At 35.0% G+C, this 57094-nt stretch overlaps 7 protein-coding genes and 1 long non-coding RNA gene across 14 annotated transcripts; 3 read left to right on the top strand and 5 right to left on the bottom strand.

Moving 5' to 3' along the window:
- Positions 1 to 5677: 5677 nt before the first annotated feature.
- LOC109148163 (protein LURP-one-related 6) lies at positions 5678 to 7309 on the top strand. The gene is made up of 3 exons (XM_019295992.1): positions 5678 to 5984; positions 6191 to 6436; positions 7040 to 7309. The coding sequence occupies exons 1-3, from the start codon at positions 5739 to 5741 to the stop codon at positions 7175 to 7177; spliced, it is 630 nt and encodes a 209-aa protein (XP_019151537.1). The 5' UTR covers positions 5678 to 5738; the 3' UTR covers positions 7178 to 7309.
- A 3127-nt stretch (positions 7310 to 10436) lies between these two features.
- LOC109148162 (cation/calcium exchanger 4-like) lies at positions 10437 to 12873 on the bottom strand. Its single transcript, XM_019295991.1, has one exon. It carries the CDS (start codon positions 12443 to 12445, stop codon positions 10544 to 10546), a length of 1902 nt encoding a protein of 633 aa, XP_019151536.1. The 5' UTR covers positions 12446 to 12873; the 3' UTR covers positions 10437 to 10543.
- An 11443-nt stretch (positions 12874 to 24316) lies between these two features.
- Positions 24317 to 28255, bottom strand: LOC109147645 (proteasome subunit alpha type-6-like). Its single transcript, XM_019295248.1, has 9 exons — positions 28016 to 28255; positions 27810 to 27904; positions 27359 to 27440; positions 26236 to 26332; positions 25922 to 25980; positions 25749 to 25831; positions 25090 to 25185; positions 24911 to 24970; positions 24317 to 24703 (listed from the first exon to the last, which is right to left on the bottom strand). The coding sequence occupies exons 1-9, from the start codon at positions 28089 to 28091 to the stop codon at positions 24611 to 24613; spliced, it is 741 nt and encodes a 246-aa protein (XP_019150793.1). The 5' UTR covers positions 28092 to 28255; the 3' UTR covers positions 24317 to 24610.
- A 3259-nt stretch (positions 28256 to 31514) lies between these two features.
- On the bottom strand, positions 31515 to 38583 carry LOC109147647 (ATP-dependent DNA helicase Q-like 3). Of its 6 annotated transcripts, none has more exons than XM_019295256.1 (20): positions 38466 to 38583; positions 37909 to 38071; positions 37482 to 37589; positions 37353 to 37360; positions 37184 to 37267; positions 36418 to 36558; positions 36235 to 36269; positions 35903 to 35986; positions 35348 to 35436; positions 34925 to 35077; positions 34744 to 34840; positions 34526 to 34529; positions 34286 to 34435; positions 34101 to 34190; positions 33963 to 34028; positions 33741 to 33874; positions 33499 to 33590; positions 33250 to 33392; positions 32170 to 32276; positions 31515 to 32086 (listed from the first exon to the last, which is right to left on the bottom strand). In XM_019295256.1, the coding sequence occupies exons 2-20, from the start codon at positions 38057 to 38059 to the stop codon at positions 31657 to 31659; spliced, it is 2166 nt and encodes a 721-aa protein (XP_019150801.1). In that variant the 5' UTR covers positions 38060 to 38071; positions 38466 to 38583; the 3' UTR covers positions 31515 to 31656. The 6 variants fall into 6 exon arrangements, with proteins under 6 accessions (XP_019150801.1, XP_019150796.1, XP_019150798.1 ...); XM_019295251.1 differs by having other exon boundaries at positions 38462 to 38582; XM_019295253.1 differs by having other exon boundaries at positions 33250 to 33377; positions 38466 to 38580.
- A 2425-nt stretch (positions 38584 to 41008) lies between these two features.
- Positions 41009 to 43292, top strand: LOC109147715 (bark storage protein A-like). 2 transcript variants are annotated; one of them, XM_019295358.1, is made up of 5 exons: positions 41009 to 41386; positions 42131 to 42354; positions 42442 to 42630; positions 42711 to 42894; positions 42967 to 43292. In XM_019295358.1, exons 1-5 carry the CDS (start codon positions 41149 to 41151, stop codon positions 43095 to 43097), a joined length of 966 nt encoding a protein of 321 aa, XP_019150903.1. In that variant the 5' UTR covers positions 41009 to 41148; the 3' UTR covers positions 43098 to 43292. The 2 variants fall into 2 exon arrangements, with proteins under 2 accessions (XP_019150903.1, XP_019150902.1); XM_019295357.1 differs by having other exon boundaries at positions 41023 to 41386; positions 42711 to 42890.
- Positions 43293 to 44051: 759 nt separating this feature from the next.
- LOC109147711 (uncharacterized protein HI_0077) lies at positions 44052 to 45879 on the bottom strand. Its single transcript, XM_019295354.1, has 4 exons — positions 45630 to 45879; positions 45274 to 45393; positions 44772 to 45002; positions 44052 to 44553 (listed from the first exon to the last, which is right to left on the bottom strand). Exons 1-4 carry the CDS (start codon positions 45810 to 45812, stop codon positions 44182 to 44184), a joined length of 906 nt encoding a protein of 301 aa, XP_019150899.1. The 5' UTR covers positions 45813 to 45879; the 3' UTR covers positions 44052 to 44181.
- A 763-nt stretch (positions 45880 to 46642) lies between these two features.
- On the top strand, positions 46643 to 49599 carry LOC109147866 (protein FAR1-RELATED SEQUENCE 5-like). The gene is made up of 5 exons (XM_019295524.1): positions 46643 to 46676; positions 47032 to 47630; positions 47895 to 48103; positions 48492 to 48804; positions 48904 to 49599. The coding sequence occupies exons 1-5, from the start codon at positions 46643 to 46645 to the stop codon at positions 49597 to 49599; spliced, it is 1851 nt and encodes a 616-aa protein (XP_019151069.1).
- A 2747-nt stretch (positions 49600 to 52346) lies between these two features.
- LOC109147881 lies at positions 52347 to 52793 on the bottom strand. The gene is made up of 2 exons (XR_002048719.1): positions 52479 to 52793; positions 52347 to 52420 (listed from the first exon to the last, which is right to left on the bottom strand). It is a non-coding gene; the product is annotated as an uncharacterized LOC109147881 (long non-coding RNA).
- Between the last annotated feature and the right edge of the window lie 4301 nt (positions 52794 to 57094).

Below are 57094 nucleotides of genomic sequence, written 5' to 3'. Positions count from 1 at the left end.
GATGACGTGGGAAGACGAAGCTATGCCATCGCAAGATTCATGGACTTTCGAATTGATGATAGTCATCCCATCATGGAGCAAGTTCACGACTACGAAACCCTGATAAGTGAAGTGATCAGCGAAGGCATCCAAATCTACAAAGTCTTTCAAGCTAATGTGTTGATCCATAAGCTCCCACCATCCTAGTTCGACTATCATGACAAACTCAAGCATAAGAAGAACCATATGACCCTAGAGGAAGTGATTTAACACATCCAAATTGAAGAAAATAATCACCTCAATGATAATAGTACCACTTCTCTTTCTAATTATGTTAGAGCTAACATTGTGAAATGACAAGAACAAAAAGGCACAGAAGACAACAAAAAAAAAAATCACGGGAATTTCTAAACGAGTAAAATTGAGAAACCCAAAGGTGGCTACTTTGTGTGTGGTAAGCAAGGACATCGAGCATACTAGTGCTACCATCGCAAAGACGAAACCAATGGGGGGCAAAAACCAAACCAGTCCAAACCTCAAGCTAATCTGACTGAGCAAGATGATGTTATAACGACTGTCATCTCTTAAGTGAACCTGATAGAAAATCACCTCGAATGGATAGTGGACACTGGAGCTTCTTGACACTTCTTCTCCAACAAAGCCTTATTTACCAAATTTGAGGAAATTAAAGGTGATCAAGTATTCATGGGAAATGCAATTAGCTTTGAAGTCATTGGAAAAGGGATGATATTACTCAAGCTTAGTTCTGGTAAAATCCTTGCCTTAAATAATGTTCTTTATGTGCCTTCCCCGCGTAGGAACCTAATCTCTTTTGCATGGGTTAATAAAGTTGGGGTTAAACTAGTTTTTGAGGCAGATACGCTTGTTCTGACCCGTAGTGGGTAGTATGTGGGGAAAGACTACATGAATGGGGGCTTACTTGAATCTTCTGTTTTCTCCACTTCTATGAATAAGACTTCTACTTCTGCTTATATTGTTGAGTCTTTTAAACTTTGCCACAATAGGTTAGGTCATGTTAAGTCCTTAAATTAATTAAATTTTTTTAAATTTTTTTCTAACCTAAAAAATAATGATTTTGATGTTTGTGTTGAAGCTAAGCATGTGAGAAAACCTTTTCAATCTGTAACTGAAAGAAAAATTCAACTTTTAGAATAAATTCATAATGATTTAGCTCATTTCAGAAATACTGAAAGCAAAGATGGGAAAAGATATTACATCATTCATTGATGATTTTCAAGGTTATGTAAAATCAATCTTTTAAGAACTAAAAATGAATTGAAGCTGAACAAAATTTTCTTATTTATAAAGCAAAGACAGAAAATATGTTGGATCATAAGATCAAGATGCCGTTATGTCTGATAGAGGTGAAGAATATGAAACAACTTCCTCAAAGAAGTAAGTGAGAAGGAAGGTCTGATACATGAGGTATCTGCCCCCCGGTACCCCACAACAAAATAGCATAGCAGATAGAAAAAATAGAACCATTGAAGAAATAATGAATGCTACGCTAATTAGTTTTGGGTTACCCAATCACGCGTGGTGTGGGGCGGGGCGGGCGGGGGGAGGGTGGGGGGGGGGGCTATGCCCGTTTTATTAGCGAACTTTACACTTAATAAAGTACCCCATAGAGATTTTGACAAAACCCCTTATGAACTTTGGAGAGGTTATGCCCCAAACCTAAAATATTTGAAAGTGTGGGGGTGCTTAACTAAAGTTGGGATACCTTCCAATAAACGTGATTCAATTGGTCCAAGGACATTTGATGCTATATTTGTTGGTTATGCTGAAAATAATGCTGCATATAGATTTATGAGTATATATCTTATTACTTTCTATGTGAAGTTAGAGATGTTGAATTTTTTGAACATGTGAAGTTGAACTCTACTAGTCATGACGTGCCTTTAACCGATGCTTCTTCATCTTCGACTCCTACCTCAAATATAAGGGATGACTTAGATCAACCGAGAAGGAGCAAACGACAGAGAATTACCACAAACTTTGGCTTTGACTTTATTATTGCTTTCTCTTCTGAATATTGCATGATATTGATGATTTAAATGAACATTTTTTTATTTACATATGCTTGAAGAGGAGCCAAAGACCTTTGAAGAAGCCATAAGGTCAATAGATGCAAACTTCTGGAAAGAAGCCATCAATAGTGACTCAATTAAGTCTAAGCACACTTGGGAACTAGTAGATTTGCCTAAAGGTTGTAAACCCATTGGGTCTAAGTGGATCTTTAAAAGAAAACTTAAAACCAATGGAATGTAGAAAGATTCAAGGCAAGACTAGTAGACAAAAGTTTTACACAAAAATTTGGAAAAGATTTCTTTTATACATATTCTCCTATGACTAAGATTGCTATTATTCGTGCCTTGTTTGCTTTAGCATCTGGCATAAACTAATTGTGCATCAAATGGATGTGAAAACTGCATTATTAAATGGTGACCTAGACGAGGAAATATACATGCAGCAACCACCGAGGTGTGTAGTCTCTGGTCAAGAGGGGAAAATATGTAAACTCATAAGGTCTCTATATGGTCTAAAACAAGCTCCAAAACAGTAGTATGAAAAGTTTCATAAAACTATATTCAGCTTTGGGTTTATTGTTAATTGGTCAAATTCATGTGTACTCAAAAGTTATTGATGAAAATTATGGGATAATATGCTTGTATGTTGATGATATATTGACTTTTAGTACACACATTAATGCCGTTAATGAAACCAAATTAAAAGTCACAAAAACTACTAATGGGTTTCTTTGTCTTAGTCGCACTATGTGGAGAAGCTTCTGACAAAGTTCAATAGCATTAATGAGACATATGGCCCCGAACTCTAGCCTAAGTAGCTAGAACTATAGGTCAGGTGCTCGAGCACTTGAGCTAGCCCTATGTTTTTTTTTTTTTTTTGAAAATAGCCCTATGTGATTCCATTGTTTAATTTTTTCTTTTTAGCACATAATATTTTTTTTTCGAACTATATATATCCTGAATCTAATGATTCGTTAGGACTCATGATGAGGTAAAATCAAATCAATATAGTTTTGAGACTCAATACTAAATTGAATCTTCTACGCACAAAAAGTCCAATCAAAATCCAAACCAAAACTTCAATATTTGTGGCAAGAATCAAACCATACTTTGTCGGCAGAAGCAAGTTTTAAGTAAGAATTCTTATCATGTATACTTTGTTTAATTGTTTAGAGTTTACCTGTGTTGAACTCCAATCACAAGGGCCCACCTCTGTCTTTAAAATTTAGTAGATGAGGTTATTGCTAGATGTATCTCAACATGACTCGGTTCCAATTTTGATTCTCCTAATACTTGTACATTGATTTTGATTCTCCTAATATTTGTGCACGGGAAAATAATGCCGTGTGCGACGGAATTGACCGAATGCGTTTTGGCAAGAATTAATTTGTGATCTTCAATTATGAGAATTATGTTCATCCACTCGGTCACACTTTTTGGAGCTAAATTTCGAGTGAATTTTATGATAATAATAGGTACCTAGGTTAGTTGAATATAACATATGGGATGTTTGGGATGGTGGGCATGAAATGGAGATTTTATAGACACGACAATGACTTTTTGTCTTTCACATATAAGTCGAAGCCGGGAGAGGATGCGTCCATTTTATCACCAAAAACTTTGCCTTAACTTGTGTCGATGGTTTCCTTTTGTTAGTTTTCAAATCTTCCTTTTCCTATTCTTAAATCATAGGCCAAACATGCTTCCTTGTCGGAACTCTTTTCTCCCTTTTTTCTTTCCATTCTCCATTCTCCCAGGAGCTGAGGTTGTTTGTTTAATTTGGTTTTCTGGGCTTATATTTTTCAGGATTTCGGCCCAAATATCAATCCAATCTCAGTGGTTTTGGATCCAGTTTTTATGATTACAAGCATTTCATATAAACCTAGTTTAGAAATTCTCGTCTTTTTTTTTTTTTTTTTCCTTAAATATTTTTTAAAGCAAAGGGGATTTCATTAATAGACTCATTCAAACTTCAAATTGTCCAAAATGACAGGAGGAGAACAAGTAACCAATGCAAACTTTACATTCAGACCAAGAATAAGCTACTCTAACTAAACTATTCTTGTATTGAATGCTTGCCAACTATTTAGATGTTATTCGTGATACTTATAGATGAATAAAGAAAAGTTTTATATTATTACAATGTAAATAATGAAAAGAGGGAGAGAGAAAAAGAAGAGGAGAGTCTCAGGATTCAAATGAAATTGATTTTTAATTTATTTTTAGTACTACTGACTCTGTTACAATGTAGTATCTGTTTATAGCTATTTTCTCATTTTACTAAAGCACAAAGAGTCAATAACGCCTTCAAGTAGGGCTCAAACCCTGACTTTCCATTTAGGAGAGTCATTCCAACTCTGAAATTGATTTCTAGTTTAGAATTGAATAGATACCATTTAATTTAATTCTAAAAATGCTTTATTCACTCACAAAATGTCTACCTTATTCAGGAAACTTATTTAATGAATGAATTGATCGAACTATAAGACTACTACTGCAAGTCAATTCTTCCCTTCTTCAAATAATTATTCCCTTTTCTAATTATTAGGTTGCCAAACTTCAAAAAGCTTACGTACCCTTTGTTGAATATTTACATATAAAATTATAAATATACATATATATAATGAAGATATAACATTTATATATGCGTGTGTGTGATAAGGTTGAAAGTTGAAACTCAAAAGCAATAATGAGGTGGGAGCATATATAGTAGGTAGCATTGGAGGTCCATGTACAGGCTACTATACGTACAAGAAATTGAAGTATGTTACCACCACCTTTTCAACATGGAATATGTTAAAGTCCACAAGATTCTCGACCCTTTAGAAATACAGACTTTTTGACAACAAACTCGAGTTTAATTTATATTAACCAAACCTAACATGAGATTTATTGGAAAGCTTGTTATCGTTTACTATAGCTGATCGACTCAAATCAAGATAGTTAATAGACTGATTTCACGACGAGTGAACCTATTAGTTACCAAGGCAACGGTTGACCAACTTAGTTGGGATTGTCCTAACACGAGATTCATTATCTTTCAATTTTGATATGATGCAAGCATGTATGTGATACAATCTCATATGCTCCAAAGGAGATTGTGAAATGATACTTAATTTAGGTCTAAACCTCAACTGTTAAGCTAGCTTTTGTGGTGGAGTTAGGGTTGTGACTCGAGTGTGTTAGCTTAGGATCGATCAAATGCTTACCACTTATCCAAAAATCTCTCTAGCCACTAATTGTTGGATGCATCTGCCTAACAATTTCCCCTCCTAGCAGGTTCAGATACCAGATGTTAGGATTCAGCATTTATCACTATGCCAAAAGTTATAGCTCGTAACGAATGCCTAACTTTATTTCCTTCCCCGTTACATTTTCAAGAGATAGAGTACGTGCTAGACTTGCTCTTCATCGACATCCACAAAAAGTGATTGTTTTGTGAAGTGTATCAACTCGTATAAGATAATCATTAGCGAAGCTAGCTAACGTGCATGTGCCAATTACATGGGCAGATAGCTGTAATAAGTGCCCAACACACAATAAAGTTACGAGGTGTCCTAACGAACTTGCCAAACGTTTGACTTTTCGAACGTCCATGCCACAATTCACCCCAACATTTACGTATAAATAGAATATATATATATGCCTGGGAAATGGGAATGTGAATCAAAAGACAGCATTGAATTGAGATAAGACGAAGAAGCAATAATGGGTTCCAAAGCAAGCCGCACCATCAAAATCATGCCTATAGTTAGCAAACTCCACTGCTCGGTCTCCGAGGAAGTTCTGGTGGTCCGCCACCGCCCGCACGTCGTTAACGGCGGAGGTTTTGTGGTCACGGATAGCGCCCAAAACCCTGTTTTCAGTGCTGATGGCTGTGGAGTTCTTGGGAACAAGGATGAGCTCATTCTTAGAGATAGTTATGGAAGTCCTTTGCTTCTTATACGACGAAAGGTATCTATCCAGTTACGTTTTTTCTACAATCAGCTAATACTATCAACTAATCACTAATCGGCAGTTATTTACCAAACACCCATAATGTCTTTTGTTAAGAATATGTTTAATTTGGATTTTAGAACAGTCTAATTAGATTATTTGTACCATTTTAGGTTGGATGAAATTAGTGTTATTTAATCAATTTTAGGGGTTTTGTTTTTAAGGGAGGGATAGTTGAAGTGCTAAGCATGACAAGGAAATGGAAGGGCTACACAACAGAATTTGAAGGATCTCAGAAGCTGGTTTTTACCTTAAAGGAGCCGAATTCATGTTTCTTGAAGAACATTCCAGTAAAAATTTCAATTGAATCAAGCCATTACGGTGGTGATCACCGGAGTTTCGCCGTCGCCGGCTACTTCCCCAATAGGGTTTGCAGCATCGTTGATTCTCTCGGCAATGCCATTGCACAAGTAAGTTATAATAAATGTACTGCATAATGCACCTGTTTTATTCCCTTAATTTCTAATATAAGATTAACATTAGGGATGTCAATTGTACTCTAACAAGAAATTCAATTCTATATCCTGACTGAAAATTAGAAAACGGAGGCAGGAATAAGAAAAACTTTTAATTTCCCATAAGGAAAGGGGAGTACTCGCTTTGCTCCGTCTCCGAAAATATACATATATAAATATTCTAGTCACACGACACACAAACACACATACATACATACGTACATATGTCCCGAAGATGCATGGAGAGATCTTTTTCTGCTTCCCCAACAGATCGAGATGGTGACGGGAACTGGGAATGGAGGAGAATGTCGGGGAGGGGGGGTGGAGTGAGGGGGTATGCCTATTGCCCCCATCCCACCATGTTGACATTTCTAATTAATATAGAAGTTGCTCGAAAGGGGATAGTTGCATGTGTATGTAAAGTGTAATTTTTATATTAGAAAATTTTGGGCTCGATTTTTGTCAACACTCTCTTGGTCGAACTTGCCGTACAAGATCTCCTAGTGCGATTTATCCCGGCCTTTTGCGTGATCATAAATTTTAATTTGAATTTTGTAGGTTGGTGGGTGTAAAGAAATAGAGATGGAAAGCAAGGATATATATAATGTGATTGTAAAGCCAGGGATTGATCAGGCCTTTGTTATTGGAGTGATTGCAATTCTAGACTACATATATGGTGGATCCACCAGATGCTAATTCTTCTAAGCCTGCCAATCAAAACTATTTAATTATTTGCGAATTTATTTATACTACGTTACATCTGCATCTCATGGGATAAAACTAATTCGATCGAGTCTCGATTGGATTCTATTCAAGACAGTTTTCCAAGTACGTTGGTGTATATATATACGTACTATACTTATGAATTTTATTTAATTTGTCTTTAAGTAGATATGAAGTTAGTAATTACTCATAATTAATATAATGTCCTTTTCCTTAATTTTGAACGTTGTCGTGTGGTATTTTATGTTTGGTTGGTGCAATTAATACGTAATTAATTGCATATTAGCACATGTGACTTTTCAATTGATTTGACTAATAAGGGTATTTGAAAACTAACTTATACTGACTTATTTGACAAATTTTAATCGTTTGACTTGGTTAACCAATTAAAATAAGTGTTTGGTAATTATTATTATTATTGTTATTTTAATTTCAATAAGCTAAAATGAAAAAGTAACTTGAGATAGCTTGTTGGTATCACTCGATTGCATTTTCTTTTTAAAACTTTAATTTACCTATAATAGTTATTATTTATTAGGGTGTGTATGTTTATATATATTTTATTTCAATTTTAATTTACTTTTTAAAATTGAATTATTTTTTATTTAATAAATACAAAAACAAGAGTTAAAATTATAATCTGTAAATAACAATGCTAAAATCATTATCATCATCATCATCAACAACAACAATAATAATATAATTAAAATAAACTTATTTTAAAAGTTATTTCTAAAACTAAAAAAATTAAGGATAATTCAATAAATAAAACAATATACGGAGTATTTATATCTTTTAAAGTAAGTTTATTAGTTACATGCTAACAGTAAATAATTAATTGTAAACAGTGCAAAATAGTTAACACAATTCATCAGCTAACAATGCAAGTAATTGTTAAACACTTTCTTGAGACTCATAACTGTTATTAATAACATTTTAAGTAAGAATTTTATATATGGATAATTATAAAAATAAAGTGTTTTCATAATAGTTCAAATGTAGGCTAACAAGGAGAAAATATAATTTATGGACTTCCGAAATTTTAAATAAATTCTTGAATGGATTGGCTACGCAATAGCTTTCTTCCAAACTTTTATCACCACACGTATAAAATATGGAACCGAATAAAACTTTAGAACAATAAAAAATGGAATCGGCATAATTTAATTAAAGTTAATTAGGTATCTATTTTATTTATAGGAAAGTCACTATGTTACTCAAATGGGCCGTGAGTTATAAGATCCATAGTTGACTTGCTCAAATAAAACCGCAAATTATGCCATGGAATCGTGTTCACCGAGAATGGTGAACACAAGGCAAAACGACGTCGTTTTTAGGCAAAAAAAAAAAAAAAAAAATCGCGGATGTGGAGTTAACGGCGCGCGTTTGATCAAATTATGAATTTTCTGTTATGAGATTATGAATTTTATGAAAATTCATAATCTCATAACAGAAAATTCATAATCGCATAACAGAAAATTCATAATCTCACAACTGAAAATTCATAATCTCATAACAGAAAATTCATAATCTTATAACAGAAAATTCATAATCTCATGGTTCCAAAGTGAATGTGTAAGCATGGTTCCAAAGTGAATGTGCAGGCATGGATTCATAATTTATGAATGTCCGTGATTTCGGACGAGAATATGTAGGCATGGTTCCAAAGTGAATGTGCAGGCATGAATTCATAATTTATGAATGTCCGAAATTATGAATGTAATGAAAATTCATAATCTCATAACAGAAAATTCATAATCGCATAACAGAAAATTCATAATCTCATAACTGAAAATTCATAATCTTATAACAGAAAATTCATAATCTTATAACAGAAAATTCATAATCTCATGGTTCCAAAGTGAATGTGTAGGCATGGTTCCAAAGTGAATGTGCAAGCATGGATTCATAATTTATGAATGTCCGTGATTTCGGACGGGAATGTGTAGGCATGGTTCCAAAGTGAATGTGCAAGCATGAATTCATAATTTATGAATGTCCGAAATCTTTGTTCACCTCAAATTAAAGTGAAACCGCAAAATGTGAAAATAAAGAAGAAAAGTCACGCAATTAATTAAAAAAAAAAAAAAAAAAAAAAAAAAAAAAAAAGAAGAAGAAGAAGATAACGGTGTACTAACACCGTTGGAACCGTGTTCACCATGAATGGTGAACACGGTTCCATGGCATAACGTCCGAAATAAAACAAAATCTATAAATAACTTTCCAGAGAAGTTGAACTTGAAATATTGTCTAATCGTCTAACCAATTTCACTAAATTATACCAATAAGGTATCTTTTTATTCATTAGTTACTATAAATTAATTGATTCACCTTACTTTAAAAAATATATATTATTTTTCTAGTGTAAACCACGAGGTGTTTCAAGTCTTTCTTCGTCCGTCTTACAGTCTGGGCCCACTCGACTATTCCCCGCTCACTCCGAGAGACACATGAACTAGCCCTGAAAGAATCGTCACTTATGAAAATAGATCCCGAATTATTCCGAAATTTATATTTATTAATAAAATACAAATCATATACATATTGTGATAGTAAAATATTTTAGTCCTTCCGACATTAACATTTAAGCTATGATTTGTAAGATTGTCCTTTTTCATTCATTAATGTAAAATGTTGCGGTACACCGCCCATTGAATGTGATCGGGAATCCTAAGAAATCGTACGTGGTACACTAACTGGAAGAACATAATAACCAAGAAAATGAGTTGAGACCGAAACCGTGTATTGTATTGTATTGGTGTTCCCATTGCGATAAGATTCCTATTTCCTACATACCAAATGCAAAATTATCCAAATCTTCCTTCTTAAGAAATAAGAATCTTCCACTGAAAAGGAAAGCCCAACTAGGACTCCCTACTCGTTCTTGCTTTTACAACAAAACTTTTCGTTTTTCAAAGGCATCAAAACACTGTTTCAAAGACAACTTAGTCGCAGACCAACCTGCACTGCATTTAATGATTACTTTAATACTTCTATACCTCACACCCACCCCAGAATGAGTCGCAGGTTGTTTGGTTCCCAGGTTGGCCTTGCCAGAACGTTACAAATTCGACTCTCAATGACCTATTGGCTTTCTTGGTCTAAAGTTAGTCAGTTATGGACGGGCAATCTGAGCTAGTTTACAGACAAGAACAAGATTATCTTTGCGTAGACAATATAAACCTAGTCATTTTGTAGGAAACAAAAATGGCTCATTCATATACGACACATGTAAAAGTGTAACAACTAGATATTCATTTCATGCATCCGAAAATATACTAGGAAAACTTAATGGCATGCCAGGGGCGTGGGGGCTATGGTATCTGTACAAAGCTTATGCTAATTGAGGTTAGCTTGGGTGGGGAGCGAGCCATCGCCCAAGGCGATGCTAGCTCGAATGGATAGGAACAACAAATACAAGGTCATAAGTCCGAAGCCCAACACTTTGTTGGGGCGCATCTCGTTTCTTGGAAGCACAACGAGGGCGAACAGCAGTGCCAACACCAAAAAACCGAGTGTGTAGTACAGGCTGGTGTCTTTCGGGATTGTGTAAGAGCCCGGCCTCTGGGACCAGGCTCCGAGCAGCAAGGAGATGCCTAGGCCGATGAGGGTGTTGAACATCGGGCCACCGTAGCATCCCGACATTGCGATCTGGACGCCATCCCCGTTTTTCATTGCCATCGCGACGTTGGCCATCAGGTCGCCTAGGGAGTTGCCCCAGGCCAGGACTGTCAACGCGAGGAGGGACGGGTTGATTCCAAATATGACCCCAAACGAGACTAGCAGGGCGACTAGCTCGTTTGCCAGGATGTAGAACCAGACGATGCTCATGAAGAAGCCACCGAAAATCCACGGGAACAAGAACCGTTGAGGCGGGTGATCGGGTCTGGTGTAGATAAACGCGAGCCCTCCTAGCGTGCTCCCCACAATAGCACCAATGAAGCAGACGATCTCCCAGCCCGGGGAGCCTACGTTGTCTCGAGTGTTCCAAAGAAATGCTAACAGCAGTGGCGATAAAGCAGCACTGGCAACTGCATACACTTTAGACCATTGCTGCTCGTCGAGTATCGGGATAGTCAGACGCCTCGGGAGCATCAGAGGAACTTCTAGCAGCGACAGCAGCTTGGAACACGAGAAAGACGACCCCCGCTCATCGTCCCAACCCCACAAACCCTCTCCAGGACTAGGAGCCGGAGCCGGAGCCAGAGCCACCTTCCCTCCCTCGTTCGAATAAATTGTTAAACTCGAATCCCATTTCACCTTTTCCACCCGGGGCACTTCATCATCACAACCAGACTGCACAAAACTAGCACATAGAGACTCCTCTTCTGTGCTCCCATAAGATAACACTGGCAATAGAGGACTCACAAGCCCCAACTTCAACCTCCCACCATGCTTCCTTAACAACTCATTCGCAGCAACACAAACCGCATAGACCACATAAATCCCGAGAAACCCAATCGCCACACCAACGCTCACCTCGCCAAGAACCAATATCAAACCAAGACACACAGCAGCAAACAGAAAGAAACAGACATCCCGGATAAAGCATCTCTTGTCGATCCTAACGCCCCCATCCGCCACACACAAGGCAACAGTCCCAGCAACAACCGTGGTCACAAAAACCGCTCCACCAAGAACGCCATTCAGCCCCACAGCGCCCGAATCACTGCCCACAAAAGCAGCCACACTGGCAAACACATCAGGCGCCCCGTTCCCTAACGGGAGCAGAGTCACCCCTGCAAGAGTGGGCGGAAGCCTCAACAGATTCGAGAGGCTTTCGAGACACGGGCAGAAGTAATCTGCAGCAGTGTTACCCAATAAATAGAACAGGGCAACCAGCCAGACACCCAATACTAAGTACCTCAAACCAGAATACCTCTCACAATCACAGTAAAAGAACTTTATATAGTCGAAAAACCCACCCGAATTGCACTCAGGATTCGCCTTCAAGTACTCACATTCGGTATCATAACCCTCATGCTCATATATCCCACTGCAAATTTCTGAATCCTCATCAGAACCCTCAACTAATTTCTCGGCAATTCTCCTCCTAAGAGCCTCTCCATCACTACCATTCCTTCCAAGACCAGAAAGAACAAGAAAGGGTTTTTTGGAGACTGGATTCTGGAAACTATCTTGGTGAAAAACTAAGAAAATAAACGCTAATGCACAGATTCCCTGGAAGACTACACGAAATTTCCACTTCTTCTTTAAGTAAGAACTATTCAAAGCCTCCATTTCTCTTCCACAATCTGACACTTGGTACACTAGAATATGACTGTGATCACGATAATCTCATCTTTTCAAGATTCAACCTTTATATCATAAAGTTGTTCTAGCCTTGACAAGTAAGGAAATTAAGAAATGGGTAAGCAGATATTCGCGGATAATTTCGAAATTTTAACTGGAATTCAAAATTTTGCAAGCATATATTCTTTCCCTCTGATCTTTCTCTCTCTACATATATACATACATCACGAAAAGAATAAAAGCTAGCCGCCTAGCATTTGAGTGTTGGCTGTACCTGTGAGAGAGACAGAGAGAGAGAGAGAGAATGAATGGTGGAAGAAACTTCGTGGTAGTTTCATACGCTCCTGCTTCTGTTTTCTGGAGTCTTTATAGGATGAAGTATGTGTCACGAAGAAGAAGAAGAAGAGAAAAAGTGGGCAAATGAAGAAGAAGCAGCGCGTGTGCGCGTGTACACGTGGACACGCGGGAAAGTAGGGAGCCCGGGAACAGTGAATAATGGAGAAACCGGGGAAGTTTGTTGGACCAACTTCTCCTGAGAAGCTGAGAGCTTTCTATTGATTTTATTTTTTAAATTTGGAATAAGGTTCAAATTGACCACTGAACGTAACCTGAAAATGCAATTAGGCCACTGAACGAACAAAAAGTGCAATTAGGCCACTGAACACTCCAAAACGGGCAATTAGGCCACTGAACTCTCCAAACGTATGCAATTTCACCAGGTTACCATCAATTTTAGCAGGTTACCTGCTTACGTGGCAGCTGAGTTGGCATTTTTAATAATTTTTGAATAATTTTTAATAATAAATTTTATAAAAAATAGAAAAAAAAATTAAATAAAAAATAAAATAAAGTCATTTTTATTTTTTAAAAATTTTTTTAAATAAAAATTTATTATTAAAATTTATTAAAAATGATTTGAAATTTATTAAAAATACCAACTAAGCTACCACGTAAGCAGATAACCTGCTAAAATTGAGGGTAACCTGCTATCAGGTGAAATTGCACATTTTTGGAGTGTTCAGTGACCTAATTGCACTTTTTTTTCGTTCAGTGACCTAATTGCATTTTCAGGCTACGTTCAGTGGCCAATTTGAACCTTATTCCTTTAAATTTTTATTTGAGTTAATTAGTTATTAGTAATATGATTTATTTACTTTTTAATACATTAAAAATTACTCAGTAATATTTATAATGATTTACCAAACAATATGGACTATGATGTACGATATAATAGCCAGAAGGTGGGACACGAAATAATGATCAATCCTTATATCATTGATCAGGGTTCACATTGCATTGTGAATCTTGATTTATGTGTATGTATTTTGTGTTGTGATTTTTTGTATCTTGCGTTATAAAATTCTGTACTTTAAGAGTATGAATTATGTACCTGGAACAAATTAGTAATTGTGTCTTATGTTATGATTTTTTGTATTTTGTGTTATGAAATTATGTATCTTACGAGTATGACTTTTTTACCTCGTCGTTTCAATCCAGGGTCCATAATGCTATATGTGTCTTGTGTTGTGTTGTGTTGTGTGTGTGTGTGTGTGTGTGTTTTTTTTTTTTTTTTTTTTTTTTATTTTTTTTTTTGTTATGAAATTATGTACCTTAAGAGTAAGAGTATGAATTTTGTACCTCATCGTTTCAATTTAGATCCATAATGCTATGTGGACCCTGGTTTAGGGATGCCAATTTGTCTCGTCCTCGACGAAGATGGGAAATTTTTTAAAATTAAAAATTACACTAATTTAAAATTTTGATTAAAAATTGACTGGGGTCAGAATATCTCTGTCCTCGCTTAATTTCTGCGATGATGAGAATGAAGACTATTTTCAATTCTCCATCAAAGATGAAGACGGGGACAATAACGAGGTCAGGTTTTGAGAATAGGGACGGGTACGGGGAGTATTAATAATAAGAGGTTTCTATGGTAGGAGGAGTCGAAATGTTTATAGACAAAATTGCTTGGGCTAATTGGGCCTACAGGAAAAGTCCAAAAAGTTTGGTCAAGTTGCCCAATCATAGAGTCCAAATTTGACACTCCTACAAACTACAAAGTACAAACTTTGATGTTGTTAGCTTTGTTTATTGTGCACACTGAATAATTTAATAGAATTAATTCCATTTTAGTAGTAGGTTAATGTTTTAATAAATACGGAGTACTATATTTGAAAAATAATTTGAGAAAATCTAGTTGATGGGGTTAGTTAAATCCGGTACTAGGATTTGTAAAATATCACAGAAGTGTTTAGTGGTATTCAAATAATATATTTAATAATTCATCGAGAATTATAGTTTTACCCGTTGTGATTTTAAAGTTTTAAACCGAATAGCGACATCTTTTGAGTTTCAAAAAGTAACCATTTAAGTTGTGGTGGTCTTAAATTACAGAGTAAATCTGTCTTTTTAAGTCGCTTGAATAAAAAAAACAAAATCCTTTAATTTAAAAAAAAAAAGGCAAGAGGGCGACCAAGGCTACCTTCGTCTCTTGCTCAAATGGTTCAGATATGGATCAAAGAGAACCATATGATTGTCTTTAAAAAAAAAAACTAAAAAAAAAAAAAAATAGATAGTCATGATGTCCATCAAAAGAGACTACCATTGGTGGCCTCTTCATAGTTGGTGGTTGTTTTACACAATCTTTTTCTAAATTTAATGAAAATATTACAAAAAGTTACATACTAGGATGCATGTAACAGGTGAGTCTGGACCATTAAACGGACACCCGAATTATCTCGTGGTTTACACTTGAAATATAATTATCACGTGTCAGTCACGTCAACAGTAACTTACTAAATAAGTCATATTAAAACTCAATTATACTTCTTTTGTTAGATTGAGCTGTAGATTTTTTAATAGCGTTAAATGCTCCAATTGCACTATTCGAACAATTTAAATGGCTTATTGTACTCTTAAAAAATCTATTATCAGTAGAGGAAAATTTCATCTATTATCAATAGTTATAACGTGGTCCCTAGTAAAAAAAAATCATATTTTTTTTTCTTTTTGTACAAATAAAGTTAATATATTAAAAAATAATCATTAAAAGTTCTAATTGAGATCTTTTAAATGACACTAAACCGATTTTTTTTTTCAATTTTGAAAATAAATTTATAAACATATAAAGTGGATAACTTTGGTTCATAAAGGTTACTATTGTAAGAATATAAATTCACTAGTGCTTGTGTCATGCATTTTTATGTACATGTATTATTATATTTATACAACTAATACGGAGTAATTTTTATCTAATTAAAATATAATTTTTTTTTTATATACATAAGTCTACCATACAATTTTCCATCTATTTTTCTATTATTTACTTCAAAATTAATTATTTTAGATTTAAAATAATAAAAAAAAAAACTGATTTCAGTGACGAGGAATCTACAATGATGTTGCATGCAGCATGCAAGTATGGCCTACAAGGTCGGCAGTTGTCGATTCCCTTTACATTACACTCCATCACAACTTACACTACACCTTTTACCCAGTTATTCATCCGCATATATTTTATTATATGCTAAATAAATCATTTATTTATTTATTTCTTCTCAAAATATTATCCACTGAACCATTAAGTTAAACTCGTGCCAACTTTATTTATTTATTTAACCCACTATTATATCGTGAAAGTGGCTTCCCCAATATCATCGTCTGTTTCACGTGAAATATGTAAGGTCCTGTTTGGTAAAATAGTTAGTCTATCAGTCAATTTTGACTTATTTGACTACTATTAATTGTATGACTTACTGAAAAAATCAATATAAGTATTTTTTGAATGCTACTAGCTCCATTACATTGTAGTATCTGTTCAAGCTAATAACGCCTCCACTGAGGCTCGAACTTACAACCTTCCAAATGGAAGTCCAACCCGGATACCATTAGACCACATAGTCCTAGTAATCAATATAAGTATTTGGTTATGCTAAAATTCAAAAAGCTACTCAAAACAACTTTTTCAATTAGCTTTTTGAGAAAAGAAATTATACCAAACAGCTATCAGCTAACAGCTAACTTACCAAACATATTTCTACAATCAGTTAATGTTATCAACTACTTATACCCTCTAATTAAGTAATTAACTCAATTAGCTAACAGCTAACAACCATTTACCAAACATGGCCAATATTTTTATTTTTTTTTTAAATATAGAAGTATTATATGTTTTACATAAAACTAACTATTGATCAAACCAAACGTCCAAATACGATAATTACGTTTCACCAATTTCACTACTTCTTATACAGCTGACAATTTTTATTTGATGATTTGCTATACTGTATATAATTTTTCATTGTAGACAAGATTTTAAAGTATGAAATTTTGATAGTTTTTTTTTTTTTTTTTTTTTTTTTTTTTTCATGTATCGGTACAAAATAATAATCTAAATTCTATAAGCAATCGATGAATTTTAGAATAGTTTCAAATTCAATCACAATCAGTGATGGATGGAGTGATTGATCATATACGCTAGTTATTGTTATATATGCAATTATGCATGCACAATTCTTATATTATCTGATCTTGTGAGTAGACTCAATTCTCAATATTATTATATTATTAGTATAAAAATCAATAAATTTATAATGAAGAAAAACTGCATGCTCTGGCATGGCATGACAGCCACATGCATGTTAGTAGTCCAAATACCTAATTTCTCTAAAAGAGATTATCAAATAGATATAGCACAGCTTTTTTACCTAAAGATTACAAATTTAATTATTGGTCAATATTCAGTTAGGTCCGTCGCATAAGGTCTTTATAGTGTGATTTATATCTTTTGTGTGATTTAAATACTATTACATATATAGGAACATGATTTATTCAATACATACGAACTTTTCGAATAATAGATGTGAATTTCTTTCGCCGTTTAAATAAATAAAAAACCTAAATTATCAATCATATCTTATTTGGAGCCTAGATAATTATATAATTATATTATTATACTCAATATAATAAAGTAAAAATATATATAATTATCTATCTTTAACTTATCTCATTTCTTACCTAACACATATTTTTATGGAAAATGTATTAATTGTTGTAAAAAGTCTAGGCTGTTGTTATCGTACTGTTATATTTATTGCAATCATAATTATATTATGTCCACACACTCGCCAGATTGGTTGAAAAGACTCATGAATATACACGCAAAGATCATTCATCTCTCTTAGATGAAACTATGACTAATTCAATAAGTGCCAATAATATAATACCTAAAATGTTAAATTGATATTTGAGTTATACATATATTACAAACAAAAAGACTAAATTTTCTCACCGCACTGCCCGCATACTCTATCCAATAAGATAGTGGAGAGATGAATCACGATAACGTAAATAAATCTTGCCTAATGCTCATAAGGAGCCCGTCACATTGAGTGATGAGTTATACATTATTATTATTATTATTATTTTATATATGATACTCAATATGTGTACATGTCGATATATTATATATAGAGACAGTTTCTTTTATTAAATAGCATGGAGGTAATTAAGCTCAACATACCAACGATTATTACATGTCCAAACTGATTAATTTTTGATAGACTAAAGGACATATATGCGTGTTTGGTAAATGGTTGTTACCAAATTGGTTTAGTGAGTTTGACTAATTGATAGTATTAGCTGATTGTAGAAAAGTGTTTGATAAATTAGCTCTTAGTTATTAGCTTATTACATACAAAATGACTTTTTCAAAAAGCTGATAAAAAAAGCTAGCCACTTTGAGCAGTTTTTTAAATTTTTGCATTTTAGAGGAATGGTTTGTTACAAAAAAACTAATTAATCAAACACTCATATTGATTGTTTAACCAAATCAACCAACTAATAATGGTCAAATAAGCCAAAATTGACTGATAGACTAACTTTTTACCAAACATGGCCATTGACACATAATCTCTTTTTATCGAGTGACGTTTGCACGAATTTGCATTTAATATTGAACCGAAAGATATATTAAATAAAGGCTTTTAGTTAGATTTTATATATATATATATATATATATATATATATATATATATATATATATGTATTTATTTATTTATTTATTTATTTATATTTACATTGGAAGATGGGAGGGGTGACAGATATTATTGTTAGGTATATATTTTTGTTGATATTTGGGCAATTTGGGATGGAGAGGGACATATGAGAACAGCAAAAAAGGGTGAAATGGGAAAGGGATAGGGGAATTGAAAACGAAAGAACACTGAGCTGAACCCCTAATACATATAATTGGAAATGGCATCTTACGTATATGGTAGGGTTTTCTTAGATTATTATTTTACGAATGTTTTCTTTGATTAAACAATGATGTTTTAATTTATTGAGTGTCTTCTGTATTAATTAATGTGATTTAACAGATATTGATGAGGAATTGAAAGGCAAAGTTGAAGAAAACCCAAACTCCTAAATTTAGTTAGCCATTCTAATCAGTTGTTGAGAAAAACTAATTGATATAATTTAGCCTGACAGCGAGTGTACTTACACTTTTACTTTTTATGTTTCACTATTAACCATGGTGGAAAAAATCGCTAAGCGCTTCTCGTGAGTTTGGGGGTGCCTAGGCAGCGATTAATCGGCGCTTAGGTGTCCAGTGTATTTTTTTATTTTTATAAAATTTGTTTAAATTTTTAAAATTTTTAAGACTTGATAATTATAAACTATTTAATCCTTTAACAGTTAAATCTAAAATATTAAATATTAACTTAAAAAATATATAGAGTTTGAACAATTTATGGTTATTTAGCTCAAAACAATGTCATTTTGAGCGAAATAGTACATTTTAAAAAGAAAAGAACAATAGCTAATCGGCCGACTAGGCGACCTAGTCGGTGCCTAGGAGGCCTGGCCTAGGCGATCTGCGCCTAGTCGGCCAACCGCCTAGACCACCGATTATGGTGATACGCTAGGTAACCAACCAACGCCTAATGCCTAAGCGCCGATTAATCGGTGCCTATGCGAAATTTTTGCAACACTGCTATTAATTCGATCACTTTATCATTTTTAATGTTTTCAAATAAGTTAAATTTGGTCTTAAATATTCTCATATGAAAAGGATGAATTTTAATAAAAGTGATGGTATTTTGAATATTTTAGATTAAATTATTTGGTTGATGTGAAGAAGTTGATTAATCAAAAGTGATCAAATTGATAGTTAATAGTTAATAATTTCTAGTGGATGGCGTTGCTATTTTTTCTTTTGGGCACATGAGAAAGAAAGAAAGAAAGAAATAAATAAATAATATGAATTGAATCTTAGGTTATACTACGTACTATGCCTACACAATAATTTGCAAGAAAATGTAGAAGATGAATTTCCTTCAAAGGGGTTTTGTCAATGTGTAAACTTTGATGTAAATGATCATGGTGAATTATTATTCAATTAATACAAATATTTGTTTCTATATAGACAAGTTTAATCAAGCAGTTCCAATCATCAGAAAACATGACTATAATCACATCCAAGTTATGAAAATAAGGATTTGACATTGTCACTAAGAGGGCGACCTTAATAGATGGAGACTTTAATTGATTTTTGAAGAAGTGATTAGGAGAAAAAAAATATGGGAGAAAAAAAGAAAAGGAGGGAAAAAAATGTAACAGAACTAACGCATAACGCAAGAAAATGTTGATTTTTTTGTAGGACAGTGGGTTCCACAAAAACCAGGTCTTATAGGAGAAACTCAACATTCTCTCCAAACTTCTCTTTTACATGAATGTAAAAACTATAAAAACCATCTAAGATTTTTAACCATGAAAGAATATTTAAAATAGTAACACCACTAAATTTGGAGAGTGAATTTGTGGGTTTTTCTATAGGAGTGGGTTTTTTGTCAAGTTTTGCGGCTAACTTTAAGGTAGTTTATTATGGTTCGTTTAGATGGTTAGAGTTGGATGGTTCTCCTTGACATTCATTATATGTTTGAAATATTAATTAAAATGGCATTTTAAGTTATTATTTTATGAAATAAATATATATGATGTTCAGTTCTGATTTGAGTTAGATGATCAAAGTGGATTTGTGTTTTTCTAAATGAGACGAAAAAATTAAGATGTTGTACGTTCAAAACAAATAATGAGTGAATATATGAGGAATTGATTATCAAAATAGACTCATATGTGTTGAAAAATGAAGATAAAAAAGCTTGGAAGTAGCATTTATCTTAATTACAATATTATAAAGGGATGTGGGTTTGCATGAGTATATATATAATTTACTTTTAGAAATAATTTGAATTGTATAGCATAAAAACTTTGTGCACAAAGGTGCAAATCAAATTCTAAATTGAATTTGAAAAGGTTTCGACTCGCGTGCACCCCACGACCTTTGCCTTTGTAAGTATCATTCAAATGTTCGATGTTTTATCTTTCAGTACGTAATTCTCGACCACCGCTGCTTTGATGTCTAAATTTTTGACTAATTCGAAATACAAATTTTCTACTCCTAAGCTGTTAATTATCTTTGAAATTTCTACCCACACATTCTGAAAACTTGTGTGTTCATCTTGTTGTAGTAATTTAGTTTGATTACAAGATCAAACTATTTTATCGTAATCCATTTATCTTGAAAAACTGATGCCACAATGTTTCTATCACCTTCGGAAGTAGCGAATTGATTTTGGCCCTGTTTGGTAAAAAATTGGCCTATAGGCTAATTTTGGCCTATTTGACCACTATTAATTGTTTGATTTAGTTAAAATATCAATATAAATGTTTGGTTAATTAGCTTTTTGCAACTCCAAAAGGCTAAAATTCAAAAAGCTACTCCAAGCAACTTTTTTAATTAGCTTTTTGAAAAAAGAAATTATACCAAACAGCTAATTTACCAAACACTTTTCTACAATCAGCTAATGTTATCAACTATTTATACCCTCTAATTAACACAATCAGCTAACAACTAACAGCTATCAGCTAACAGCCATTTTACCAAACAGCGCCTTTAAGAAAAATGTGTTAGTTTATACTGGATTTGAATTTTTCTTATTTCATTCTTTGTTTTGAGATTATTATTTTTGGGAATATTAAATTCCTTTAGTTTATACTTTTATATATTTTGAAAAAAAAAAAGAAAAGAAAAAAGAATCGACTTATTCACCTACAATACAATTATTCAACTTCAAAATTACAAAAACTTCCAATTAAACAAGTTGTCAATCAACCAGCTTAGTTGGCGTGAGTGACCGTGCACTCTCATCCCTTAAGAGAGATTGGGAGTTCAAAGGAGCGTTATACTGTGCATCCATGTGCACCATGCATCCGTGTGCACCATGCATGGTGCACATGGATGCAAAAACGGCGTCGTTTTGACGTCGACTTAAAAAAAATCCAGAATTGCATAACTACACATCTATAATTTCATAACTATACATCCATAATTGCATAACTATACATCCATAACTTCATAACTATACATCCATAACTTCATAACTATAAATCCAGAATTGCATGCATAATTACACATCTATAACTTCATAACTATACATCCAGAATTGCATAACTACACATCGATAACTTCATAACTGTAAATCCAAATTTGTCTGAGTATGGTACGGGTTTAAAGGTATCTTCACTCCCTAACGGAATGTAGAATATATGTTCTCATCCACATAAACACCAATTACTACCTTACATGAGGAACTTGGAAAAGTGAGTATGTCTCACCCACAAGATAAGACCTAACCTAGGTATGTCTCACCCCAGGCCAGATCATTAGACTGGCAGATTCAATTGCATGCCGGAGTGATCATTTCTTTCACTAGGGACCAACAAGTGGACCATGCTTCACCGTATAGTTTGGATGTTTTTTGAGTTTGGAGCATTGAATTCCCTATCATAACTCCCTTCGTATCACCTTCGTTATGGACATTAAATGTCACATATTATTGCTATGCTACAAAAGAAATTTTGTCCCCTTCCTAAGCTGCAACTCACAAGTCACACACCCTTCTCTAAAGTCATATAGTTATCACCTTCCCAGTTCAACTTTCCCTCCTTTTTATTGTTTTGTCATCATTTTTGATTGTGTGGTTTTAGACTAATGAATGATTATTGGCTAACTTTGATATGATGTTTGTGCTCCCCTTGGACATGTGATTCCATTAAGGAAAATGATTGTCAAATGCCCTGAATTGAAATGAATGGTCAAATGGGTAGAGCATGGTTTTCGTACTTAAAGGTTGTGATGAGTTCGATTCTTGTCAATATTTTTCTAGTCAAGTCTGCTGCATCAAGATTACTTTTTCTTGACATTCAAAAAAAAAGTTTACTTTTTTTTTGTGTGTAATTTGTGGACTATTATAAAAAAGTAAGATTTACCTAGTGTACACCATCGAATAGCGATTTTGAGTTTGCCTTATCACCCAAAAAAAAAAAATGTCATTGCATACATCGAGTTAAAACTTACTTTTTTTAGTGAAAAGGATAAGGAGGAATAAGTGTGATGTCAAACATTTCAATATTAATAAATTTTTACAGTTCTAAATTAAATATAGTACGGGAGGTGCGTTAAATTCTCATTTCTTTAAGATATCCACAAAATAATAATAGTATATACCAACTACATCCCTTACAGCCAAGCACCTTGTGATCAAATGGTACCTCTGTGGCTCCATTTGAGGAAAGGTTACAGGACCGAACCCTGGTGATGGGGTATTGACTCTTTGGACTGCAATAGTTAAAGAAAGTATAGAACATATACTACCTTGTAATAGAGTCAATAGTATTAAAAAAAAAAAAAAAAAAAAAAACATGAAAACTTTCTACAAGAAAAGATGTATATGCTTATCTTGAAATTAGTCTGGTAAAAATTGCAGATATTTTAAGTGAAGGAAGAAAATTGTAAAGAAAATGAAGGGCAAGTGGATGTACATACAATAGAGTCTAGAAGCAAAGCATCTTCATAGCTAACTAACTGGTAAAGGGTGAGACAAGAGATACATCAGCCAGTTGTCCAATTGTCCTCGCAGACAAAACTGGCTGCTTTGGTTTTGCAGATCAGATCAGGTTGTATCATCATCATTCATCATTCATCATTCATCATTCATGTGTAAAACATGCTCATGCCTGCATCTACTTTTAAATGATTATTTAAAGAATGGCTTAGGAAATGATCAAAGAATCATAATAATTTATGAGACCACCAGTATCCTAACTGCTGTGATTTGTTTGAACTGGCAGAGTTAACTAATATCTTATCTTAAGAATTGGTTGAACTGTTGAAAGGACAATGAATTGATCATACCCAGATTCTCTTCGATACCCTTGCCGGTGTACCTTCACAAAATCAATATTGTGTCTATTGCCTACTTTTTATCCCTCATTTACTACCTATAAAATATAAATTATTCCATCACCATAAAATTGATGAGTTCTACTACATAAACTCTCAAAATTCTACTCAGGATAACAAACCAGGATTAGTTGCATGTGAGAAGGAATACAAGTTGGGAATTTAAAATAGGAATACACCAAGTATTTTTCAAAATTGACCAACCAAAAAAACTTTTTTTCTTAAAAATATCATATTTACTAAGTTTGTTTCACTGACTTCAAGAGTGAATTTTCATAAAATATTTTCAATTAGCATTCCGAAATTATGAATGAGAGACTTATTAGACTAATCTAACCAGCTTTTCCAAGTACATTACAACATACATACATATTCAAACTCTAGACCTCATGCTTAAACATCTTTTTTTTTTGTAAACATAATACCAACCCTAACTGGGATATAACTCGAACTTCCGGTTTTTTTTTACTGTTGAAAAAAAAAAAAAAAAAAAAAAAGTTATATTGAGAGCTTCATGGGACCTATGTGAAAAGGGTTACGAGGTGGCACAGATATAGCAGAGCACTGCTAAACAAATGCTTATCCTAAAACTTGATCAAAAGATGATTCAATGTTTTTAAAGTTAAGAAACATCTGCAGACTGCAGTCATAATAATGTTTGTTGTTGGAATATCCAGGGGAAAGTAGCATCAGTCATAATAATCTGCAGAACTCTCCACTTCCTTCACCATGTTTCATCAACATTCAACACTGAAATTGGTCTCAACAACTTTGAATGATAACGAATACAGGCATGGATCTCAAATGAAGCAGTAGAGAGGAGGGCTCTAAGGACTAAGGGTAACAAATTAGTCGCGCTCGCTAATAGCTGTCAAGTGCTCATCAATCTCCTCGGTTGATAACACTCTAAAAGCTTGATCTTCTTGCCTCACGACACCAACCTGACATGCCAGAACATTGCATTTGCCAGCAGTCAGCATATAGAGAACAAATGCATAAGCGGCAAAAAGCATACTACAACTAGATTTACTATGATACACATATTTTGCTTTGAAAATCCCAATCCACTGTAACAAAGGCAGAAAGATAGAAACAGAAACAGAACAAAAATAAAATTGAAATTAAAACTAATAACGACGATGTGATACCTCAATCTCACTGGCCTTGAAATCCTCCTGTAAAATGGATTGAAGAGCAGAAATTGTAGTCTACAAAATGGCAGAGGTACACAGTAAGTTTCAATATGATGATCCAGCATTTTCCGCCCCTTGGGACAGTAGAAAATAAGTTTTAAAAACATTTCTTTCCATTTTACTTTTCCAGTTACCTGTACAGTTTCCTCATAGGAGAAAGCTGGGTCATTTTTCATTTTCTTCTCCAGAAAGTTGATTGCCTCTTGTTCTTTTGATCCAGCACTAGTTGCCTGCAAACAATTATTTTATTAGGTTAGTCATCAGATAGAAATGTTTCAAGTATCATTTCAAAAATGGAAGACAAGATATTAAACACTACATATGTAGAAGTAAAGAAAGAAGATCAGAGGATCAATGTGCATTCAGTGAGCAGGCTATGAGAGTCAAGCAAACAGAATACCCAATTTGGCTCCAGGGTGCAAAATGAATTATGACATTTTACTGTACACTAATTTGATCAACTCACAAAGTGTTCAGACCTTCTGTGCAAAAATGAAGTATGACATTTTTGGCTACTACATTTTGGGATCCTTCTGTTCTATTCTTCACAAGTGAAGTTAGTTGATTTAAATAATAGGAATTAAGGCCGGTAGGACAAATGGAAGAGTTTAGTAATAATTTTATGTGACCAATATTGTGAATGTGGCAGCATTTGAGCAGAGTATGTAAAATCAAACAAACCATCCATTGGCCTAAAAAGATAGTGTTGGTGGGACCAGAGCCAAAGGTTGCAGGGATAATAGAAACAACTTCCATTATTTTTTGTCTGTTAAAAAAAAAGTTTTGCAACTACCTTGTGACCAAAAAAATGACCAGCGGGATCACACTTGAAGAGCTGAGGTCCTTTCTCGTCATCAATACCCAGAACCATTGCAACTTCACATTGAAAAGATAATAGTCATAAACAGGTACAAAAAACCAGCAAAACTAGGGCAACTAGAGCAGCACAGGTGCTTAGTAACAAACCTACTCCAAGGGGTCTCATGTAGGCATGCTGGGTATAAACCTGAGATTTGTCTGCAATCCTGTATGTGGAGACATACCATTTAGTTCATTAAAATTATATGTGCCCATGCTAGATAGCACAAAATTCTACTCATTTATCAAAGAATAGAAAGCAAGGATTTATAGTTGAAAATATAAAATTTATTACCAACTAGAGCATAAAGATTGTGCATCTAGAGGTTCTAGACACATTAAGCCCAATGAACAAATAGCAAACTGGGCCCAGCACTATAGAACACAACATAAAGAAAATCATACGAAGAAACTTGACATACCATCTGGCCAGCACATCCACTGGCATCTCATATCCATATTTAAAACGGAATTCAGCAGCCTCATTCCTAGCCTGTTGGACCAAGGTCCTGGCATCAGCTGTAATAATGAATGGGAAAATATTAAGGACCTTAACATTTTGATCATAATTCCAAAATCCAAATCCTAGCAATGAGCTATAAACACAATGTAAAAACATTAACTGAGTTTTTAAGTTCTGTTCTTGAACCATGAGTTTGAAAAGAGCTGAAACACAATATCGCAATAACAGCAGAAATAGAACTTCCCATTTCAGGAATAGAAATTTGTCCTTTTGATAGGTAAGTTAGCATGACAAAATTAAGAAACACAAATGCATGTGTACACACAACAGAAGTCTGTATCAGATCAATACCAAAGCAACACACACTTTCAAGAAGAACCCAAAAGACCAAAGGATCCGCTAAATACCACCTGGCAAAATCAATCTTGTTGTTGCTAATTGCCTAGCTCAAGAAGCTTATTATAAGCCAGCATCTTTTGGGGTTAGAAATTTTCAATTTATATTGAATATTGATAATAACATATGCTAACATAAATTGTCATAATAACAATGTCTTCCTATTAGTTATTTTATAACATGCATGCTTTATTTCCAACTAAATGCAATTACACCCAGTTTGGACAAATAATTTAAATACTCATGTTTAAGATAAGAATTTTTCAACATGTGCTTTTGAATAGGCTGAAAAACAACTTCCGAGGGTTTGCATCAATTTGCCTTTGAATAGCTGATTTCAACTTATTTGATAAACTACTTCAAATATATTATACGAATAAGCTAAAAACAGCTTTAAAACTTTTCAAAAGTCATAAGCTCTTTTGATAAGCTTATCAGCATAAGTGTTTGCAGCGTAGATAAGCTGAAAATAATCTCATCCAAATAGGGGTTTAGTCAATTTAGACAATACAATACAGAAACACCAAGAAAGACCTTTTTGATTCATCACTTTCCCCAATAACCATTAAAAAATCCTAACCCTGAAAACAAGGAAAAATATTTAAAACACCAAGTCCAATAATAAAACTCAAATAAAGCAATTCCTTTCAAGTAACATGCTCTGGAGTAAAAAAAAAAGCACCAACCAGTCATTCCAGTAGCGAGGAGTCCAAGATATTTGGTAATTTGAAACAAATGGGTCACACTTGTCTGGTCCAATAGCTTATCCTGCTCACAACATTATACACAATTATCCCCACGAAACACCATAAAAGAAAATTAGTGGCCACATTCATATAGTAAAATTTAAATTCCACAATAGTAATGCAACAAATTTCGTGATTAGTACTCTAACCTCAACATCAATTTCTAGTTTTGAAACATTACATGTCAGCTAAAATTGGCAAATCAAGTTGTTTTACATTTCACAAACTTAAAACAATACCAGCTACAGTGTTTCCAATAATTAGTAGAAACAACTTATGAGAGTAATATATTAAGTAACAATTGAGCATAAATAAACACAATTAAATTAACTCTAAATCAGTTTGCAAAGCAAATTAAATAAAAATTGAGCTCAAACGATGTGAAATTTACCGGGACTTTCTTCTGAGTAACAACACAAACGGAGTCCTTTCCGCGCACACCAATGGAGGTGATTCCGGCGGCCTTCACCGCTTTGAATGCGTACTCTATTCACAAAAACAACAAAACCCTAGAAATTCAACGCCGAGCAAAAAATTGAAAAGAAGGATCATCGATTTTGGAGGAATTAACTAGAATAGCAAAAGCCGTTAGCTTACCGACTTGGAAGAGACGACCCTCCGGGGAGAAGATCGTAATGTGACGGTCGTAGCCCCCTCCGCTTCCTCTACTCATCTTTTAACTTTTATGTAATGTTACTGATCCTTTTCACAGTTGATTCTTCGATCCGGCGAAGTATACAAAAGCAAAAAACGATAAAGACTCGAAGAGGGTTTTCTTGTTTCCCAATTCAACACTCCATATACTCCGATGACGCTAGAATGAAGGAAGGGGAAGAAAAGCTAGAATTTTTCTTTTTGCCCCTAACTTAAGTTTAAATATCGGTTGTACCCCTTCCATTTGGATCTGTTACCTTTTATCCTAATTTTCATGATTTTCTTTATTATCTAATAAAAACATAATAAGTTTCAATCCATGTTATATCTTGATTTATGTCTCTTTTTGATGTTATGATAAAAAAAGACTGAATTGTAATCTATAAATCTAGGATCAAAAATAAAATTAACTATTATTATCATTACTAATTTTTTTCTATGCCCGATGTGTAAAAACATATACCCAATATTTACATTTTTAAAAATAACTAACGAATTCCTACTAATTAAAATTATATGAAATCAAATTTATTTATTATAATAATCTAATATATAATGTCTACAAATATTATTATAATCATTTGCATATGATAGTCTATTATCATATAAATATGCATGTGTCATATTAAAATATGAGAAGACAAACCTCATCGGAGTATGGTCAAAGCTCCGATATGAACCCAATAATTATTTTTGTTGTAATCCCTTGCTTAAAGGTTACACATAAGCCGAAACAGTGTGCTTCACCAGTATTGTTCTTTATGAAGCTGCTGCCTTCCACTTCTAATCTCTGTTGTTGTTGCACCATCATGTCGCCAGAAAATTATTATAATCTTCTTCATGATTCGAGTAGTTGACTGTTGCTAAAATAACGCTTTTAACTGTTGGAGAATATTCGCAACGTCAACGCGCGAGCGGGAAACCTTTTAAGAAGCACGGACACAACGGGTGTATGGTAGAAGGAAATCTGTGCCGTGTTATAATAACACTACCTTAAAAGCGTTATTTGCCCGGTAACGGTGCAGTTAGAACCCTGGCACGCTTTCGACAGGCTACACAGACCTACTACAGATTGCTTGCACTAGCAACCACGTAGGCGAACCTGACTATATATATGCTCAGACTAGAGGGTATGCACGAAGTGAAGAAAAGCCAAAAAAGGAAACTTCCTTTTTGAGTGTATTGATGAATCGTGAAGGATACTATATTTATAGTCAAGGAGCTCTAACCATGACCACATACACTCACGCAAATAGTGGAATCCTTAGACCATTACTCTACTTTGTCATACCCACGTTCACACCACTTTTCTGGACAAGGAGTATGTGGAGCCTAGAAGTTAGGACAAGAATGTTGACTTCTAATTTGAATGTCTTTTCCCAACATTGTGTGTTTCAAACTGAACAAATCCAAAACATTTGCTCTTTCCGTTTTCCTCCTCGGCCACTTTGCAGGACAGTATTTTGCCATACTTCATGAACATGCTCTCTAATTGAGCACTGGTGATAGAAGGAGCAAGATTCTTCACAAAAACATTTCCAATCCCAGATTTTCTTACTATTGATTCCTTATGCTCCTTATGCCACCACATAATCCTCATTGGCTTTCCTCTCAGGGTTGTATGGCTTAAGCATGCCAGAGCCTTCATAGCTGATCATAAAAAATATATATAAATAATTATTTGCAAATTATAATCATTCAACCAAGTTATAAAAATATATGATTACTTCATGTAGGGCTTTTTTTTTACATGCCCTGGCATATAAAATAATAGGACCGGACCTAAGATCAAACACAAATATATATAAATAGTAGAAAAGTGGTATGATTTGTTACCATGAGAGACATAGAAGAAGTTGACAAAAGCAAAGCAAAGAGATTTCCCAGACACGGCATCTCTTCAAATCCCGAAAGAATCTAGCGGCCCAATCACAGAAAATGCGGCCTCGAGGTCTGCTGTAGTGGTTTCTGGGTGAAGATCACCCACGTAAAGAGTATGCCCCCACAAAGTTTCTGACATCCCTAACAACCAAAGTGGTGGCCCCTCTGGGAGCTCCGACATCGTATTGGTTAAGAATTAAGCAACAAAAGAGTTTTAAATTAAGAGAGTGAAGTGATGAGAGAGAACTTTTGGTTCTTAGAGAAAGAGAGCCAAGTGATTAATTGTAGGAGTTTGAAAGAGATTATTTATAATAGTTTGTTGAGATATTCTTGATGGATTAGGAATATCTAATACTAATAGATTTGGGAATAAGTATTCCCATAACAAAAAGGAATAGCACATTTCATATCTTTTTCTTCCCTCGTCTTTTTTAACCTTTTGTATCTAAGTCTGCATTTTACGTCTTTTGTTTGAGAATGCAGACCGAGGCTAACAGTGCGTAGGATGAGGATTGAATAGAACGCAGCTAACTAACTCTCTAGCTATCTGCCAATCTCATCTCAAATATTTTTTCGATTGCTATAGTTTAATTGATAATGGTAATATATTTACAAACTATTTACGTACAAATTGTTGAACGAGATAGACTGCGCATCAGCAGTCTTAACATTATTTTCATTCATATTAATGATTGTTCCATCATTCACATTAGTTCCACTTTTGAACAGATAGAATATATAATATATAATATATTATAATAATTTAATTTATATTCTCTTTTATATAATTACTAGTATTTTTTTTAATGCGCGATGCGCCAAAAATATTAGCCTAATATTAGTATTTTATATTAAAATTTTAAATTTATTTTAAATTTTAGATATTTAAGTAATTGTAAATAATAATAATAATAATAATAATAATAATAATAATAATGTAAAACATTTGTATAAATTTGATTGTTCCTTTTCTATTTTTAATTTTCAGTCAATTATTAATATTCATTTTTTTTACCAATTTACCTAATTTCCATTCCGTTTTAATTGATGATGTAAAATATTATTGTGAAAAATTTATGTTCCATTTTTTTTTTTTTATTTCCATTCATTTTTTATTTTCCTTTACTATTACTATTGTTTGGGCAGAAAATCAAGTAAATATGATTTTGTTTTTAATTATAGTATAGATTTGGGCGATCAAGGATACTTAAAACTACTACGTGAAGATATGCATTGGGATCCTAACTAGCAAAAACCACAATGAAGTAAACCAAGCCAGTCCAGGTTGCATATAATTCAAATTAAAAACACCAATAAACCACTCTCATTGAGAGTTTCACTTGTAACCACACCCCAAACCAACATGCTAACCAACTTGATTGAAGTTACTCTTAATTTTTTATGGAGCAACTTTCTTCAGTATGGTGCCGTAACAAATTCATAAATTTTTAATTTTTAACTCTAACTTTATGGTTACAATTAACTGTTCTCTTATCAAATCTTGAAAAGAAGGTAGTTAGAAGAATAATATTTATAGTTAAAAGAAAAATAAAAAATGGCATGGAGAAGGACATGAGGACTTTCAAAATGAATGACAGGTTACATTAAGAACAAAATAACTAGGAAACAAATTCTAAGCAATCATATTGCAAACATTGCCAGTTGCAGCCAAATACAGGAGGTTAAAAAAAAAAGGCACTAAATTAAGATCGCATTTTCTTCTGTATATTCTTTTGGGACATATCAGGTGAACGCTTTTTTGATTTGGATTCATGGTGGCTCTTCACTTTTCTACTGTTAATATACTCGGAGAAAGATGGGATTGGTGGCAATGTTGTAGCAGGGGAGACGTTTTCAGCTGCTGCTTCTGTTTCTAAAACAACGCTGTTGGTTTTCTCGTTATTCTGTCCTGCTGATAATGTGATTGATGAAGTCAGTGATTCTGAAGGTTGTTGTAGATCCTTGGGAGGATCAGGAGCACAGCCGAGCTTATTTGTTAGTTCGGTTGGGTCTACTGTTGAGAGCCACCTTACTGTACTTGCCATTTGAGATAAATAAAAGGACTTCCCGCTTTTACTGTACTTCTTGTAACATTCATTTTCAAGAATCGAGGCAGAATCTTCGAAGCTCATCCTGCAAACGGGAATCCAGTGAGAATATAACCCCTTTCAGGCTAAGGAGTTGTGGAAGAGTAGAGGGGGGAAGATATTGCATACCTTAAATCAGAGAACCGCTTCTCGTTTTGTTTTAATGTGTTTAACAATCTTTGTCTGCCAGTCTCTCTTAATGTTTCGGGTATTGCATTTTTGTCAAGTTTATTTACCTATGCGCACAAAGAAAAACAAATAATTTATGTGCAATCATGTGTTATTCAATCAACATCAATTACACAACTGCGGAAGAGCAAGAGGCCAAGCAAAACTCAATCTCTAAGTTAGGTCTCAAGCAAAATTCATTTGCAGGTGATAAAACAGACAGAGGTCATCAGAAGTTGGATAACTGATAACTAGTACTTGTCCTTTTTTGTGTATACTTTTGACAACAATAGGTTTTTATCCAAGGACTATTTGCCATTAATGGTATATATATATATATATATATATATATATATATATATATATATATATATATATATATATATATATATAGTACTTGTCCTTTTTTGTGTATACTTTTGACAACAATAGGTCTTGGATAAAAACCTATTGTTGTCAAAAGTATACACAAAAAAGGACAAGTACTATATATATATATATATATATATATATATATATATATAATCCTAATCAGATGAGAACTTGTGGACACATCCAAACCATTGATCTGCCAGATCTGATGGATGAGAAATCAAGTAAAATATGAGCGGGGTCATTTGCATAAATATTACAAATTTTTAAAATTAGCGGGGTAATTTTCATAAATATTACAAAGTTTTGTTTATTTTCAACCTTTAGATCTACTAAATCAATGGTTTGGATTTGTCCACAGGTTCTCACCTAGGGCATGGTTCTCACCTGATTATGAACCTATATATATATATATATATATATATATATATATATATATAATAATAATAATAATAATAATAATAATGATATCGAACATCCTAGTCAGTGGCACACACCTATGTGGCTATGTCTCTACATTGTTATCCTGTTACCAACCATATAATCTAGCAATGTAAGCCCGTGCTCAATCTCCATTATTTTTTTGAGTACTACTGACTTTATTACATTGCAGTATCTGTTCATCACTCCATTCTTAGGTGTACCAAAACTAATAAATTAGGAAAATACCTGCTTCTCAGGATTTTTGTTCTGATAATATTTCTCTTCTGCCCGTTGCAGCATATCAATTTTGTCTTGAATTCTTAATTTTGTCGATCTTCCTGTTGATGCTACATTCTTTGCAGCATCAAGAGCTTCTGTATTCATGCAATCTGTGATTCAGATAAGATGCTGGAAAATATGAAGCATTTAAAAGTTCTACCTACATGGATGATGCATATTAATGCATGCAAGGATGAGTTTTGCTCATAATTGTACCGTCTGAATCAGATATATCTTCTTCTGACCCGTTTGCCTCATCATCATGATTCCAGAACTCAGAGTAGTCTCCATCCTTGAAGTTTGATAAGCTATAGAACAATGAATGCATTAACGAAAGCAAGTCAACTCTCATTTTCTAGCCAGTGAAGTCGAGGTTTGACTCATTAGCTTATCCATGCCAAGCTATGTAAGAAGTTGGACATCTAAAGTCCTTTGAAAAATTCTGCAAAAGAAGCTACCTGGTTATAAATATCCGTGAAGATCCATTTCGTTGGCGAAATGCGGCAGCAGTTTTAAGCTCCTCCAAGTTTTTAGCAACAATATTGGGCTGTTTGCAAGCATCACATGATTTTTCACATAAAGATGCAGATACCTAGTTTCCAAGGCACTAAATACAATGAGATTACAAAACAAAACTAGCAGGTAAATATAAGACGAGAGTATAAATAACACAGATATACCATCTCCCCAAAGCTCTCAAGTATCTTTTTTCGGCGACAACCAGATTCTTCACAATACTCAACCATCTGAATGCAGCAACCTTAAAAAAGTCAGGGCAGTGGATTGTGTTAAAGTCAATCAGAGAGTTTGAGAATAACCTGTCTGAAGTTATCAAGTGCCTTCTTTGAGGAACCATCTAGTAAACTTGAAGACTGTTTCTTTCTTTCAGAATTGCTTAAAATAAATTCCTGCAATGTATAAAAAGAGGTTTCTACTAAAATGGCATAATAACATTCAGAATCAAAGAAAGGAGAAATCAGTAACAGAGTAAAGTTAGACCGACCATTTTTCGACGGTCATCCACTCCATAATACAAGACACTTCTGGAGGGCAATTGATCACGACCAGCTCTACCTGATTCCTGATAGAAAGCTTCCATTGACTTAGGAGTATTGAAGTGGCAAACAACTCTGACATCCTTTCGGTCTATGCCCTACAAATATTTTGCAAAACAGAGTATGTTCATATGTAGTGCTAATAAAATCCCATTGAACCCACATATTCTGAAGTGTTAGATGCATACCATCCTGCAGCAAAATCAGCAGTGATGCATGCCTCAAATTGACTCCAATACGAATCAAATATAATTACAAAACCAAGAAAAAAAAAAACATATGAGAATTTCATGCCAAACATTATTAGCAAATTTTTATCCTAAGATGGCTGTCAGCAATAATTTAGCTAACTTCTCTCTCTTATAAATTCCCCAAAAGGAAAGAAATAATATAAGGGAAGCCATACCCAAAAGCCACTGTTGCCACAACTACTTGTGTTTTGGAGGAAATCCAATCATCCAAGACAGAGGTCCGCAATTTATTATTTAAGCCAGCATGATATGCTGAAAATGCAGAAGCAAAACATATAAGGGAAATGCATCAAGAAAACAAAACTTCAAAGAATATCAAATCAAATAATCCATCACCAGCACAAGAAATGCCATATGTGGTCAGATGGCTGGCAAGATCATCACAAGTAGTACGTTCGAGGCAGTAAACAATTGCACAGACATTTCCGCAAGATTTAAGTAGATTACACACATCAGCATATGGATCATCCAAAAGATCTTTATATCTAACTGCATTAATCGTCATGAAGAGACTTAATAAGCCATGTAAGTCCAATAACACCAGGCTACAAAAATTGATAAAAGTAAGTTTGATGAATTATACAGGAGCACACTCATTATACTGCAGAGTGGTACAAAATTCTTCATGACTTCATCATGATATTAAGAAGGATAGAAGGTCTGATTGCTCTGGGGCTTCATTATTTAAATATCAATCTGGCATACACCAGAAATAACACAAAATAAATAAAAGAACCAATCAGGCTGCTTAGATCTGACCTTCATAATAGATATTTGGGCGGTTGAAAGATGACTTCAGAACTAGAGGGCTCTGCAAGGACAGCGATCCTATTATATCTTTCTGAACTCTGCAGGAAAAATACCAAAATATCGATAACTATCATCACACAATTCTTGTTGCAAAAGCTGCAGTTAGTAACAAGGATCACATGTTAGAAAAACCCCTTCCCACCAATATCTGCTAAACTTTCTAGCAATTTGATTAACACTAAAATGCTTGTGCATAACCTTCTGAACAGTATGTCTCTTCTCAACAAATCAATATGTACACAAATTACATGTGAGCTCTCAGGCAATATTATTAATATCTAACTAATATACAATATGTTGCAGGACACTTGTGGCAAAATTTGTTTACAAATCACTTCTGGGGCATATCTTCTGCTAGAACCACTCTTTCTTACACCTTATGAAGAGAATCTCTCTTCTAATGGGAAAATGATGTCAAAGTAATGGAAAGATTATTTCAGAAGATTTAAAAGAAAATGAGATTGTCATGTACAATTTCTATATGAGAAGAAGAGAGAAGCTCACTTAGGAGCAGCAGTTGCTGTCAAAGCCAACACTGGTATGTTTGGTAGGCGGCTCCTCAAGGAAGAAAGCTTCCGGTAGCTAGGCCTAAGTTATGTGCAAAATGATGAGATTAAAGGAATCAAGAATCAGGATAAATCACAACCAAATAAAACTAATCAAAATGAAAGTGGCAAATAAAGCAGATAGGAAAAGCATGAATCAACAAGACATAAAAGCAGAATAAAAGTTCACCAACGCATAGACCACAGACTATATAAGAGTTTCTTGTTGAAAACATAACTAAAAGATGTTTACCAAAATATTAAAACAGATGTATAAAATTATAAAGATACCTGAAATCATGGCCCCATGAAGAGATGCAATGTGCCTAATTTGTTTTTGGACAAAACATAAAATGCTTGATTATTCAACTTATTTATCAAAGAAAATAATTGAGCACTCAACATGGAAGTGTTAATACAATCTAGTCGTCTAACTCGTCATAGTTATGGAAGATCATTGGGGGGTTTCAGTACCTCATCAATAGCAATAAGATTTAACAATCCTCTTGAGTGAATTTTCACCAGTCTTGACATGAATCCAACCGTATCAATTAGTTCTGGTGTCACATACAATAACCTCAGTTTCGGCTTCACAGATTCAATGTCCTCGTATATCTAACATTTAAAGAAAAATTTAGTTCTTAAAAGTTAGTGTTCCCAGAGCCAATGCTACTACATTACATTTTTCAGAAAACATGTAAAACTTTAATGAATGATGTATCTCTCCTATATTTGGTGTTTTCAAAATTAAGCACCAACTAGAAAAATAACAACTACGTATATTGGTTGATTCATAAACTGCTCTAAGTGGTGCAAATTCTTGTAACTATACCTAGAACTAGAATACAAAATAAAGGCAAAAGACAACTTATTCAGACCTCTTCATAAAACAACCCTTACAGGCTTACACCTCTACAGAGAGAGAGAGAGATAGAGAGAGATTCTTCGAAATCTCTCATTTCATGCACTGATAAAAACACACTTGAGCTTAACAAAATTTGGTCTAATAACGCCTACAAGTCATTATCTGCTAGTTGAGAACTTTTAAATGTCATCCATTCTCTAGAGAAAAAAAAAAAAAAAAAAGTGCCAAATAAGTCATCTACCATATGAGTACCGTATCCTAAAAAATGGCATCAACCACTTATGACTTACCTTAATTGCGTAAATATTAAGCTGAGCTCTGTACTAGTTTACATATGAGGTTACAACCAAATGCTGTCTCATGGCTAGAATTTACCTTAGTTTTTACTTGAGAAGTCTGAGTTGATGAGAGAAACTCAGCTGAAATTCCTTTTTCTTTCAATGCCGAAACTTGATTCTCCTAGTTAATGGAAAAAGATGTATATAAAACAACAGGAAAAAAAAATACAGATAAAAAGTAAGGAATATTTATCTTGGGCGCTCACCATGAGAGCTGAAACAAATCGTAGACCAATAAAAGCTGTCATGTCCCTATCATTTGCAAGCCAACACAAAAAAACCTGTAGCTTGTGTTCCTTCATGATATGAAATCAAAATAGGGTCAAGGAAATCACCTATTAAAGGGCTAACAACAAGTACAATCCCAGGCTTTGCAAGAGCAGGAATCTGGTAGCACATTGATTTTCCCCCACCGGTAGGCATTAAGCAAAAACAATCCCTTCCTGCATTATCATAAAAACAAGCCAATAGTCAAGGAAAGGAAGAGGTTAAAAAATGTGCATATGATGTACAAAGAACATGCCCATTTACTTTATCTAAAAGAACTTTGTTTCAGAATCCAATTCCTCAAATCTTATATGTATTTTCAGAAGAAAAAAAAAACAAAAAAAAAAAAACTGGACAGTCCTTCGGACCTGGAAAATAATAAAATAAAGGAAATTTGATGTACAAACCTACTAGTTAGCAGTCAAAAAACCATAATAGCTACATCCTTGACACTATGAGATAGATTACACTATGAGTAATTTGAAAGGAAAAAACCTGATAAAACAGCTTCAATAGCTTCTAATTGCTTCCCCCGGAAGTTGGCATACCCAAAATGCCATCTCAATAGCTTCACCAAAGCTTCCTTCCCAATGGACTTCTTCTCAGGTCCACATATGTTTTTCAGTGGCAATGTTGATTTCTTCATTTTACCCACCAACTACACAGAAAATAAGTTTTTATGCGAAATTAAAATCTAATTTTTCTCTAACCTGCAGTGCTGGAACTCTATCAAATAGATTCCTCTAATCCAAACTTCAAAATTTTCAATTACCTACCCAATAACAAGTCAATTTTGTAAAGTAATCAGCCTTTCCCTGCCGTTAAATTGTAACACATTATACATTTATACACGCGTGCGAATGAAATGGGAGGGGAAAAGGCAGAAATTGGAGAAGCAAATCGAATTAATCATGGAAAATAAGACGATAAATTGAATTTAAAATCCGAAAATTAAATTGAAATGATAAACTCTTGGAGATTACAATCATCAAATGCACGAGGTTAATTATAGCAGCGGAAAGCGATAAAAATTATTGCTGAGAATGACCTACGGCTTGATGATGAAGCCAACTCGAAGTGTCGAGGGAGAGGGTTTTGCCGGGAAAACGGAGATGAGTAGGATTGTTGACAAGGGCAGTTAGGGGATCGAAATGTTGGAACACGGTCTGTAATCACGTTGTTAAGTAGGGGTAATGTGGGAACTCAAAAATATACTTACAGCTCGACAGCCCCGGTTTTTTTTTTTTTTTTTTTTTTTTTTTTTTTGAAAGAAACCAAATCAATTAATCAAAGAGAGAATACAATACCAAGTACCTTGTGGTCCAATGGTATCCGATTGCTCTCTTAAGTACATTTGCTGATCAACAAACGAATTTTACGAAGAGACCCTTGAAAAGGAGATACACTTGTTGACAATATGATCGGATACACTTTTCGCCAATCTTGATCCTTAAGTCAAGAAAGGACTTCTTTAATGGCCAGAGTTTCAGCAAGATAAGGCTCGAAAACTGGTCTAAGAGGGTCCGAGATAGCAGCAAGAAAGCCACCCGAACATGAAGTAATCACCGCGCCAAAAGTAGTAGAATCAGCTCGACAACCCCCATTTGATTTGCAAGAGAAGTGAATTTTTATTTTTTGTAAATACGTACTCCATGTAATTTTTATTTTTTGTAAATACGTACTCAGTGTTATTGTTAAGCACCTTATAGTCTGACACTATTGCTAAGCACCTTATAATTTGATGACATCATTGTTGCTACTTAATAAAAAAGTACTCCGTATAACTTATAATGCAAAAGGAACAATTTTACTTAGCACGCAACATGATAACAAAATGTCATCAGTTGATACATTTTTATAAAAGAAAAAAAAAAGAAAAAAAAATAGAGTAAAATATAGGGTATTTTTTGTCATATGATATTTAAAAAAAAAAATGTTGACATAATAGCATCGAAGGTAAAAATATTGTTAAAAATCATAATTTTACATATAGTACAAATATTTACATACCACAATATAAGATTAATCTAGTTGATCTTGGTCCAATTCATCAAGAGACAACTCTCTCTTTTGGATGATGAGGAAAGCCTTGGGTAAATTTCACTCTATATACGAACCACACAAGAGAGATAAATTACACTAAAGAAACAACTCTTTTGATGGTGTTGCTAAATGTCACTACAGTAATGTTGATACATGTATATTTTTTTATAACTCGGGTTCTGATCTTCGCTAGACTATTTCATGGACCTCGTGAACTCGTCTAAAATTCATGAAAGAGATAAATCACGAGTTATCCAAATAATTCCAGATTCTTGCCGCATGGAACATGTATGTTGTTGATATATGAAGATGAAATCCACATTCTCTTGTAGTTGTGTGTAAAGTGAGGGAAAACTTTTCTCCACACAATAAATTGACATTCATAACATATATAACCGCAAAGTAAACTTAGTCACAAAGTAGCCATGGTCTTATTGTTCATTATATGCTAATAATGATATTATCACAACACACATGTGTATATGTATGTGGGCTCTAGATGGGAGATCGTGTGGGTGCGTGGAACATAAATTTTATACTATAATGTCACGAGTTAGATTACTGTCAAGAGTCTCTCAATCAAAGTATCAAACCCTTCGCACAGGCTCTCATGTGTCCAATAGTATTCATATGGGATTCGAACAAATTAAATAGTATGATAAATACATTTTCTTGATCGATTGTATTAATTTTAATTGTTAAATTACAAGATTTTTAGTTAAACAGTTAATGAATATAATAAGTATTGTAAACAAATTTTACTGCAACAAAAAAAAAATGATCTAAATTAATTTGTGTAAGTTGAACTCAATTAAGACGTGACCCGCTATTGTTAGCTCATATAATGATGTCAAAATTTTCACGTCTACATTGTAGTTGGGGCCATGCATTATCCTATTCTTTCCACCAATATATACAATACCTTAATATCCAAAAAGTTATCAAGCTAGGTTAATACTTCCTTTGTGTTACGACTTACGAGAAAGTTGACAACTACTTAATGAATGTGCACATTGTGTGATATTTATTTTTGTGACCTTAACTAACAAATAATTACAATGAAATAAATCAATTTAAATTGTTCATAGTTAAATGGCTCAAATTGAGAAAGTCAATAAATAATTCTTATAGAGTTAATAATTTAGACTCACCAAAACCTTGTTAGTTTATAGATTCAAGTAAATTTATTAGCCAAAAAAGTTGGTCCAAGACGTTAGAATGAAATTGAATTTTATTAATTTCATTCAAGGTTCATGCTTACAAAACAAACAAGCAAAAACAAAAACAAAAAATAGGGTATCTAAGACTAGTAGTCACAACAAAACAAATAGTTTAATCTGAAAATGTCACTCTCACTCTCTAACAAACAATTTTGCCTCTCCCTTTCTCCAATTCTCATGGATCTCCTTCGTCAAGCAATAACATCCATTAAGCTCGCTGACATCTTTGACTAACCATGTATATTTGAAGGAAATTAGTACTTTGTATCAGGCTGAGATTGAAATTTGTTCATTAATTATTCATTAATGTTTTTTAAATAAAAATGATCCCACAATAATCAATGGTTGGTCCACAAGCTAGACTTTAAATAATAATAATAATAATAATAATAATAATAATAATAATGCAGTGAAGCCCCTATCTTAATGCCCAAACCCATCCCCCCAGGAAAACATCCAGAGAGGCAAAAACATGGCAGCCCATAACCACTACACTCTTCATCTTCCACTTACTCTAGCTTCCATCTTGGTGCTACTGTTCACTGCAGTGTCTGCAATTCCAAATAAAAGTTTGAGGTCTATTGTAAAGGAGCTGAATGAAGAAGGCCCTTATCTTGGTCTCATCACAGTATATCCTCCAGAAGAGAATGCTTTCTTCTCAACCAACTCCTTCAAGCCTCACCCAACCCACCCTTATGTGGACTTATCAGGTTTACTTTTACATTTTTTTTTCATACTGCACTAATAGCAGCAGCTTGTGAGGTCGATCAGGAAATATATGATCATAAAAGTCTTCCCTGATTCAAGAGTACATAATGAAATCCCCGCTCACTACCTGATAGGGGAAGTCACTTGAGATCATGGTTGCAGTAGGCGCCAGTTGAGCAGTAGAGTAGGCCTAACACCTAGGCGGCTAATTATTATAAAAAAAATTAGTGCATGTGTGTCGGTGTATGTCATATATATAGGTCCATAATCAAGTAAGAACATGTAGTTGTAGACAAATCTAAATCATTGATCTAGTAGATCTAACGGTTGAAAATAAACAAACTTTATAATATTTATGAAAAGTTAAACCAGTTAACTCGGCCTAGTCGGCAGAGTTAGACGCCTAAGCGGCCGCTTAGGAGGTAATTCGCCTAGGCCCATTGTGTAACATGGTTGCATAAACAGTCCAGAAATAAAAGTGAGGCTAACTCATTTGAGTCCGGGATCAGCTCTTCCAAAAGTATTGCTATAAACACATTTGTTTAGCCAAGTAGCTTGTAGCTCTCCCAAATGGGAAGTCACAAGTCTGAATCCCAGTGTGATATGATTTTTTGTGTTCGAGTAGGTTAGGAAAGTATGTATGGACAGATACTAATCTGTAATACTATAATAAAAGTCTAAAGTGATACTTAGATTGCATATTTATTATTTATGTTGAATGCAACCTATAATATGGTTGCAAACAGGCAGGAGATTTCGGGCTGGGAAAGTAGAAGGAAAGAAAGTAATTTACGTGAAATGCGGCATTGGAATGGTGAATGCTGCAGCTGCAACACAGCAAATGCTGGATCTGTTTGACGTAACAGGAGTTGTGCATTTCGGCATAGCCGGAAACGCCAACGGTTCCTTGTCGATCGGCGATGTCACCATCCCGCGGCAATTGGTTCAGACAGGTCTTTGGGACTGGCTGGTAATTAAATTAATGCTCTACTGTTTCTGCAACCTTCAACACTCGTTTGTTTTCTTCTCCAAACTCATCGATCTCCTCTGTGAACAGAACCCTAATTCAACACTTCCTGCAAGTGACGCCGCTGTATTAGAAATCGAGAGGTATAATGTACCGGAGGGAGGAAGTAACCGATTAGGTCGAATCGGATATAACACTGAACAAAATCCGAGTAATGCTCAGAGAACTATTTGGTTTAATACTTCCAAGCATTGGCTTCGATTAGCTTCAAACTTACCGGTATTGCTTTCTTACATCGAATCCTCAGTTGTTTACAGAGAGGGATTCTGATCTGATCTTCGCTCTTTAATTTGTTGCAGGGGGTGAAGTTGGAGCGATGCGTGAATTCCAGCCTGTGCCTTTCGCAGCAGCCTAAGCTTCTCGTTGGGCTTAAGGGATCAACGTCCAACATTTTCATTGACAATGCAGCTTACAGGGAGTTCCTCTTTCAAACTTTTGGGATTTCATCAGTTGACATGGAGAGCGCGGCTGTTGTAGAGGCAAGTATGAATCTTCTTAACATCATCGTTACGTTGTGGCGTGAGAATCACTGATTTTGTGGCGGTGTTTGTGCAGACGACCGTGTCGAGTGGTTTTCCGGTGATAGTTATTCGTGGATTGTCGGACTTGGCCGGAGCTCAGAGGGGACAGAACGTGATTGGCTTGTTCGGACCTCTAGCAGCTCTAAATACTGCCAATGTGGTTAATCAATTTGTGAAGTCACTACCACCAGATACAACTGCTGGAAATTAGACTTATGTGTGGTAAGGTGACTTCCAATGACAGCAGTTTATTAGCGTTTTTGGTTGGAGCCGATCAGCTCCTAAGCTGATTTATCACCTTGTGATTATTTGCTAAGTAAGGTCACAATATGAGTCTCACTCAAAATACACCTTCTAGTAGCATTTGCATGTTTTTTCATAAATCAAAGAAAATAAGTCTTATGTAACAAGCAAACATCCTTATGCAATAAAATAGAAATGTGTTACAAGTTCACTCCCAACAGAAGCGACCTATTGACTTTCTTAATTTGAGCCAGTCAATCTAACCTAAGCTGATTTGCCTTTTTGTGACCTTTGCTGGCTAAAATCACAAGGCGGGATTTACTCAGTGCATGATAATGACTGCGAGCAATCGTTATACCGTGCACCAGGGCGCGCATAGCAATGTGCGCCCCGCGCCTCCCAAAACGACGTCGTTTTGTTAAGTTGTAAAAAAAAAAAAAAAATCCTTTGTTTCGAATGTACATAAACTCATAACAGAATACACATAAACTCATAACAAAATACACATAATCTAACATAATACATAATACACATAAACTCTTAACATAATACACATAAACTCTTAACTGAATTCACATAAATTCATAACACAATACACATAAACTTTTAATTGAATACACATAATGGGGTTTGGTTAACATAATACACAAACTCTTAACTGAATACACGTAAACTCGTAACACAATACACATAAAATTTTACTGAATACGCATAATGAGGTTTGATCTGTTTAGATGAACGGGGTGAAGTCAGCATGACGTCAGCGCGCGTTTTGTGCCTGGGCACACATTGCTATGTGCGGCGTGGTGCACGATATAATTTGCCGATTGCGAGTTTTCTTTGTCACAAAGAAAAAAAGAATGTTACTACTGAATGGGCCTAATCAAGACTGGATTAGATTATTATCATATTATAAGATATGAGGTTCTCTAAAATTGTTTGAAGTTCTTCAATGTAGTAAAACCGTAACAAAAAGAAATAGATTGGTGTTCAAATATGAAAAACTTCACTGCCCAGAGACATCTTTCACTGCAAGAGGTTCATACCATTGAGGCCCAAACCCTGCAGCCTTTCTGGCAGCTGCATTAAAAGGAGGCTTCAATGGCCCTCTGAAATGTGCCTTCACAGTATCATGAAATTTCTGAACCACTTCATCGTCATCATCATCATCCTCTGCAGCAACTTGTGACAAGAGGAGGTCATCGCCCGAATTCCGATTTCTTGACCTCAAGCATAGATACTTGAACCATTTCACCCCGGCAGCGCAGTGGGTTATCTCTTCTGGATAAACCACGGTTTCCAACAAATCAGCCGTCTCGTTATCACCTCCATTACGGAAGCGTGAGATGGTTGTTGGCATCACATCCAGTCCCCTAGCCTGTAGAGTTCAAAATAATTGAGTTCTTGTATACTATGTGCAACCAAAGATATTTAAAATAGAGCAAGATGGTATGATTGAACATTGTTAAACATAGCAAATTTGATCTTTTTTTCTATTTCTGCAGTAAACATTCCAATCTCACAATCAAGATGCTCCAAAAAGGTGAAAACCAAAATTTTTTCAAAACTATAAGGCAAGAGTAATTAGGAGCGGACCTCATGAACACAATGCTCAATGGCCAAGCGTGCCAACAAATCCTTGGAGGTAGCCATGGCGGAATCCCAGAGACCATCATGAGCAGGTAATGCTCCATAGAAAGAGCCTAGCTCCTTAAGCCGCGCAGCAAGCATGGAAAAATGCCTGCCTTCATCTTGTGCCACCTTAACAAAATCCGTGAAAAATTCTCTTGGCATGGACTCTTGCTTACCAAAACGAGCAATTATATCCTACAACACAACTTATGTATCACAAAACAAGAAACAGACAAACCATTGAAAATAGCATTCACCTCTGATAGCAACTCAAATTCATAATACTCAATTTAGATGATAACCTTACTTGACAGAATTCTCTGCTCATTAACAAAAATTAGTAACTTTGTATCACATAACAGACAAATCTCCTCGCCCCCTGGGTCCACTCAATTAACAAAATAGACTTTGCAAATCTAATGAAAAAAATTATCAAAAGAAGAAGAAGAAGAAGAAGAAGATATACCCAAGACAAGTCGATAGCCCAGCTTTCAGTGTGAACAAGACTGTGAACAATGGCCTGTCTACTCTGCAAGCTTCCAGCTTTCCCGAGCTTCGGCATCAGACTTGGTGACACCAGCTTCACCTGTTCATCATGGGCACGAAAATGATCATGCATTCAGGAAGCCCGAAAAGGCGAAAATCATTACACTATTGCAGTATTGCATTGCCATTGAGCTGATAAAAACCTGACTGATATTTTTTTTTTATTTTTTTCTGAAGAAAGAGCGTATGTGAGAAAATATGTGTGGGTGGGTGCAAATGCATATTATTCAGTGGTGCACTTCGTCGAACAGTTGGAAGGCAAAGAAGAAGACTTACATTAGTGAGCCTGGCGGGGCGGTCAGGTACAGGGAGATCTAGGGAAGGATGATATGGGCGGGAAATGAGACCTTGGAGCCACCTGTTAGCGACGTCATCGCCGAGACTGGCCTTCTCCACCGGGTCAGCCGTGTTCAGAACCCGCAACGCCGCTTCAACCAGTGTTTCCTCTCCTCCGCTCATCTCTCCCTCTCACTAGTGACTACTCTTTTCGGGAAAAGTTGGAAATTGGCGGGGGAAATTTTATTACGGACCATTTTTTCTTCAAAGCCCAAAATTTGGGGCAAATTATGCCGTGGAAACGTGCTCACCATGCTTGGTGAACACGCTTCCAAACGACGTCGTTTTTGGCGTCGTTTAAAAAAAAAAAAAAAAAAAAAAAACACTGTTCTATTAACGGCGTTAGGAAGGCAGTTATGATCAGACAACTCTTTGCGTTTGATTATTTCCTATTCGCAAATCGCTGAAGGCAATTGTGATCCGACATTCGCGATTCTTTCCTATTCGTGATGGAGGAGACGATGGTTCGAGGAGAAGATTCAACCGATATGATTTCTGCGATTCCAGGTTGCGTTTGATTTTATGCGTTTGATTTCGTTTGATTTATGAGATCATGGATTGTTGAAGATTTAGTTATTTTTATTGATATTTGTTCAGTATCTATGCAGTTTGAATGTTCATAATGGCCGTAAATGTGTATTAGTTCCATGTTTCTGTTATGAATTTTACAAAATGCAATTATGTATTTTCTGTTACAGAGTTATGAATTTTGATACTCTGTTCATGCATGTGATATGAATATTCATAATGTAATAGTAATATGTCCATAACATATTAACTGGTGTGTTACACTGCTTGCATATACTCAGTGAATGAAGATTGTGTTGGTGATTCAATAAGCAATGATCAAGCAGAGTTAAACATTGACATTGATGGCTCGTCTTCAAGTCCAGGTTCTTTTTATTAGTTGGTGTATCATGAATGTTGTTTCTTGTAGGTGTAGGTACTGATTCATGGTGATTATATGCAAATTGAATGTTGTGATTGGTATTAATAATCTGTTCACGTTATGAATTTACAGTTTGAGGTTATGAATTTTCCGTTATGTTATTATGAATTTTCCATATGAGGTTATGAATTTTATGTTATGAGGTTATGCATTTAATGCCATGAGTATCTATGCAACTTTGAATGCTCATAATGTCACAAATGTTATTGATATCCGGTTTTTGTTATGAACTTTCTTATATGATGTTATGAATTTTATTCTTTGTGATTATGAATGTTCTCACATGAGATTATGAATTCTATAGTGTAGCATATTACATTCATTATAGGTGAAATCCACATTCATAGTTTAGTAGTTGGTATAGGTGTGGTTATATTTTTGTTGCAATTGCAGTTGATGAAGACTTGGTGGGTGTTGTAGTAAGAAATGTTGACGAAGCTTTTGAGTTATATAATGGATATGCATACAGAGTTGGTTTTAGTGTGAGGAAAGGCCAACAACGTTATAAGGCATCTACTAAGTCAATTCAGATGAAGAGGTTCTTCTGTGCTAAGGCTGGGTATAAGCAGAAACCAAACAGTGGTGTTAAGCTTTATTCAAAGATTGATATGAGGACTGGATGTGGTGCATTTGTTCAGTTTGATGTGGGGGGTGATGGGATGTGGACAGTTACAAAACACTTGAAAGAGCACAATCACGAGTTATGTTCATTTGGCAAGAGTCATCTGCTTCGGTCGCATAGAAGAGTGGGAAACAATCAGCTTGAATATTTAAAAGACATGAAGAGTAGTGGTGTTGCATTGGCGGATGGTATGAGGTTTTTGAAACATCAGTCAGGGGGCTCTCCATTGGTTGGCTTTACCAACCGCGATGCTTACAATTCGATGGCTTTTGTGAGTTTGAAGTGTTTGGATGGATCGGATTCAAATTCTTTGGTTGAGATATTCAGGAGGAGGCAATCTAATGAGGCTGATTTCTTTTTTGATTTCGAAGTTGATTTGGATGGAAGATTGTGTAGTTTTTTTTGGAGGGATGGTCAAATGAGAAGGGATTATGAGGTGTTTGGTGATCTGTTAGTGCATGATACAACATACCGCACTAACAAATATGATATGATTTGTGGTCCTTTTGTAGGGATGAACCATCATTGCATGAATGTAATGTTTGGTTGTGGTTTTTTGATGAATGAGAGGATAGAGTCATTTGCGTGGTTGTTTAGAGCGTTTTTAAGATCCATGGATGGCAAGTGTCCACAGACTATCATGACGGATCAATGTTCAGCTATGGCTGCTGGCATTTCCATGGTGTTTCCTACATCACGCCACCGTCTTTGCATATGGCATATTGGTGAGAATTCGAAGAAGCATATTAAGGCATTGAGGAATCATAAGGATTTTCTGGATATGTTTAATTGTGTGTTGAAATACACCGAGACTGAAGCTGAATTTGAGGTTTACTGGACAAGGTATGTTATTATGAATTTACATTATATAATTCTGAATTTTCTGTCATGTCATTATGGATTTTCTGTTATGTCATTATGGATTTTCTGTTATGTCATTATGTATTTTCTGTTATATGATTTATGAATTTTCTAATATGAGATTATGAATTCACAGTTATACAATTCTGGATTTCCTGTTATGTCATTATGTATTTTCTGTTATGTCATTATGTATTTTCTGTTATATGATTTATGAACTTTGTAATATGAGATTATGAATTCACAGTATTCAATTATGTATTTTCTGTTATGTCATTATGTATTTTCTGTTACATGATTATGAACTTTGTAATATGAGATTATGAATTTTCAGAATATGAGTAATAAACATGTGTTTTAACCTTTTCAGGATGGTTACAAAATATAATTGTCATAAGAATACATGGCTGGAGAAGCTTTATGACTGTAGGGAGAAGTGGTGTCCAGCGTTCAACAAGGATTATTTCTCCGGGGGTATTTTATCTTCGCAAAGGAGTGAAAGCACAAATCATGCAATTTCTAGGAGGCTGTCCAAGACTGCTGGTTTATGTGATTTTTATTCATCATTTGTGAGTGTTATATCTGAATGGAGAAGTAAGGAAAATGGCGAGGATTTCCGGTGTTCTCAAGGAGTACCCGCCATGATGTTGGATCATGTGAAACTCCTTTCACATGCTAGAGAGGTTTATACAATTGAGATATATTTTTTGTTCGAGGAACAATTTATGAAAGGTAGCTCTTGTTATCAAGAAATGGTGTTGAACGATGGTTGTATGTGCAAGTATCACGTGTGGCGACCAGACATAGATATCATAAGGCATGAAGTAACCTTTAAGGCAATCAATTTGGATATATGTTGTAGTTGCAAGCTGTTTTCAGAATTGGGAATACTTTGCTGCCACTGCTTACGTATACTTCATGTGCACTGTGTTTCCAGTATTCCCGATAAATACATTCTAAAAAGATGGACTAAAAAGGCTGTTGAGCGTACAAACGTGGACATTGCATCTGTGTTTTATAATGGTGGTGTCCCTTCTTCAATTTGGGCTGTTGAGATTAGTAGGAAATTTCAAAGGCTTATTGTTTCTAGCCAAGATAACAGTGTTGCTAGACAATTATGTGATGAAGCCGTTGAGAATGCAAGGAAAAACATTGAAGCTGAGATTGGGGATGTGAACACTGAGGAGGGTGCTGTGTCTTCGTCAAGTGGTATTGTCCAAGACCCCTCAAGCCGGAGGGGTAAAGGTGTGAGAAATAAAAGGAGTAGTAGTGTTATTGAGAAGAAGTACAATGCAGCAAGGGGAAGAAAGAGCGCTGCAAACAAGCTTGCTTCAATTACAAAGGGCTCTGTCCAATCATTGGTCTTGGAAAATATTTCAGAGATTGCTCGTGATGGATATCTTGTACATCCAAGCACCGGGGGTTCACAATTTGTTCATTTTAATAAGAATGTAGACCACGATGTAGCTATAGACTGAGATCATGTTAACAGTATGTACTTATGAATTTTATGATTTTTAGATATAGGTTGAGAATTATGTGTCAGATTATGAATTTTCCTTTGCCAGTTTATGAACTTTCATTTACCAGTTTATGAACTTTCCTTTACCAGTTTATGAATTTTCCTCTATGTGATTATAAATTTTCCTCTGTCTCAGATTATGAATCTTCCTTTATCTGATTATGAATTTTCCTTTATGTGATTATGAATTTTCCTATATGTGATTATGAATTTAGAGTATGTGCTTATGTATTTTATGCTATTCAGATTTTATGAGAATTATGTGCCAGATTATGAATTTTCCGTTGCCAGTTTATGAACTTTCATTTACCAGTTTATGAACTTTCCCTTACCAGTTTATGAATTTTCCTCTATGTGATTATGAATTTTCCTCTATGTCTCAGATTATGAATCTTCCTTTATCTGATTATGAATCTTCCTTTATGTGATTATGAATTTTCCTATATGTGATTATGAATTTAGAGTATGTGCTTATGTATTTTATGCTATTCAGATTTTATGAGAATTATGTGTCAGATTATGAATTTTCCTTTTGCCAGTTTATGAACTTTCATTTACCAGCAATAGATTGTGTATTCATAGGTGCAAAATATCTGTGCACATTACAAAATATCAACAGTCAAGATTTGCTTCATGTTCACAACATATTCAAACACCAAAAAGCGGTATAGTTTCACTTCTTCTTTGAGAGATCCTTGGCTGCCTTCATAACTCGCAATCTTTCAGTGTTCCTACCCCATGTGATAATGTTTGATGCGTATTTAGCTCTAAGCTCCCAAATGAAGTCAGCCTTCAAAAAAAAAATAAAAAGATGTTAAAAAACAAAACAAAAAAAAAAAGAAGCAAATCTAAGTTGAAATTAATATATCTTATACTCTTACGTTTACATGGGTGCCTATCTTGAATCCACTGTCCCAATCTTGAACATTCCCCTTGTAGGACTCCATGTGTCGCATGACATATATGGCACAATCAATGACATTGTCAAGCTCCTTCCAAGGAATGGCCAAGTATGATACAGGAAGGTTTTGTATCTTACGGAGTAGGGGGGATTTTTCTGCAGTCAAGTACTCTTTCAAAGCATTCATCTGGACAAAAATGAAACTAGTGTGATTATGATTCACATGAAATGTATAACAAACGTTTGAAAGGTCAAGTTTAAGGTTAAGTTACCAGTAGATTTGGGCAATCTTCATACTTGTCAGCTTCAGTAACACCTTTCGGCAACATCTTGTTGTCAATGATTTCAACACTTTTTGAGATGGTGTTGATGCAGACAACAAAGTAGTGTTCGTGTCGAAGCACGGGGAAAAATAGCTAACATCAAAAGAAGTAGTTAGAATAGAGAAGAAATATGTAATTAATGAATAAATGTTGAAGGTGGGTAATTATAAATTACCAAATCAGCATCATTGACATCAAGATTTTCAAATTTTGAAATCTCATACTGTAATCGCTCATTGAAATTATCCTTCCGCTTTTGAAGCGGAAGATTCTTCATCCACTGTTCAGATGGGTCGAGTTGAAGCTAAGGGGAAAAAAATACGTATCAATGATAAGTTGTGCAATATGTAATGGCAGTCATACGTAATTCATGATATCATAACATAAAATCCATAATATTACAAAGAAAATACATAACAACAAAACAGAAAATTCATAATATCAAAGTTGTAATTTCATAACTCACAATAGAAAATTCATAATGCCATATGGGAAAATTCATAATCTCACATTAGAAAGTTCATAATATCAAAAATGTAACTTCATAAACTCACAATAGAAAATTCATAATATGATATGAGAAAATTCATAATCACACACAGAAAATACTTAAAATCCATAATATTACAAAGAAAATACATAACCACAGAACTGAAAATTCATAATATCAAAGTTGTAATTTCATAACTCACAAATAGAAAATTCATAATGCCATATGGGAAAATTCATAATTTCACACAGAAAATACATAATCTCACATCAGAAAGTTCATAATATCAAAAATGTATCTTTATAAACTCACAATAGAAAATTCATAATCACAAATATAAAATACATATTTACATGACATAAAATACAGAATGGTTTAACAGGAGATTCAAAAGTGAGCAGAGTAAAAATTGTTGTTATTAACTTACATGTACCAACGTGCTAAAATAGATGCACTTTGGCTTCCCCAACGCCCGTTTTGTGTTGAGGAGTGTAAGCCTCAACGCCCATACATCTATGAATGTGTTAAAAATTTCACCGCTTCGGAGGGTGTGGAAATCTCCTCTTGTCATTGAGAAATCATCAAAGATAAACAGAGTTTCACTACATGAACAAAAAATTTTGATAAATAGGTAAATAAATTAATGAGTAAAAGACATTTTTGGTCCTAGACTTATAGTGGCACGGACAATTTTAGTCCTTTTTAAAAAAATCAGACAATTTGTGGACACTCTTATTATGACGAGGACAATTTTGGTCCTCCGTCTAAATTTCTGTTAGATGGCCCGTTAGATAGGGGGTACATTCGTCTTTTCAGCTTACGTCCTCCATTTTAATACGGCAATGTGGTTCTGTTCTTCATTCGAGATTGACGAGCGAAGAGGCAGATTGAAGAAGCAATCCTGGTGAATGGTGAATGGATTTCGATTCAAGTTTGTGAATGTGGGCAAGAAAATTGCTAACCAATATATAAATTAGCAAATACATACCAAAATCTGCACACCCAAAATCTTAAAACATCAATCAATATCAACACAGCTGAATTATGGGACTGCCAATGTATGCTTTTCCATCTGTATGGCAAGGGAGAGGGTACAAATATCAGAGACATACAATCTCAACATATATAAATACCAATTCACTTGCAATATTTATCCTGCAGAACAAAACATAAAGAAGCATGTAATGGGCGCATTCTTGGACAAAACCTTGATTGCTTGCAGTCTCTATGCCTGATCTGCAACCTCACCTAGCGTGTTCATCTCTGGTTAATCATTGTCAGTAGCAGAAAATGCCCAAAGAATGCAACCATTCAGTGTTGTGTCCATTCGATACTCTTAATGTCAATACCCTCCTTAACCATCTCATAAAGGGGGCTCATTTCCCTCAATTTCTCGACTTGGTGCACAGTAAGCCCCACCGCTCTATCAATCTCGATTGGAATCTTCCCTAAAGCTTGGGCCGCATCGGTATGGAAAGGCACATTGAATTCTTTGCAAATTTTTCCGATTTCCTCAACGGGTTGAATAACCCCAATCTCATTATTCACCATCATGACCGAAACCAGGCCTGTGTCGGGCCGAATCGCCGCCCTGAGCTTGTCTAGGTTAATAAGCCCGTCGGGTTCAACGGGAAGGTAAGTAACATCGAAGCCCTCTTGCTGCAGATGACGGAAGTGAAGATAATCTCCTTCGGAGAAGGGTTAATTAGGGTCGCAACTTGCGCCCGGGCGGTCTCGACGGCCTGGTCCGATTCCCAGCCGTAGAGGTGAGTCCGAGAGTGAGGGTTCCCGAATCGCGAGAGATAATAAGGGAGCATGGCGTCAAGCACACGCGGATCCACCGGAGAAGTGACCTGCATATCCAGGTAGAGAGGTCTTCCGGAGATCTTCACTCCTTTCATGGTGACTCCAGCTGTTTCTTCCTCATAGGGCTCTACTCCCGCCGCCGCAGCAGCAGAGGTCGAAAAAGGACGGAGAATGGCGTAGGGTTTATCAAACGAGCGGCGGAAAACGGCGGCTAGAAGCTTCGAGGCCATCGTTATGAATCAAACAATTATGCTCCGACGAAGAATTGACTCTTACGCTCCGGGAATAAAAAGGGAATAAAAAGGGAAAGAATGAAGGACACTTGATAAGACGAAATTACCCCCTATTTAACATGCCATCTAACGGAAATTTAGACGGAGGACCAAAATTGTCCTCGTCATAATAAGAGTGTCCACAAATTGTCTGATTTTTTTAAAAAGGACTAAAATTGTCCGTGCCACTATAAGTCTAGGACCAAAAATGTCTTTTACTCTAAATTAATATATGGTTGTAAATGTGAAATATAAATGAAAATAAAAAGTTTTCTAAATGGTTAGAGTCAAACATACTCCACTGGATGATCTGTAGAAACATCCATGAAGGCGTAGTTTGATACGGCCCTCTCGGTCACACTGGCATTATCGACAAATGGCACATTCTTTGTCCAAAAAGGTGATCTCAAGTTTAACGGGATGTTTTTGTATTTCCGGACTGGTCTCTTTTGCCTGGTGACATCCTCGACATCAGATTCACTGTCCAGAAATGCACTGTAAACACACGAAGATAGTTAATATCATCATAGTTGCACAATTTCAGGTTAGAAAGTTCATAACTGCAGTACATAAAATTCATAAATACAGAACAGAAAATACATAACTGCATATCAGAAAGTTAATAATATCAAAAATGTAATTTAATACTCATAATAGAAAACTCATAATCTCATATGTGAAAATTAATAATATTTCAGAAGAAAAGTCATAATATAATATCAGAAAGTTCATAACACAATTTCATATTCTAATTAGTTTACCTATCAATATCGTCGAGGGTAGCAGGTAGTGTAGCAGCAGGCGTAGAAGTATTAGCAGCATCAGGGACATCTCTGGCGAATGGAACCTTGATCAATGGAGTTATTTCTCGTCTTTCAGAACTTGATGTAGCAGGGGTAGCAGCATATGCTTCAGAAGATGAAGCAGTAGGGGTAGCAGCAGTGGTAGGAACATGCGTAGGAGCAGGGAAAGCAGCAGGGGAAGAAACAGCCGTAGCACCAAGCGTATCAGTAGGGGTTGTAGCAGGGATAGCGGTAGGAGTAGTAGAGAGTGTAGCAGCATCAGCAGCACCGGGAGTGTCTTTCACAATGTTCTCAACAAGGGCATCCAATTCATCTTCATCCATTGCACTTTGCTCACGTGGTTCATCAACCAATGGTGCCGGGGTATAAGAGATCCCTAAATCAAATGAGGGAGGGTCAATCTCCATTTGCCGATTGGTCTTATGGAAGGCTTCAACCAAGGCATCAACAGCCTTTGTGAAAGACTCTTGGCCAAAGAAGATGTCGTCTAGTTGAGAGGAGGTTGGAGTTGGTGGTCTTTCTATTGTGCTTGCAACGCCAATCATGGTGGAAATTCCAGAAAATGCGGCCTTCATAACATCCACCGGTGCGTTTTGTCTGCCAACTTCAGCCATAGCCTCACCGAATTCCAAGACATCAGCAGCAAGGCGTTGTAGAACCCGCGTGACCCTATCAACACTAGACGGCGGCACAGAGATGGTTGGGACTGGTTGGGCGGAAGTAGAAGCGATACAATCAGCAGTAGGCTTTGCAATACGAGGGATAACTTTCCCTTTACCATATCCGCCCGACCTTTTCTCAGCGGAAACCCTTTGCCGTGCAAGTTTACTTGTCCATGCAGTAATGCTTGGATATGTTCTTTGAATGCTCATTCCTTTGAATTGGACCCGATCAAAGTAGAATAGCTACAATGTTGAACAAAAAGGTAAAATAAAAAAGTTATAATCACAGAATTCATAATTACACTACAGAAAATTCATAATATCATAATAGAAAATTCATAATCCATATGAACATTATATTCAACTATCATATTATGGATTTTATGTTATGCAATTATGAACTTTCTATTATGAGATTCATTATTGCATAATACTATAAGAACATTCATAATGATAACAAGGAAAATTCATAATTACATAAAGGAACATTCATAATCAAATAAAGGAAAATTCATAACCTGACAAATACAATTCTCACAAAATGTAAATAGCATAAAATTCATAAGTACATACTGTAAATTCATAATCACATAAAGGAAAATTCATAATATGACACATATAATTCTCATAAAATCTAAACAGCATAAGAGTCATAAGTACATACTCTAAATTCATAATCACATATAGGAAAATTCATAATCACATAAAGGAAAATTCATAATCAGATAAAGGAAGATTCATAATCTGAGACATAGAGGAAAATTCATAATCACATAGAGGAAAATTCATAAACTGGTAAAGGAAAGTTCATAAACTGGTAAATGAAAGTTCATAAACTGGCAAAGGAAAATTCATAATCTGACACATAATTCTCATAAAATCTGAATAGCATAAAATACATAAGCACATACTCTAAATTCATAATCACATATAGGAAAATTCATAATCACATAAAGGAAGATTCATAATCAGATAAAGGAAGATTCATAATCTGAGACATAGAGGAAAATTCATAATCACATAGAGGAAAGTTCATAAACTGGTAAATGAAAGTTCATAATCTGGCAAAGGAAAATTCATAATCTGACACATAATTCTCATAAAATCTGAATAGCATAAAATACATAAGCACATACTCTAAATTCATAATCACATATAGGAAAACTCATAATCACATAAAGGAAAATTCATAATCAGATAAAGGAAGATTCATAATCTGAGACATAGAGGAAAGTTCATAATCACATAGAGAAAAATTCATAATCACATAGAGGAAAATTCATAATCTAACACATATAATCTACAATCTGAATATCATAAGATTCATAAGTGGAGCTAGAGCTTACCAATATGAATGCCATTGGTCCAGTAAAGAAGCTATTACTTTTCTTCCTGTACTGCTCGATGGACTTGATCAGAGAGTTGTAGGTGTAGCCACACCAGTTGTACTCCTTTATCTCGTCAACATTAATCAAGGAGTTGAGGATTCTATTGTTGCAGTAGCGGTTCTGAAATCCCCTCATCATGCATGAAACAGTCAAGACCATGAAGTCTCTCTTAAAGTCATCTCCAGAATCTCCCCTCTGAACTATGACATCTCCCATCTGGGTAGTGACTGGGGAACCAAGCTTAATATTCCACCGTTCCCTCCAGCTTTTCAAGAGAGCCCTGTATTCTGGTGTCCCCTGTTCATCATATTTTGGGGCCTCAACAACCTTCTTTTCTCCTCTTGGAATGCCAAGAGTGTACTCAACGTCCTCTTCATCAACTGTGAGCTTGTCGTTCTCCAGCTTGAAATGTGTTTGGAAAACCTCAAAGTTGGCTATCAAATACTGAACTAATTGTGACTCATTTGCGCACAATTGAAGGTCCAACAGGGCTCCAAATCCAATATCACGGACAGCTTGTTTTTGTTCTGGCAGTAGTTGTTGTACAAGCCTAAACATGGTCTTTGGTCCCATCCGTGTGCTGAAGTAGGGAGTAGAACTCCCCTCTGCACAATCACCTCCAATGTCTGTGTTGCCCCTATGTCTGTCATTTATTTGCTTTGACCTCTTTTCTCTAATAACTTCTTGCTCGAGCAGGTCATCAGAGTGCTGCTGGGATGGTTGAGCAGCCTGTGAGTCAAGTACAACCCGTGTTGTTCGTTTTCTCTTGCTTTTTGTTGTAGGGGTGACTGCAGTGTTGTGTTCAG

Source organism: Ipomoea nil, unplaced genomic scaffold (assembly GCF_001879475.1).
Source record: "Ipomoea nil cultivar Tokyo-kokei standard unplaced genomic scaffold, Asagao_1.1 scaffold2036, whole genome shotgun sequence".
Taxonomy (NCBI): domain Eukaryota; kingdom Viridiplantae; phylum Streptophyta; class Magnoliopsida; order Solanales; family Convolvulaceae; genus Ipomoea; species Ipomoea nil.
Note: the sequence above shows the minus strand (reverse complement) of the source record. Positions and strands in the feature narration are given on the sequence as shown.

Bases quoted from the DNA above. Each gene is read 5' to 3' on its own strand.
- LOC109148163 (XM_019295992.1), top strand. From the start codon at position 5,739: ATGGGTTCCAAAGCAAGCCGCACCATCAAAATCATGCCTATAGTTAGC. The intron at 5,985-6,190 runs GTATCTATCCAG...TTTGTTTTTAAG, and splicing joins TGCTTCTTATACGACGAAAG to GGAGGGATAGTTGAAGTGCT. The intron at 6,437-7,039 runs GTAAGTTATAAT...TGAATTTTGTAG, and splicing joins TCGGCAATGCCATTGCACAA to GTTGGTGGGTGTAAAGAAAT.
- LOC109148162 (XM_019295991.1), bottom strand. From the start codon at position 12,445: ATGGAGGCTTTGAATAGTTCTTACTTAAAGAAGAAGTGGAAATTTCGT.
- LOC109147645 (XM_019295248.1), bottom strand. From the start codon at position 28,091: ATGAGTAGAGGAAGCGGAGGGGGCTACGACCGTCACATTACGATCTTC. The intron at 27,905-28,015 runs GTAAGCTAACGG...TTTTGTGAATAG, and splicing joins GGGTCGTCTCTTCCAAGTCG to AGTACGCATTCAAAGCGGTG. The intron at 25,981-26,235 runs GTATGTCAAGTT...CTCCACATACAG, and splicing joins GTGGATGTGCTGGCCAGATG to GATTGCAGACAAATCTCAGG.
- LOC109147647 (XM_019295256.1), bottom strand. From the start codon at position 38,059: ATGAAGAAATCAACATTGCCACTGAAAAACATATGTGGACCTGAGAAG. The intron at 33,591-33,740 runs GTAGCTTCTTTT...ATTGTTCTATAG, and splicing joins TCACGGATATTTATAACCAG to CTTATCAAACTTCAAGGATG. The intron at 33,393-33,498 runs GTACAATTATGA...TCTGAATCACAG, and splicing joins AGATATATCTGATTCAGACG to ATTGCATGAATACAGAAGCT.
- LOC109147715 (XM_019295357.1), top strand. From the start codon at position 41,149: ATGGCAGCCCATAACCACTACACTCTTCATCTTCCACTTACTCTAGCT. The intron at 42,355-42,441 runs GTAATTAAATTA...CTCTGTGAACAG, and splicing joins CAGGTCTTTGGGACTGGCTG to AACCCTAATTCAACACTTCC. The intron at 42,631-42,710 runs GTATTGCTTTCT...AATTTGTTGCAG, and splicing joins GATTAGCTTCAAACTTACCG to GGGGTGAAGTTGGAGCGATG.
- LOC109147711 (XM_019295354.1), bottom strand. From the start codon at position 45,812: ATGAGCGGAGGAGAGGAAACACTGGTTGAAGCGGCGTTGCGGGTTCTG. The intron at 45,394-45,629 runs GTAAGTCTTCTT...CATGATGAACAG, and splicing joins GCCCCGCCAGGCTCACTAAT to GTGAAGCTGGTGTCACCAAG. The intron at 44,554-44,771 runs GTCCGCTCCTAA...TGAACTCTACAG, and splicing joins TTGAGCATTGTGTTCATGAG to GCTAGGGGACTGGATGTGAT.
- LOC109147866 (XM_019295524.1), top strand. From the start codon at position 46,643: ATGGTGATTATATGCAAATTGAATGTTGTGATTG. The intron at 47,631-47,894 runs GTTGATTTGGAT...AAGTGTCCACAG, and splicing joins ATTTCTTTTTTGATTTCGAA to ACTATCATGACGGATCAATG. The intron at 48,104-48,491 runs GTATGTTATTAT...TAACCTTTTCAG, and splicing joins TTTGAGGTTTACTGGACAAG to GATGGTTACAAAATATAATT.